The sequence below is a fragment of the Delphinapterus leucas genome, chromosome 12, assembly GCF_059928025.1.
Source record: "Delphinapterus leucas isolate spDelLeu-1000000601 "Yukka" chromosome 12, BTC_Dleu_Yukka2, whole genome shotgun sequence".
NCBI classification, from domain to species: domain Eukaryota; kingdom Metazoa; phylum Chordata; class Mammalia; order Artiodactyla; family Monodontidae; genus Delphinapterus; species Delphinapterus leucas.
The window spans coordinates 43593368-43665456 of NC_143140.1; the positions used below are offsets into that span (position 1 = coordinate 43593368).

General features: G+C 40.5%; 1 pseudogene; it reads right to left on the reverse strand.

Moving 5' to 3' along the window:
* Positions 1-42605: 42605 nt before the first annotated feature.
* On the reverse strand, positions 42606-47888 carry LOC111164078 (cleavage stimulation factor subunit 2 pseudogene; annotated as a pseudogene).
* Positions 47889-72089: the final 24201 nt, after the last annotated feature.

A 72089-nucleotide genomic window follows, 5' to 3' on the forward strand; every position in this document is an offset into this window, starting at 1 on the left:
TAATGCTGTTGTCTAAATTCTGTCTAATCTCCAGAGCCTACTCCTCTCCGACTTAACTAGATGTCACCTCCAGCACTTCATACTCTCAGAAACATACTCATATTTGGCCTTACATGACTGTCACATGTGTACTTAACACTTCTGAGCTCCATGTAGCCATCCTTACCTATCTCTGCAGCAACCAGAATCGTTCCTGCTCAATGGAATCTAACTTTCTAGAGTAATTATCCCTTTAATTTTAAAAATTTGTAAGTATTTGATCATACTGTAACTGGTATAAATCACACGAAAGTGCTGTAAATAATGAAGTTTATGTTGAATATAGAAACATTTAGTAATATCTTTAATGTAAGGTGATTTACATAAATGTAGATAATTTACATGAAAATGGCACAGTTGTCTTCTTTTCTCTTTTTTACCTTGTTGGTTCCTAGCGTCTATAATAAGCATTTCTGCTGATGATCTTTCCTGCTACTGTGTACTGTTTAACTGTAATGGTCATTTTTATACATTGTGGTTCTTATATAAGTTTAGTATCTTCCCCGTAACATCTGGGTGGGGTTCCCCTTATTTCGAATCCCTCTGCTGTCACTCCCCTAGGTAATTATTCAAGCCTCATTTTTTATTTGGTTTGTTCTCTGACTCCAAATACGTAAGGATGCCTGCCCTTTAATTCAGTGGTAAATATTTGGGTTTTAAGGAACTTCAAGCAAAAGACACTGGGGCCCTTGCAATGATAGAGGGGGTGGAGGGGGCTGCCTGATTATCCTTCTGAAACAGGAGACGCCGGTTAGTCGTTACAAAGAAAGAGAAATGGAAAGGATGCAAGAAAATGAATGCTGGATGCCCAGGATCTGATACAATAATGGCTAAAATTATGAGAGTCTTGTTGGTGAAAGAAGTGTCATAATCCGTATGCCTTCAGCTGTTATACTTGCTGGAGTTCTAGCTGGAGAAGGGACTAAAGCACAGCTATGGGAGCAGGTACTGGGAGAAAGAGCCTGCCAGCTGTGGGGCTTGCCCCTAAGAAGAGTGGCCAACAGATCCTATGGCAGTGGCCATGGGGGAAACTCAGACCTGCTGCCAGGCTAGAACAAATGGCTGAAATTCACATTTAGTAATTAGGAAGGGCAAGACTGCAGGAATCTCTGGGTAGGAGCTGTGCTTATTTTCTAGCAGGTGATATAGTCAGATTCAAAATCTTTCTGTGCTGAGAAGGAGCCCCCTGAGTGGCCGAAAGTTCAGCGATCTTTAGTCACAACACAGGACTGGAGTGCAAATTAGAAACCAGAATATAACTCTAACCACACAAAATAAGGGACAGTGTTAGGAGATGAGAGAGGGCATCGTGACTCAGTGCACGCAGGGTAGCCAGAGGTAACCATAAACCCCACTGGGAAGGGGATACTGGTGCCAGCCCCATCCCCCTTAGGGCAGATGGAGTTCTGAATTTCTTTCTTTTTTTTGCAGTTAATGGGTAGGGCTATGATTACAGGACCTTTTGTGCCTGTGTTGCATGACTCAGGAATAGGCAGGTATAAACACAGGAAAGGAAGGTAGGAGTCTGATCTAGGCCTTAGACTCTCCTATTGTCCTCAAGAACTAGAAGTGCCTGGCAAACTCCAATGTACTGTTCAAGTCCCAGATCCAACGTTTCTGCTTTACAGAAGTTTTCCTCAAATTCCCCATGTACTTGAGACCAAATAGCCACCACCACCACCACTACCACTGTCATTATTGTCATTACTATTTCCTTCGGGGTTAATACCATCATATCAGCAGTTACGTGATAACCCTCAGCTCACTTAAAATGCCACCCAACTGCTTACAATGGATCGACATTATTTTTAAAGGGCTTTCACTATAAAATTAGACACAATATTTTGAACAGCACATAACCTAAAGGCTTATCAAAATTCTGTGAATAATGTTTAAAGTATAAATGGGGTGGGTCAGTTCAGATACTTTTGGCTGGAGATAGGAGAAAAGTCAATCTCCAACTGGCTTAAACAATAAGGGAAATTGTTTGGCTCATGTGATGAGAAAGCCATAGGGAGTGCTAACTTCAGGTGTGGCCTGGTCCAGTGGCTCAATGATATCATCAAGGAATGGGGTTTTTTCTTCCCTTCTTTCTTGCCTTCTGAGGTTGGCTTGTCTCTGAGGCAAGTTTGCCAGAGTTGCTAGGCTACAAACATCTTTATTTACATACAGCAGGGAAGAGAATACCTTTGCCTCAGCATCCTAGAAAACGTCTGGCACTTCACTGTGAGTCGATCATCTTCAGGACTTGCCCCCTCAGGAACCAACCGCTTGTTGATTGGCTAAGGGGTCATATGTTCAACCCTGGATCCTGAGGTAATGCTTGTTCCCCTAGAACCACATGAATTCTAAAATGGGAATTGGAGCTGTTGGGAAGGAAGAAGGAAAGAATGGATACTCAAAGATAGCAATCAGGGTCTCATGGTACTAACAAGAAACCAAGTCTAGTTAAGGAAAGGAATTGATTAAATACACTGAGTAGCTCAACAAACTATCAGAAAGGCTGGCAAACCAGGTTGGGTAAAAGTGCATGCATTCGTTTGCTAAGGCCACCTCAACAAAATACCGTAAACTTGGGGCCTGGACAAACAGACAAACAAAACAACCCTTATCATCTCAAAGTTCTTGAGGCTAGAAGTCTGAGATCAAGGTGTCAGCAGGGCTTCCTTCTGAGGGCTGTGAGTAAAAATCTTCTCCATGACTCTCTCCTAGCTTCTGGTAGTTTGCTGCCAATCTTTGGAGCTCCTCGGGCTGTAGATGCACTACCCCAATCTCCGCCTTCATGCTCCCATAATGTTCCTTCTGTGTGCACAGGTCTCTGTGTCCAAATTTCCTCCTTTTATAACGACACAATTATATGGAACTCGGGCTCATCCTAATGACCTTATCTGAACTTGATCATCTACAAAGACTCTATTTACAAATAAGGTCCCATTCACAGGTTCAGGGGGTTAGGCTTCAACAGTTTTGGGGGGACCCAATTCAACGGATAACAGTGCAAGAATTAACTCACACCATGGCGATCAGGTGGTGAGGTACCACCTGTGGCACCTCAGCCACTAGATACCTGATGCCACTTCTGCTGGCTCTGGTGGCCCCTGAAGCTGACCCTGCCTCACAGTCACTGTCTCATGCCAGCTCCTTGACATTGGAGTATGGGGAGAGAGCACCTGCCTCCTTCTCCTTCCCCTCTCCTCCCCTCAAGATTCATAAAATTTGATGTTCTCCCAACACAGGAAAGCCTTCAGCTGCTGGGCAGCCCAAAACGAAAACTGTACACTACAGGTGGTAACCAATAAACTACCATGGGCAAAGGTGGATTCTTCCCTGATTTGTATAAGGAGAGGGTTGGGGAAAAGGTATGAACTGAAGGGACCAGGGGATCTGATTCTGATAGAATGAGAAGAAGAAGAAATGGCAGGCTGGAAAGGCAAATACAAATTTCTGTTCTGCATTTTTGTCCTTGAGGTGATTCAGTTTATCTTCCTCTGCATGTGGGAGCAAAGAAACTGCACTGGGTGGTTCTTTCATGCCGGGCAGGGCACACGAGCAGAGCTCACCAAGCAATGCTCAGGAGTGAGTGTCTCTGCCAATGGAGCAGCAGAGCCTACAGGCAGAGTTGTCTTGGTATCTGCACATTGGAAAACTCACGGGACACCTTGATTAGCCTCAAATCCACCGCTGACCAATGTGCTTTTGAAATAGTGCTAAGAAGCCCGTGTATCTGAGATAAGCCTACTCAACGATGGGCTAACTTTTATGTTCTAATATGGCTGTGATTCATCTCCTTGTGATAACTCTTTGTGTGTCCACCTCCCTTATAAGGTTGTGACTTTTTGGAGGTTAGAGGATGTCTCGTCTCTCACAGTGTTTTCAGTGCCTAGGATGGATCTGGCACACTTCTGATGCCCAGCAAATGTCAGACGAGTTAGTAAATGGATGGATCAAAAACGTTGTGTGTGTGTTGACTTTGAGGGTGAGGCAGGGACAGGAGAAGTTATTAAACAACTTTAAAAGGCTCTCAGTTTGAGAAGAAAATTTCCTCACAGCAGTTCTATCATGATCCATGACTATGCCTTATTTTCATCACAGCCATGGTACATAGTAAAATAACGGGAAACAAACAGAGGTCGGAGGATGTGTATTTCTTCTCCCAGAAATGCAGGGCTTGCTTGGCCCTGTGTCTGCATCTCAGCAGAGGTTTCTAACATTGTGGGGCTTGGGGCTACTTCTACTCCTTCTCCAGTGAGAAACCCTAGACACCAGCAGAGATTTTGCCAACTGAAACCTTCAACAGAAATTCTGCCAACAGATTTTGCCAACTTACACCTTCCTAAGGTGACCTTGAACAACATTTTCATTATATCTGTCCTAGATTGTTACTTATTGGTATGTTTTTAAACTCATATCCTCATATAAATAACCAAAAAAAGAAATAAAATGATTTAAAATCTGAAGTGAGAAGAGAATTTGAAATGTTTTAGCTTATGCTGTAGTCAACTCTGAAAATGTATCAGCTCAGCTCTTTGAATTTGTTTCCCTCGTAGTTCTAGAAGCAAACAAGAATTAATTTCAAACAAAAATCTGTTTTACTTATACAGGACAAGTTTGAACTTTAGTTAGAAAAAACATGTTTTCAAAATTTCCTTTGAAAAACAAAGGCTTAAGTTAAGGGGAAAATGTTTTGGAAAGCTTGAAGTTTCAAAAAGCAAAATTTGAAGGAAAATAAAAATGGATTTAGGGCTTTCTGAAAAATCCCTAATACTAGTAAGCCCCCCGCCCCCGTCGCCCCCCCTTCATAACAGGATCCAGTCTAAATGCTTTTGCTCTCCCAACGTGGAAATGGAACCTCTTTGGAGGTGCCAGTAAAGTGTTAATTACTTTTCTCATTATTACATTGATACTTCTTTTCTATCCTTGTTTATAATTTTCAATTAAGATGCAGATGACTTGATATTGCAAATGAAAAAATTTCAGAAACTTCCTTCTGGGCATAGAGCAAGTGCATTTGAATGGCCCGTAATAATCAGAAGTATACAAACTGAAAACATCCATCACTTTTTATCCTAAATTAGTCATATGAAAATTTTTTATATTTGGAAAACAAAATATCCGATCTACAATTTTTTAAAACCGTATTTTAAAATGTTTATTTAATAAGCACATTATCGAACGCTAATTGTGTATATGGCATCCTGTTAGGTGCATGCCCAACAAGAAAGATTTTTAAAAGATATTCCTATACATCTCTGGTGTGTAACTTTATTCATATCTTATCTCAGACCCAGCTCCTAGGCTTCCAGAATAATTTTCTGCTTCATTTTTATGAAGGTGTCATTTTCCCTTATAAGTATCTGTAATTATTCTCCTATTCTAAAAATCTCCCTTTCATCAGTCTCATTGCATAATTGTTCTGCCTATGTTACTACAGTAGCCTTTAATCAATGAACCCATCAGTATCCTCACCATTTTATAGTAATTACGTTCATATTATTAAGTCTTATGGTGGTCTGGGTAGGGGTATTAAACTCAGACGCAAAGCAACCGAAGTGTCCTTTAACAAAGGAATGGATGAAGATGTGGTACATATATACAATGAAATATTACTCAGCCATAAAAAGAACGAAATAATGCCATTTGCAGCAATATGGATGGACCTAGAGATTGTCATACTGAGTGAAGTAAGACAGAGAAAGACAAATATCATGATATCACTTAGATGTGGAATCTAAAAAAATGGCACAAATGAACTTATTTACAAAACAGAAATAGAGTCACAGATGTAAAAAACAAACTTATTGGTACCAGAGGGGAAGGGGGGGGGATAAATTGGGAGATTGGGATTGACATATACACACTACTATGTATAAAATAGATAACTAATAAGGACCTAGTGTACAGCACAGGGAACTCCACTCAATACTCTGTAATGACCTATATGGGAAAAGAATCTAAAAAAGAGTGGATATATGTATATGTATAACTGAATCACTTTGCTGTACAGCAGAAACTAACACAATAGTATAAATCAACTGTAGTTCAATAAAAATTAAAAAAAAAACTCAAATGCATTTATTGGCCAAGAGGGTAACAGAATGTGTGAAATAAAAAAATAATAGGGAGTAGTAGGCCTTTGGCAAACTGGGGAATATATACTCTGTCTAAAGACATTTAAATTCATTTAAGAACACGATGCTAGCCCAATAGAACATAGCTGTTGAGATTTTTGAGTCTGTGGATTTTGATTTTCTCTCTTAACATTTTGGACAAGGATAAGACAACACAGATCTCTCCCCTTTAACACACCAATACCAAGATTTGTGGTCAGTTGCTTACTCTTGACCATGGTAAAAATAAGTACCATAAAATATTTTCTGATGAAAGTGCTGTTAGCTAAAATAATAAAAATGCTAATAACTGAAAAGCAATTTTCACTACCAGATTGACCTATCAGAGCCATATGGCATGTTGAATTCCTAGGAACCCTCATGATTGTATTGCTTTTATTTTTGATTATGAAAAAATTGTTTGAGAGCTCTTCTGGGCAGATTCTTGTTCTGTGTACTTACTAAGGATCATTAGACACGGTGTTTGTTTTTGTTTTCTATCGTGTTGACTCCAAATCCAACCCAACACTCAAATTGTTATCCCCCAATTCAGCCCAAATTCAGAAGGAATGCTCAATTTACCACCACAGAGAAGGAGCCAATCTCGAAAGAATAATGGGAAAAAACAACAGCTGCTTTAAACAAATCTTACAAACACAATTCAGCACAGACACAGAACAGGAAGAGAAAATGAAGACTGACTAATTGCCAGGGGACCAGCGTGTGCCCTGAAGCCTTGAATCTGGAAATTATTAATTTGTATTTTTTCTCTCACCTCCCCAAAGGTTCAGTGAGTACATTGATGTCTGGAGTAAAATCCACACAGGATGCATTTTCACCACAGCTTCTGGTTCTCTGGGAACTCCGTTGCCTGCTTTCTTGCTGCCTCTAACCTTTCGTCTGAAGTATCATTCTGGCAGCCAAAAATATGTCTGAGTTACTTTGTGTTTTCAAGAATCTCACTTTCTCTTTGCTCATAAAATCTGCAACCTGCTGCGGGGATGTTCGAAATACGTTTCCTGAGTCCATACATTTGGGGGAGGGCAATGGAACGATTCACTTTAGATCCACCCGTATTTCAGTTCTCATCCCACCCGGATATCAGGGTTTCCTTTTGTCAGATGGTCTGTAGCTAAAACCACAAACCCTCTGGTGATCAGTGAAATTACGTCTTCTTTGTCTTTGTCCTTTGAATGAGGTAGCTATTAGGTCTGTGTTCTTTTGTGAAAATAATCCGAAATGAAGTGAATATAAAAAGGAAAGCCCATAGAGTTTTTTAAGAGCAAAAGTACTCAAGTTTGATAAACACTTTTACGACACTATTATTGGCTTCAAACCTAGATGCTTTGTTATATTAAAAACATCTTCTAAAAAGCAATCAGTTTTTTAAAGCAATCATTTTAAGAAGAGTATAAAGAGCCCAAAATATGTATCTCTCAAATAAGCTTCTTCCTCTACTTAACCAGAACCAAATACCTTACATAATGTGAATAAGATAAAACCACAATCAGTGGTATTCCTCCTCCAAACGGAGGTGACTTCTCGAAATGGCATGACCTAGTTACACCATTTTCAGTGTTAAGAATCATGGGGAAGATCGTAGCCACAATGATTAAAGTTTTCCAAAGAATGTTCTATAAATCCTGTAGCAATAATTTCACTATTTCAATTCTAGGCTGTGGGAAGGTTACTAATGGGTCAGTATTTCTTTTTTTCATTCTTAAATGGTTCATTCCATTTTTTCGAACACAGAGCATTTAGGAAGTGATCCTATAGCAATTTAATGAAAGTAGCTAGATCCATCAACTTCACGCTGAATAATATGTAAACTTGGATGTTAATTAGCCTTTGACCCTGTAAGTTACAAAGTACTTTACTAATCATTTGAGGGAACCCTATATAAAGGCATATGTTCTCGGAGGGGGAAGCTGATTTCCATAATATTATGCACATCCATTCTCCCAATAAAACACTATGAATCATGTGGATGTGAAGACATTTGTGAGTGGTGCTTGTTATCATAAATAAATATTAAGCTAAAATCTACCTTTGGAAGGCTTGTTCGTTAACCAGCTGTTCATGGTAAACAACTGCATTTACTCTAAAAGAAAGACTTTATAACTCTCAGAGCACTTTAGCAAAGAAGGAAATAATGCTCTAGTGACACTTTTAAAATTTTATTCCATCTTTGATGATAAGATTAAGAATCTTCAAGTGTCAATTTTATTCAGTCATTTGTATGAAATAATTAAAGCATCAGTTTAGGCTTAACTTCAGTAATAATTAATGTTTATCTAGCACTTTCACTTACCCCATTTGAACCTCATGCAAGTAAAGAAATCTGGGCTCAAAAAATTTAAGTGTTGCCCTTTAAGGTCATTGAGAGAAATAGGTGGAAATGGGGTTGAAGTCCCTATGTTCTGACTCCAGAGCCCATGAACTGGCCCTTCTAACGGTGATTTCAACAGATATACATATACCCGTATTTAATTTACAAATTAATGTTTATCCTCATTATATATAAATGACTTCTGTTCAAAGTTGTGTGTGTATTAAAGCTGGTTACGACCCACTCACATCTAAACTAATTTACCAACCAATGGATTGCAATTCACAAATGGACCGCACTTTGAAAAGCTATACCACAGGGTCCCTCATGACAGGGCTGTCTCGTGCACCCCGTGTAGTTGCGAAGAGATCCACGCTCAGAGAGGCACTTGGTTTAAGGCTCTCCTGTTGTCATCCGAAACTCTTAATCCTAATTTTATCTTTGAACTTGTGTTTTGGAAGTGAAGCCTAACAGGACAATGGAGCATGAACTTGAGCAGAGATACGTGCAATCTGCATGTCTGCTGCTCCTTGGCCTCCATTCACATACAGCATTCACGATGCCCCATGAGTACAGAATTCTGGTGAATCGACACTGGGTGGGAATTCAGTGAGACTCAAAGTGAGTACATGGTAAGTGTGCTACGTCTATGAGTAAGTGGGGATGCTAACAGCCTGGAGAGTCCATGCTCAATTTAAACCTGAATCTGCTTCAACTGAGACATAAGGCAACGACATTCTAAGAAATACAAATTTCCAAATAGCCTTATCATATCCTTTCTTACTCATATTACTTCCCTGTATTAGCCAATCACTTAGGCTGAAAATGTTGACATAGAAAGAAAGGGAAAAATAGGACAATCCAGAGTGCATTTTCCTTTCAGTCTGTCCTGAATCATCAGTGCGGCAGAGAGAATGAATGTTGGTAGAAAGTGTGTGTGTATGTCAAGAAATGTAGGGCTTCCCTGGTGGCGCAGTGGTTGAGAGTCCACCTGCCGATGCAGGGGACGCGGGTTCGTGCCCCGGTCCAGGAGGATCCCACGTGCTGCGGAGCGGCTGGGCCCGTGAGCCATGGCCGCTTAGCCTGCGCGTCCAGAGCCTGTGCTGTGCAGCGGGAGAGGCCACAGCAGTGAGAGGCCCGCATACCACAAAAAAAAAAAAAAAAAGAAATGTAATAAAAACAGTAGATTTAGTTTAGTGCAGTATATCTGGTGTTCTGGTAAGAATGAAATACATAAGCATGTATTAGTTATGAAATACAAATTGTGTAATTTTGGTGATTCTGCATGAGTTAAATGTTATTATATTTGCATTTTAAACTGTCATTGCACAGAATAGATGAATAATAGAATTCGTGCAAATAATTTAAATTCTCTTTTCTTAGAATGACATTAAATAGCAAATAAAAAACTATGACGGGGGTTCCCTGGTGGCGCATTGGTTGGGAGTCTGCCTGCCGATGCAGGGGACACGGGTTCGTGCCCCGGTCCGGGAAGATCCCACATGCCGCAGAGCGGCTGGGTCCGTAAGCCATGGCTGCTGAGCCTGCGCGTCCGGAGCCTGTGCTCCGCAGCGGGAGAGGCCACAACAGTGAGAGGCCCGCGTAACACACACACACAAAAAAAAACTATGACAAGTCAAGAGAGGGAAAGAGATCACCAAAGAAAATGAAAAGCTTTTTAATACCTTGAATGGCACAGTTTTCCTGGTTTTTGCATATGGGGTCTGCCATTTTCATTTTGCTCTAGGCCCTGCAAATTACATAGCTACCTGTAGTGGGTTTACTGGCAGCCCTCACTCCCAAATAGTATGTCCGTGTCCTAATCTCTGAAACGTGTGAATATTACTTTATATGGCAAAAGAATGAATATTACTTTATTTGGCAAAATAGTAAATAATACCTTATACGGCAAAAGATGTGATTAAGTTTAGGATCTTGAGAGGAGGAGCTCATGCTGGATTATCTAGGTGGATCCTAAGTCCCTGCATGCAATCAAAGTATCCTTATAAGATACACAGAGAAGAGGAGACAGTGGGACGATGGCTTGGGATGATGTAGCCAAAGCCAAGGAAGGCCTGGGGCCACCAGAAGCTGGAAGACACATAGAACAAAATCACCTCTAGGGCCTCTGGTGAGAGAACAGCCCAGCAGACGCGTGGATCTTAGACTTCTTGTTTCCAGAACTGTGATCTAAAAAGTTGCTGTTGTCGTAAGCCAGCCAGTTTAGGTAATTTGTTATAGAGCCCTAGGAAACTAACACCCTGACTCTGTTCCGTTGAACGTCTTTTCCCAAACAAGACCTGTGGACCTTGCTCCAGGAGAGCATGGAGGTCCCTCCCTTTTCTAGATGTGGTTGCTGTGTATCATCCGGTACCACCTGGATGCTAGTTTCTGATCATTTCACATGCTAATTTTGCCCCCTTCTCGTGGCTCTGGGCTCTAAACTCCTTGGGAATAAAGAACATATCTCAATGCCCATGCCCTCTAGACTGTCTTGGACTATGGTAGTTCCATGGAAAATCGTCAATGGATTCCTACTGATTGACCACAGGCCTGAAATACTGATGAGGTTTTTATCTTATTTTTATATTTTTCTATTTAACATTTAGAGGACTCATGGTTGGGAACTAATCTCTCATCCTTACTTGAACAGAGAAACCATTAGTATTGAATGTCAGACTCATTTATTTTAACAAATTGACTACTGTACAAAAGCCTAAAAGTGATTTAAATCCAAAATGTCTAATAACCTTACTTTTGCTATTAAAGAAGGGCAGTCCCAGGAAGCATGTGCACCAGAGGCCTTTCTTCTGCTGTGTCAGCTATTGTTGCTCTGATTACATACAGTAGAATTTAAGGCTAACAGGGGAGGTATTTGGGGACAAGGACTTTTCTATATTCTTTGAATCACAACTTGGAATAGAGTACATAGTAGATACAGTATACATGTCTTGTTTAAAGGATAAATGGACTTTAACCTTTTTTTTTTTAATTGTGTGGAATTTCTTTTTTTTTTTTTAACTTTAGAAGATGGTCTAAATTAAACTTAGTTCAGGAAATATGTATTGAGTATCTATTTTGGAAGACACCCTTACTCGTCATCTGTGGGGTACACAAAAATGAGTAAGACACAGCTCCTATCCTGAAGTGACTTTCTAGTAAGGTCCAGCAATTACATAAATAATTTCAACATGGTAACTAAATCTATTAGGACACACACACACACACACACACACACACGTACATGCACACTTGCAGGCCAAAGGCATGCCAAGGAAGAAAATAATTCTGAGAGGAATGGTTGGTGATGGGTTCATTAGAGATTGTGATATTTGGACCACATCTCAAAGAACAGAACTCTTGTCACTAGCTGAACAATTTTAGAGGAAAGATATTCTAGGAAGAGACCTCACACAAGCAAGGAGAATGTAAGCAGTGTGGTCTCTACAGGCCCCTGCTAATATACTGATAATGTTTCTAGAGGATAGGTGTAGGGGAAGATGTGGTAGGAGATGTGACTTAAAAAGGTGTTTTAATTCAATCACTCCGAGCCTTAAACACTGGGCTAAGAAGAGCATACTTTATCCTGTAGGATGTGAGAAATTTTGCAGGTTTTTGAGCAAAGGAAACATGTCACCCAAACTTTGTGCCATGTTAGTGAGGTGTGGGTTGAAGAGATAAGGATTTAGTTGTAAAGGGAGCTATTTATTACATGGATTTAATGAAGAGATGACAACAGCATGGATTTGGAAGGTAGCTTGGGAAATATAAGGAAAGAGATAAAGTTGTTTGAGAGATAATTAACAAGGAGAATCAACAGGATTTAGTGCCTGATGAGATATGAGCATAGAAAAGAGTTAGAGATGAATCCAATAAAAGTGTCCTGAGAGCAGAGAAGTTAGACAAAGCACGTAGGAAACATAGGAGAAGGTGCAGTTCTGGAAAGAAACTCTTCAGTAGGCTCACAACATGGTAATTTTGAATTACCAGTAAGTATTTTGAATTACCAGTAAGCATTTTGAATTGGAGCTCAGGAGATATAAAATTTGCAGTCATCAGTGTGGAGACTGTGCTTGAAGCCACAGAGAGGGTAAGAGCCCAGGAAGAAAACACAGAGTGAGAGGAAAGGAAGGAAAGAAGGGGAGGGTTTCATGGTTATCAATTTACCCTGGCATCCCTAAACGCCCCTGAAATGCACAGCCAAAATAATTTTTTTTTTAGTCAGGTTTTTGAAGTATAAATTTATCTAGTAAAATTCACCCTTTAAAGTATACAGTTCCATGAGTTTTGATGGCGAGATAAAGTTGTGTAACCATCACCAGAATCGAGATCTAGAGCATTCCCATTTCTCTCCAAAAATTCCTTTATCATTACAGTCAATTTTTTGTACGTTTTCGAATATGTGCACTCTTCTGGGAAAAGGGTCCATAACTCCATCAGATTCTTGAGGTAAAGAATTATTGAATTATGAGCTTGGAGAATGAAGAGAAGTCAGAAAAGCACACTGAGAAGATTGGAGAAGAGTTTTAGAATGTAGAGTCTGCAATGCCAAGGAAAGAAGAAAGTCTATAATGCAAACTAAGAAGAGGATGCTGTGCTCAGCAAGGCCAGAGTCTCGTTGATCTTTGAGATGCCTTTCAGTGGAGTGGAAGAGAGGAGGCGAAAAATAACGAGTGAGCTCGCTTAAACCAGAAATGTAAAGGAAGGAGATGGAGGCATCACATGCAGACCATTCCTCTAGATATCAGCCTAAAGGACAGTCCAAGCTTCTCCCTTTTGCTAGAAAAATCACTTCTGGGGAGCCCTAGACGAGGCGATTTTGAAAACAGTGAGCAGTGTTACTGGTATGCACATTATCTATTTAAAAAATGTGGTTCTTCAACGTGCACTTGATTTTACTGGCACTGACTTCAAGTTTTCCTGAGAAGCAAACTCACTCTACCACTGATGCCACTGACTGGGCTGGAAAGAACTTTTGGGCATGTAGAGTGTTATTGTGGGTGAAAAAGCTTGCCCAAGTACATGTCCAAGGGTTTTACAACATGCAATAGTGTGCTGTCAGGACATTTTACAAGTCAGCTGACGTGGGCTGCAGTGCCACAATCGTTACCCTTTCCCGACGGCCTGCTGCTGGATGTAACCTCAGCTAATCTATCTGGGCATTTGGGCATTTCCCCCAAACACAGAAAAGATGAATGCACTGAAATACAGAGGCAATCAGCATGTGGTCAGTCAGGATTCACCGCTATACTTTCAGTCTCTGCGAAGATTACGAGAAAAGTTGTGAAAGGAGAGGAGACAAAGATTTAGTAAAACTCAGACAGCTGCATTCAGAGAACAGTTTTCTTAGTCATGAGGTATAATGTGAATATAAGAATGATCCATTCCTGAGCGCTCTCTTTCTCTCTCTCTCTCTCTCTCTCACACACACACACACACACACACACACACACACACACACACACACACACACACACACACCCTGCCTACATATTTTGATTCCTGCTAGCTCCATATCCACCCCTCCAGTGTTCTCCTTTGGAACTGGGTCAGGCAGATACATGGTATTAGGGCTGTGAGTAGCTTGTCCTCCACTAGTTCATCTCTAAGACGGCTAGAATAAGAGTATCATATTCATGCCATTACAAGATTGGAAATCTCATCTAATGCCTACTTCCGCTCCTCGACTTGTCTTAGACGCTAGATTCACAATTCCACTTGAATGGTCTACATGTCAATGCTCTACCCCAGAACAGATCACAAAATAGGTTACTGCAGCAACCGTGGTCCCGTGGAAAACGCATAGGATGTGGCATCAAAAGAGATGGGTTTGAGATCCAGCCATGCCACTACGAGCCAGGTACTAATTCTTCCTGCCCTGGGATTTACACCAGTAAGATGGAAACAAATAGCTCCTAATTCATACTTCATCTTGTACTGGGTGTTCAAACAATATCATGAAAGTTCACATGAACTGTAGATGGTTCATATGAACTGGCCATTGCTGTTACCACGCTCTACAAACTGCTAGTCTTGGCTTCACTCTGACCCCTCCTCCTTGGGAGGTGCCATCAGTGCTTCCTTACCTAGGAAGTCTGCTCTCTTCTCTTCCTTGCCGAACCTTCCTCCCAATCTTCTGGAAGCAGGCTTAAACTCACATTGCAAGCTGTACTTCCTAACTTAGATATCCTTACAGCAGACGAGTTACCATATTTGCTGGGATCTGTGCCTCTTTTCTTTCCCCCACCTTATTATTATGAGTTAGGATAATCTTTTCAAAAAAAATCCCTCCCCTGCACCATTTACTCCTTTCCCCATAGCAGCAATTTTAGTCAATTGGTGGAATGCTCTTGAATGGAGAATTTAGGGAAGCATTAGTATAAGTGAACGCCTGCCCCCCAGCCCTTGGCCATGAGGAAGTGAACTGTGCCTCCAGTTCCCTGATACGTGTGAGAGCAGAAGTTATTTTCCTGCAGTGGGTACTCCACAAACTTTCCCAGTCTCTGCTCAGTCATTTTCTAACAATGTTCCATCTGAATTTACCTGATACTGAATTAAGGCTTAAAAAAAAAAAAAAAAAAAAAAAAAGCTTACGTGAACGAAAGCCCTTATCATTGCAGAGTTTTAGACAAAGCACTACATGGTCAGAATGGTAGAGACAGCAAACTTGTCAAGGTGCATGATAGATAAGTTAGCTCATGGGAAACCAGGTCCTAAGATAAATGTCAATGTGAATCAGGCTTTTTCTTGTAGAATTGGAGCTACCAACTGCCCTTTGCCTGTGAGAAGACTTGCCACTCATACTAATGTGAATGGTATGCTTGGGCCAAGGACGAATGTAATCCTTTAGGATTTCAAAACTGTGTGAAGACTTTGAAATAATGGTTGAGGAGCTGGTCTATGTTGATCATCACATGACAGAATTAGAGACTATGATCTCTTCTTGCTTCAAAGTTCCCTTGAGGAATGATGTGGTTTTTGTTTGTATTCTCTGATCTGCACTTTGTCAAAAAATAATGTTAAAAGTGGAATGAAGATAGGGTGATTATACACATCAAAGAAATCCTGTTATTTTTGCCTTTTATTAGACAAAATTGGGTGTGTTTTCTTTTCTAAAACCCATGATTTGATAAACCGTATTTCTATGCACAGAGTCCAGTAGATAAAAGGCATTGGTAAATATTACTTAAGTGAAATTACATATAAGATTGGCTTTTGTGAGTGCCAGGTCTGCTGCATGATACTCATTTGTTAATGTAGCCTTTCTCCCCAGCTCTTTATGTAGAAAATGATTCTTGTGCTATTCCAAATCCCAGTTGAAGGGCAAAGAGTGAATAGGCCCCTACAAGAAGGTCTAGAGAGATGGAATTAAATTCTAACTTCTCTCAAACCTTTAGCAATTTCCTTTTCCCATTTTATCTACTTGTAAAGTCTCCAAATTGCTCTAGGATTAGATTAGCCCTGGAAGAATCAACACCAGCCCCTGGGGCCTCATAAAGATGTGCTGTTCCAGTCCTAAGTTTTACAAAGGCAAGCTGACCCCAGAGAGGTGAGCAAGTTGGCCTTTCTTTGGGTATCTATATTGGGAAGACAGTATCTATGTTGGAAAGACTTTTAGTTTGCATATTTGGTTACTTTTTAATTAAAATGGTGATTTACTATATCTGCTCACACTCATCTTCCAAAAGAAAGGTGTCAGGCTTTTCAACTTCACAGCTGAACCATTCTGCGGCAACTTCATTCACTGGTCAAGCTTACCTTGAGGGCTATTTGCCAGCATGGTGGTCCCTATGGGAGCTGCCTGCGAGCACCCTCACTGATGTTACATCCCTACCACCCGACAGGCAAACCCTCTCTGGCTTTGCCAGAAAACAGGCTATTGATTGGATGAAAAGTGAATGTCACTGCAGACGCCGTTTTCTTAGAAGCAAACTATCTTCGGGTATAAAATTTAGATCAGAAAACACTATGTATCAGAAATGAAGATAAATACTGTAGACCATGCATTTTCACCTCTGCTTGAATTTATGGGATTAGCTTTATTGAATGAGCCAAAGGCACTTTTCATAGCTCAGTTGAATTTTATTTTAAAAGTCAGCAGGGAGTATAAAGTATGGAAAATTAGTTTCTGGGCTTCCCTGGTGGCGCAGTGGTTAAGAATCCGCCTGCCAATAAAGGGGACACGGGTTCAATCCCTGGTCCGGGAAGATCCCACATGCCGTGGAGCAACTAAGCCCGTGCGCCACAACTACTGAGCCTGCACTCTAGAGCCCCCAAGCCGCAACTACTGAGTCTGAGAGCCACAACTACTGAAGCCCATGAGCCTAGAGCCCGTGCTCCGCAACAAGAAAAGCCACCGCAATGAGAAGCCAGCGCACCTCAAAGAAGAGTAGCCCCCACTTGCCGCAACTAGAGGAAGCTCACGAGCAGCAACGAAAACCCAATGCAGCCAAAAACAAATAAATAAATCTATTTTAAAAAGTTAGTTTCTGAGAAGAGGTGATTCTTGGGTAAACATAGACACGGCTATGAAATGGTTAATACCCAGCTAACCAGAGCCCGGGGCAGTCATTTATGGTATGATTCATGAATGCCAAATAGAAGGAAAAAGTTCACTTTTAAAACCATTAGCCCAATGATAAGATCTTTGAGAATTTCATCCAAAACACCATTCCCTGCCTATTGAGAGTCTCTTAATGTTTGTGGAAGATAACCCCTTGACTTTCTTTTTCTGCAATATGCCTTGTCTGGTGAACCTGGAGTTCGGCAGAAAAAGATAACACCTTCCCTCCTGTGGACTTTGACAAATGCAAGTTCTGAGTCTACCGGAACCATTTTATTCTCATCCAAAGAACTCTAAGAGTCAGCATGTTCTTTTTAGTTAAATCACTCACTTTCTAATTTTTGCTTAACGTTTGTCATAGCATTGTGTTACGTGGCCATTGGCAGTTTTAGCAAAGATTATGGTATTATTAATGAAGTTAAAATCAATAATGATTTTAACATCGTGTAGGTTTGTGAAATTCACTAACAACGAGAACAGCTGACTCTTGAACAACACGGGAGTTGGGGAGGGATTAACACGGAATTGGTGGGGATTAGTGGTGCCAACCATCCGTGCAGTCAAAAATCACATGTAACTTATAGTTGGCTAGACACATACGCAGCTCCTCAGTATCCACAGTTCTGCACCAGCAGATTCAACCTACAAGGATAGTCTAGTACTGTAGGACCGTATTTATTTTTAAAAATGAGTATAAGTGGACTCCTGAAGTTCAAACCCTTGTTGTTCAAGGGCCAACTGCATAAACATCTTTGAGACCTAGGGGCAGAACTTTTCACGGTGAAGCTAATATGCTACAGCTCCTACGAGAGTAGCACATTTAACACACGAGGTAACCAGCGGCCTATGGGGTGGAATGTGGGCCCTGCAATGACCGCTGACCAGCATTCAAACCCTGACGCTGCTGCCGCTTTCTGACTGTGTTTACTTTTGACAAATTACTCAATTGTATTAAATTCCATTTTCTCATCTACTAAAGTAGGGCCACAATTCCTGTTTCATAGAGCCATCCTGATGGCCAATGAGATAATGTGTGAAAAACTGCATAGCGCCTGATAGATAGTAAGTGCTCATTACAACGACCTGGTTTTCCAACCTCTTTGTCTTGAGTCCATGAAAGGGGCCTCAATTATCAGAAGTTCATAATTATCATATGGTTTCAACTATTCACTGATCCTGGAGCAAAACCTTCAAGAACAGCATGAGAGTAAAGCTCAAATTTCCGTAGCTTTAAAATGGGCTAATTATTTATGTTAGCGATGATAGTGAAAACTTATAATGCCTCAGAAACCAAAGTTTCATACCACCTTAGGTGACTCTGGAAGCATGTTTCTATTGCTGAGAGCGTCAGCCTTTCTAGGCCCTTTGTTTCTGTCTAACCAAATAGCTGGGGATACTTGCTTCATAATTTCTTCTGCCACCACAAACCTATTATAATTGACAGGAGAAATATAAGCTTCATCAGTCTCTGAACACCTCCTTTCCTCACTGAAGTGGAATTCATTTGTGTCATGGGGATTGAAGAGGAAAAGCAAACGCACAGAGAAATTAGTGCTATTACTATCAGTCGTGATGAAAATGGCTAACACATTTATTAAGCTATATGACAACTACTTGCAAACATCTCTGTTTATCCCCACAACATCTGTTTGAAGAGAGGAATATTATCAATGTCATTTACAGATGAAAAAGCCAAGGCACAAAGAGGTTAACTAATTTGTTCAAGGTCACCTATCTCAGAATGTGGAGGTGGGAATTTAAATGACGGTCATCTGCATGCAGAACCATTGTCTACAAACCACCACACTTTTGGGAGCCTGATACCAACGAATCAAAAAAAGGAACAGCCACGGGCTTCCCTGGTGGCGCAGTGGTTGAGAGTCCACCTGCCGATGCAGGGGACACGGGTTCGTGCCCCGGTCCGGGAAGATCCCACGTGCCGCGGAGCGGCTGGGCCCGTGAGCCATGGCCGCCGAGCCTGCGCGTCTGGAGCCTGTGCTCCGCAACGGGAGAGGCCACAACAGTGAGAGGCCCGCGTACCGCAAAAAAAAAAAAAAAAAAAAAGGAACAGCCACAGCGGGTGCTCACCAACACGCTAGCCTAGAGGGCCATTTCTCAGCAGCGATGTTCCTGTAGTGCCAAGGTTCCCTGGGGATCCTCACTCTTCTTTAAGGAAAGTGAAGATGGCTATCATATCTACACTTACTATTACGCAAATAGAGGGGAATTTGGGAAGGTGATATTTGTCAATTTCTGTTTATCCTGGTAAAACTGAAAGGCACTTGGGAATCCTTAGGACCTGACTCATGACTTAATAATGGTTGAATGTATTAAGTATGAAAGAGATATGTGTGGAATCCCTATTGCTTTTCGGGTTAGGTGGGGAATCTCTGTCTTACTTTGAATCTATTGTCTCTTTCCTTCATATGTAAAAACAAATAATCTGATTTAAAAATGGGCAAGAGGATCTGAATAAATATTTTTTTTTCCAAAGAAGATACACAGATGGCCAAGAGGTACACGAAAAAGTGCTCAACATCATTAATTACCAGTGAAAGGCAAATCAAAACCACAATGTGATATCACTTCCACCTGTTAGAGGAGATGTTATCAAAAAGACAGGAAATAGCAAAAGTTGATGAGTAAGTAGAGAAAAGAGAATGCTTGTACACTGCTGGTGGGAATCTAAATTGCCACAGCCACTATGGAACACAGTATCGCAATTCCCCCCCAACATAATGATAGAACTACCATATGAGCCAGCAATTTCACTTCTGGGTATATATCTGAAGGAAATGAAATCACTATTTCAAAAAGATATCTGCATCCCCATGTTCATTACAGCAACATTCACATTACAGCCAAGACATGGAAACAACCCAAATGTCCATCAATAATGAATAGACAAAGAAAATGTGGTATGTACACACACACACACACACACACACACACACACACACACAGTGGAATATTATTCAGCCACAGAAAGGAAGGAAATCTTGCCATTTGCAACAACATGGATGGATTTTGAGGGCATAATGCAAGTGAAATAAGTCAGGTAGAGAAAGACAAATACTGTATTATCTCATATTTTTATACATAGAATCTAAAAAACCCAAAAATTTAACTCATAGATACAGAGAACAGATTGATGGTTGCCAGCACAGGAGGTTGGGGGTGCAAAATGGGTGAAGGGGGTCAAAAGGTATCGACTTCCAGTTATAAAATAAATAAGTCACGGTGATTTAAGGTACAGCACAGCGACTATAGTTAATAATACTGCATTGCATATTTGAAAGTTGCTAAGAGTAGATCTTAAAAGTCCTCATAACAAAAAAAATTTCATAACTGTCTACAGTAATGGATGTTAACTAGACTTACTATGGTGATAATTTTGCAATATATGCAAATATCAAATCATGTACACCTGAAACTAATATATGTCAATTATACCTCTATCAAAAAACAAGTATCAAATGAATGGATAAATGTATAAGCCTGAATTTCACCTGCTGTAACTTGGCCTATTTCCCTCTATTTCAAGCTGAATATTGGCTAGTATATGGAGAAGTGGGATAGAAACCTAAACAAGAAACTGAATGGAGACAGAAGAGAGAAAGAGAAACACAGAAGCAGGAGAAGGCAGGGGTCACCTTCTGAGTAAAAAATAAATTTCACTTGCTACAACCTTGTCACGCCTCTGTGTGCTAGGTGTTGTCCCTCTCTGACACATCCTTCCCTGGGTCTCTCAGACCTTTACCCCCTCACAGCATTGCAGTTGCCCAGGGCCCACGCTCATTATTTAGTTAACATTTTCTTCTTCATATTGTAAACCTATGATTGCCTTGGACAACACTTTTCAAGTTGGTTGTTGTATAGTCCTTGCTGTAGCACAAGGGAAATATTTTCAGGCTCACACAAACATTATTTGATGGTCATCAGCATCTTGACTATTATGATCTGCGTTGGTCACCTGGAAATTTCCAGAGGAGGTGTAGGTCCTAGTTAAGAGCCTGGGCTTTGAAGCCGGACTCACTGTGAAACCTGGTTGTGCTGTTAGCTGTGTACCTTCAGCAAGTGACCCAAACTTTCCTCTCTGTACATTGGGGATGGCAATACCACCTGCTATGCAGAGTGGCTACAACAATCAAGTGGTACTAGGGATTCTTAACTTTTTGTGTCATGGACCCATTTGACAGTCCGGGGAAGCCCTTGGAAACTCTTTTCAGCATAATATACTTTAAATACATAAAAGATATGATACTATGAAGCAAACAAATCATCTTAGAGTTTTCCAATATTTTTAAAAACAAATTTGTGATTAGAATAAACACATTAAATAATATCTAAAAGTAGGTGTAATATTAACAGGAAATTTCAAGTTTGTGATAAGTGTTATTTTGAGATAGCTGTAACAACTGTAATGTAATATGAAAATATCTGTGATTTCTACTGGTGATAAAAACAAAGATATTGCTAACATCACCAAAGTTTGCTGCTTGCATCTACAGTTGAAAGAAATGCTAAGTTCCAGTTAAAGGTTACTGAAACCAAATATGTAAATTTTTTCATCCAAGTTCAAAGATTCTCCTCAATTCTGCCTGGACTTTTTTGTGGGAGTCTATGGGCCCCAGGTAAAGACCTTGGATTGATGTCAGAAAAGGCTTAGAACAGCGTGTGGCTCGCAGTGAGAGCTTCATAAATTACTCATTACTCAAAGATTCCTTCTTAGGAATTGAAATAATGCCATGCTATTAGGGTGAACCATGGGAAATTGCCAATTTTGCAGGTTAAAAAAAATTAAATGTTGGCTATTTCAAATGATTCAATCTAATATAACTTAGGAACTCTATAAAGCGTCTTGTGAAACTATTTTAATTCTTTAATTCTAATAATTAATTCTTTATACTGAGGTTTTTCCCTCCTAACACAGTATATATCAGCTTAGTGGGTTTTCAAAAGCATAAACTATTTGGAATTACATTTGACTATTTCTTTTGGTTCTTTCCAATATTTTTTGACAAAGACAAATGGATACATTTGGGGGTTATTCTGAGATTTATGATGCTTTTATACATACATCTTTATCTTCTTAATTACAAATGATTTGCTCATCTCTAATGATTCATTTAGATCTGGAATATATCTTCCATGTTGCCAAAAAGCTTAGTCTTATTAATTCGGAGGAAGTCCATGACTTAGCTGCATTTAGTTGTCACACAATATTTAGAAAGATACTTTAAATATGGTGCCTCAATCACCCCCAAATGGGTATCTAGTATAGTCACAGAAGTAACATGTCACCCTGGGTAGCGCTACCCTGTTCCTGGATTGAAAGAATGGTGGCAAGGGGAGATGTCAGTTACTTGAAACAAATGCAAGTTCTTAATAACAAAGTATTATCATTGCAGGTTTACTTCCTGTAGCCCTAGTTAGATGGTAAAATCCAAAGGTAAGGATTCTCTCTCTACTATAAGGATTCTCCATTATAGTATCCCCAGTAGTTAGTTCTATAGCTGGCACAGAGTAGAGATTCAAGAACTGTTTGTTGAAAGAAAGAATGAAGAGATGAAGAAAAGAAGAAATACTAGCCTCATCAACTGCTCCTCTCACCTTCTGCTGACAGATGAGTCAGTAGTTATGATTCTGCTTTGGTTTGATTTCAACATTCCAACGTTAAGCGTGAACGCTCACATTTTATTGAATTGACAGTATTTCTAATTAATTTTGTGAGCACTGAAAAGGTAGATTGGGCTTCCCTGGTGGCGCAGTGGCTGAGAGTCCACCTGCCGATGCAGGGGACATGGGTTCGTGCCCCGGTCCGGGAAGATCCCACATGCCGCGGAGCGGCTGGGTCCGTGGGCCGCAGCCGCTGAGCCTGCGCGTCCGGAGCCTGTGCTCCGCAACGGGAGAGGCCACAACAGTGAGAGGCCCACGTACCGCTAAAAAAAAAAAAAATAGATTGCTTTTGAAGACTGTGCATTCTGTGAAAAAGAATGTGTTAATCAAATTAAGCTTATAAACAAGATTGCTGAAAGTCTGACTTACATAAGAAAATCACCTTTCAAGTATTATCAAGCTCTTTAAGGGCATGTTTCCGTTCAAACTACTGATCATATTATTAAAAACTGGTAATTATGGAAAATATGCTCACAAAAATATGTAAAATATACTCATAAAAAATCCTAAAAACACCTGGTATCTAGTAGGTGCTCAAAAAGAATGTTAATTGAATTCATCTGATAAATAAAAAGTCCTATCAGTTTGTTGTTTAAATTTTTGTGTTTTTAAATTTGTGACAAAACTCGGGCATCTTTTCACATGGTTTATTAACCATGTGTATTTCTTTTACTCTGAACTGTCTGCCCCTTGCCCCTTTTATTAAAAATGGGCTTGTCATATTTTTAATTGATCTATGAAAGCTCAATCTGCTGCCTAAAAAGTTGACAATGTTTTCCCCAGTTTAACATTTACCTTTTGGCATTGTTTGTGTGTGCGCGAGTGTGTGTGTTTTTGCCAGGTCAATGATGACTATTATCCTATATTTTAAAAGGTTATGTTTAGTTCTTTTATCTTTTTTTTCTGTTCACATCTTTGATCCATCTACTTTGGGGTTAAGGAATTATGTAGAAATCTAGCCTTATTATTTCCCGAATGGCTACCTAGGTGTCCCAGACTTTTAACTGTAAATCTATTTTTTTTTTCCACTGATTGGAAAACCCAGCTTTATCGAAGTTACTCTGTATAAACTTGTGTTTGTTTCTGAGTTCTTTCCATTGAGCTCTCTATTGTTACAAACCACAATTACAGTTGGTTAATCTGCACTCTTTACTTTCCCAGAATTTTCTTTGTTATTCTTGCATGTTTATTTTTCAGATAAACTTCAGTCATTTTGCAAGTTTCCTTGAACTTGTGACTTTGATTAGGGTTTGATGAACATTTAAGCCAGTGCCCGGCACATAGTAAGCCCTCTGTAAGTGTGATGTGTGATTGTAATTTTAGTAATAATTATGATTACATCAAAAATAATGATAGAGATGACGAGGCTTAACATCTTCGCAATACTGAGTCTTCTTATCCAAGGGAAAAATCTGAATAATTTCCACTTATTTAAACTTTAAAAAAATTTACCCCAGTACTTGAAATGTTTTTCTAGTCAACCCACTGTCATTCTTTTGCAACAACTGTCTTACACCTTCCTCATCCTCCTCAAATCTTTCCCAATGCCTATACTTTTGCAGAAAAAATCACATCATCTGGCTTCAGCTCCTTTATTCCCTCCAGTCAAATTTGCAAGCCCCCACCCTTGGCATTCCTTCTCCCCTTCTCCACCCCAGTTACAAATGATCCTCATGTTGCTAAATCCAATGGCCGGGCGTGTCCATGCCTCATGTGACTTGATTTCTCAGCAGATCATTTGAAACAGGGTTTACTATTTCTTTCTGGAAATACTCTCTTCCCTCTGCTTCCCCAACATCACTCTTGGATTTTCACTTTCTCTCTGACTGCACCTTCTAAGTCTCCTTGACTTTTAAATGTTCAAATTCATCAGGAATTTCCTCTGGGCCACTTGTTTGTCTTTTCACTCTCTCTTACTGCCCATAACTATCAACCTTAACTTTAAATATCATCTATATGCCAAAGACTTAAAAAGCTTTTATCCCTGGCACATACCCCTTTTTCTGTGTTCCAGATGGAGAGATCTACTTGCCTTCTTGAAATCTCCACTTGGAAGTCTTGCTGGCATCTTAGTTTTAAAATTGAACCAAACCATCCCCGACCCCACTTCAGATCGGTACTTCCTCTCATCCAACCCACCTGGGATTATGGTTTCTCCACCCACTCCATCGCCCATGCCAAAATCTGGGTAAAATCTATGATGTCAACATCTCACATTCAAATCATTACTAAATCTGTCCAGTATCTCTTGAATGCATTTACATATTCCCATCTCCAAGGCCCCCACCTAATTCCAAGGACCCCCATCACTAACCTGGACTCCTACAGCCTCCTTTTTTCTACATATTTATGAGGATCCTTTCCAACCAAGCTGTTCTCTACTTAAAAGTCAAATTAATAGTTAAAAAATGTAAGTTTATTATTGCTTTGCTTAAAGCATTTTCATGGCTTTCCATTATTAACATAATACAGTTATTATAACCCATAGTATAATGACCTGCCCCCAAACTATTTCTTCAGCATTACCTTTTGTCAACCTTCCCCATGATCACTATTCTCTGCTGAGACCCCACTCCCTCAAGGTGAAAATCTTCTCTCTCCTTTCCTTTCTATATGGCCAATTCGTTCTCATTCTTAGGCTTCATTTTATTTATTGTCAAAAAATCTATTTATTTATTTTGGCTGCACCGGGTCTTAGTTGCTGCATGCAGGATCCTCCTTGAGGCATATGGGCCTCTTAGTTGCGGTGGCATGTGGACTTCTTTTTTTGTGTGTGTGTGGTACGCGGGCCTCTCACTGTTGTGGCCTCTCCCGTTGCGGAGCACAGGCTCCGGACGCGCATGCTCAGCGGCCATGGCTCACGGGCCCAGCCGCTCCGCGGCATGTGGGATCCTCCCGGACCGGGGCACGAACCCGTGTCCCCTGCATTGGCAGGCGGACTCTCAACCACTGCGCCACCAGGGAAGCCCCAGCATGTGGACTTCTTAGTTGCGGCATGAACTAAGGGATCTAGTTCTCTGGCCAGAGAGTGAACCCAGACCCCCTGCACTGGGAGCACGGAGTCTTACACACTGCACCACCGGGGAAGTCCCTAAACTTCATTTTAAACGTTACATCCTCAGGGAAGTCCTTCCTGACCCTTGAGTACAGACTAGATTCCAATATTTTACGCACTGATGGGACCCGATACTTTTCTCTAACTACATTATAGTAGTTATTACATGGCTTTTTTGTGTTTATTTCTTCATAATCTATTTCTATTACCAGATTGTATTCTACATGTCAGGGATTATATAATTTTTACACCTTTTTTATTTTAAAATAATAGTAGAGTCACATGCTGTTGTAAGAAATAGTGCAGAGGGATCCTGTGTACGTTTCACTTAGTTTCCCCCAATGACAACATCTTGAATAACCATAGTACAGTATCACAAGCAGAAAACTGCCATCAATAGAATCTGCCAACCCGATTCAGAGTTCATCAGTTTTACATGTGGTCATCTGTGTGTGTGTGTGTGTGTCATTCCATGCAATTTTATCATGCAGAGATTCGTGACCGCCACCGTAGTCAAGGTACGGAAAATTTATAAGGCTCTCTCATGCTACACTTTTATAAACACAGTCACCTCCCTTCCTGTGATTTTTTAAATTAATTAATTAATTAATTTATATTTTGGCTGCTTTGGGTCTTTGTTGCTGCGGGTGGGCTTTCTCTAGTTCTGGCAAGCAGGGGCTACTCTTCCTTGCAATACATGGGCTTCTCATTGTAGTGGCTTCTCTTGTTGCACAGCACGGGCTCTAGGCGCGTGGGCTTCAGTAGTTGTGGCTCCTGGGCTCTAGAGTGCAGGCTCAGTAGTTGTGGTGCATGGGCTTAGTTGCTCTGCAGCATGAGGGATCATACTGGACCAGGGCTTAAACCCATGTCCCCTGCATTGGCAGGCGGATTCTTAACCACTGCACCATGTCTCTATGACTTAAGACAGAACTTGGTATACTCTAAGTACTTAAAGAGTGTTTATTACATGATAAAGTAAATTATATAATTTATTAAAGCTGGAATTCATTAATATAATCTACCACAACCAAAAAGGATTTATCCTAGAAATTCATGGGAGGAAAATCTATCAAAATCATGTTCCATTACAATATTTAAAAAATAAAAAGTTAATAAAAAAAACTATTAAAATTTTGTGTCAATTTCAAAATAAACTTTCTTTTTAAAGTACAGAACTATTCTTACTTGATAAAGGAAACCACATTAAAAGAAAAGCAAGTATTAATTCCATGGTAAAATATGTTAGTCCCTTTGCTGTCATTATTATTCTATGTAATTTTAGAATCTGGTCAATGTAACAAGATATGAAAAAGTAAGAAAAAAAGCTTGATATGAGAGATTATCTATCAATGTCCTCCAGACAAAGACCACCAGGAATTCATCTGTTGTTAAACAATGTGGGCTTATTACTCCTTGCATCAAGAGAAGGCTTGCTAGGGAATGAAGCCAACAGAGATTTGTGGGGTGTCTTGGTAACAAGATATTGGGAAGGACTTAACTACAATTTGGCTTGTGTTAAGTGATTTTGGAGGGTTTAAGGAAGCAAGGCTTATCTCTGGAGAGGATGCTGTCAGGAAGTGGAGATAACTCTGTGATTGGGTGTCAGTAAATTATTAAAGTCTTAATAAATCTCTTCTAGAGGTATAGGAGACTAGACCAAGGCTAAAGCCGTAACTGGTGATAAGGCAACAACACACTTATTAGTCAGAACAGGGACATATTTGATAATTTGTGGCTTGGCCATTGTTCATGATTTGTCTGTGCTCAGACATGATTACAGAGTGGTCTTATTTTAGTCTGGATACATGATGGTCACAGTGTGGCCTCGTCTGATGTTGATGTTCTGTGAAATTATGCATATTTAATGGAAGAACCCCAAGACCTGCCTAATAGTACCAGGCAAACTCCCGATGTCAGGGATTGCTTCTCTTCTTCTCAAGATAATTATCATTATTTGCAAACCATATTCATATATGTACAGAAACCATTATAATAATAAGTTACCTTAATATTTATCAAGAGTATATTATTCAGTAATATTTGTATAGAAGACAAAGATGATATATACATATATATATACCTACACACGTATAATAATACATAGCTATATATTGTATATATCAGCAATAGGTCACTTTAAAATAATGAAAAATAGACTTCTTTCATAAGAGAAAACAAATGGATAAACTGGGGTTGAAACCAAGCAGGACCCTGTGGGGTTCCTGGGCACAAAATCTTTCTGTGTCCCCCATTTTCTTGTTAGCAGAAAATAGGCTTCATTCAGCCTCCATGACCTTCCCTGAGTTCCAAAGGGCAGGTTCAAACAGTTGCTAATCAGGGAAGGGAGGGGATTCGGAGACAAGGGAGGAGCAGTTTAACAAAACAAAAAAAAACCCAATAGTGCAGCCTTGGGCCAGGGTCCTGATTCCCTCTCAAGGGATACACATAACAATATCTTTCAGTTGTTTTGCAGGTACTGAAATCCCCACCAGGTGAGAGAAGTTAACTGTATGGTGCCCAGGAACACCTAAACCCCAGACCAGAAGGTTCATGATGCTGACTCCCAATTACCTCACCACCAACCAATCAGAAGACTGTCCATTAGTGGATCACGCCCTCCTCTTTGAACCATTATGATAAAACTCGTCACTACTCCTCCCCTGCAGGTCTGGACACAGAGTTTTGAGGGAGTTAACCTGCTGTAGCCCCCTTTACCTGGCAAAGTTTAAAGCTATCATTTTCTACTTCACCCAGGATTCGAGATTCGATTTGGTACTGGGTACAGAGGCCGAATTTCGGCTACAGGATTACACTTAGGAAGACATGTCAAGTAATTTTAGATAAAAAAAAAAATTTTGTACTCACACATAGAAGATGAGTCGAACATTTAGAAATGCTCTTAATAAACATGGTACATTTCTTTTTTTATTGAATTGTAGTTGACTTATAATATTAGTTTCAGATATACAATGTAGTAATTCTATATTTTTATAGACTATAATGACTATAATAACCCCAAAGTTATTATAAAATATTGACTATGACATGGAAGCAACCTAAATGTCTGTCAACAGATGAATGATACATTTCTTTTTATATATTTTGTAATGCCTCAGCTGCTTCAGCTATCTGCTTTCCCCTTTCCTTTTCTCAGTGTATCAGAATGCCAACTATGAAAGGAAAGCTGTGTTCTTTCCTAAGTGTATTTTAGGGTCTCTTCTACCAAACTGAAATGAATAGGAAAAAGCTGGTGAGAGACTGTCTTTGTGAGCAAGTATTTTCTAAGAAACTAATTCTAAGGTTAACTTCAGAATTCACCTTCTAAACAGTTACAGCACGTCATGGGGATTGCCATGGGTTATAAATGAAGCACCTAATTCATTACGTTGTCAAACCACAGTATTTTAATGATAGGGAAAAGATTTTTTATTTTTACTTATTAATCAAGATAGAGTAAAAGTAGGCAAAGTGAGAAATGACCCCAAAGTATTTTTTCCAAATGAGAACATAGATTTTTCTTCAACACAAAGGCTTTTGTCTCTTTTGTTCTATGACAGGTAGCATTTGTGGAGGAACGAGTACGATTTATGGAAATTAGAGAGATGTGGCTACAAATTCCTTCTCTTCAATTTACTAGGCTGTGGGGTGTTTGGGCAAATTAACTTCTGAGTTTCAGTTTCTTCTTCTGAAAATGGGGCACATGACCACCACATGGCACTTTTACAATGATTTCATGAGACAATATGTTAAAAATAAAAACTATTTTAGTGCTTGACACAGAGCCGTTTTTCAGAAAAGAAAACGCTGATAGCCTATATACCTGAGATTGATTTAGAAGAGGAATTTCGTTATAATTCTGAGCAAACATCTGACATTAAACATTGTGAACCCTAATGCATAACTCTGAATGCAGAAGTTTAGTAACTGTGACTTACAGTGGTAAATTTAAAAAATTTAAGAAGACATTCAGACAACCACCTTAAAGGGGTTCCGATCACCACCACACACCAGTAAGCAATTCTCCGACACCAGCTGGGTGTCCTACAGTTCAACTCAATGCTGATGCTATCTACCCAGAGATGGCATCAGATTCCACAGGTTAAGGGTTCAATCTCACAAGACTGTCCAGCCCTGCCTCTTCCGCTTCAGATGCCAACCGCAAAACCAGGTTGTTACCTGTACTTCTTTACCCGCTGGCTATAAATCCGAGGTTCTCACAACCCCTTTCTTGGGTTCAGTTAATTTGCTAGAGTGGCTTTAAAGACTCAGGAAAACATTTTACTTACTGGATTGCTGGTTTGTTGTAAAAAGATGTGACTTAGGAACAGCCAGATGGAAGAGATGCACGTGTAGAAACGGTACAGAGCTTCCATGCCCTCTCCGGGCACACCACTCTCCTTGAAGCTCTCCGAGCGCCCACCTCTTTAGGGTTTTTATGGAGGCGTCATTACCTAGACATGACTGATTAACTCATTGGCCACTGGTGATCGATTTAACCTCCAGCCCCTCTCCCCTCCCCGGAAATCAGGGGGTGGGACTGAAAGTTCCAACCCTCTATTCATGGTTGGTTCTCCTGGCAACCAGTCCCCATCCTCAGGGCATTTTCAAAAGTAACATAAACCCAAATGTGGTGGAAAAGAGTTTATTATAAATAACAAGACACCCATTTCACCTCTATGGCTCTGGAGCATTTTCAGAAACTGAGGTCAAAACCAAATATTATAATAAAAGATGCTCCCATTGGTCTTATCACTCAGGAAATTCCAGGGGTTTGGGGAGCTGTGAGCCAAGAACCATGGACGAAGATCAAATACACATATTTCTTATAAATCATAGTATCATAACTTTTCTGAAGTTCTTTATTGTTAGGCCAAGCTGACACTTTCTGCTCCTGGTAAAAAGCTATTTCCTGCCCACTAGCAGTACCAATTAAAATGCCCATTGAGATCACAGGTGTTGGGAGACTAACCCCCTGGTGTTTCTTCATTGAAATGCTGATGTGACTCTAATACTTTTTACCTGGCTCTCATTGAAGACCTAACAACCATCACCAGAGAATGTCTTCCTTGACTATCTTGTGAAACTACTGGGATCTTCTAGCAAGCCCTGGATTTTCCTCAATCAGTCCGAGAGGATTCAAAGCTTTTTTACTTAAGAGATGGCTTCTACAGACTCCTCGTCCTCCTCAACAGGCTAGAATTTGCCTGGGGCTATGCAACGTACTGGGAAGGCGACCTGTAGTTGTCACTCAGGTCTTCTGACCCTTCTCTGGCTGGTGACTTGCTGCCTCTCCTCAAGGCTGCTGCCCCCTCCCATAACCCTGTCTGGTTCTGACTTAGTGGAGCCTTTTCTTATCTCTGCGCTTCTCTTTACATTTACAGTCTTGACTGGGAATGAACTTGGAGCCACCAAGCTCAAGTCTCTTGTGAGCAAATCATTATTTAATCAAGTTGGTGGATGTAGAAGAAAAGAGCAAAACCACCTAAATATGGACGATAATAGTTCCTGACTTCACCTCTACTTGTGAGAAATAATCACTTTTCCCAGTGACATATACAGTAAGTTAGAAGATTGCCATTTACTGCTCTTGCTTTTAACATATTCGTCATCATTATATATGGCTTTCCATCAATCAGCAAAGAATTAGATTTCATTGACATATAGGTTGTAAATTCACCTAGAAAAAATAAGACTCCTTTTCTGGCATGGGTATGCAATAAATGAGTATAGACAACTTACTTCAGTCTTACTTTAATTAAAATATGCAGTATCAAATAACTTATTTGTGTTTTCATCTTATCTACACTTTTTTTTTAATGTTCAAAAAGTCTCTGAGGGCCTTCCCTGGTGGCGCAGTGGTTGAGAGTCCGCCTGCCGATGCAGGGGACACGGGTTCGTGCCCCGGTCCGGGAAGATCCCACATGCCGTAGAGCGGCTGGGCCCATGAGCCATGGTCGCTGAGCCTGCGTGTCCGGAGCCCGCGTACCGCAAAAAAAAAAAAAAAAAAGTCTCTGAGGCATAACTTTCTTCCTATTCTATATTTTTTTAGTTGAGAATTTTTAAAATTGAGGAACTACTTTTGTCCATTTCTTCTATAAATATTGCTGAATTTTCCCTAAAATATTAATTATTTTTTGAAAGAAAGATACAGGAGGAAAAGGATATTCTTTTTACTGCTGTCAAAATTTGAATATTATAATTGGTCTACATGAATATTAAGGTCCTTCAGTCCTAAAAAAAAAGTCTGTACTTTAATATATGATAGCTATCATTGCAGTTCCTTTGTGAAGCACTTTATAGATATTATCTCAATTTATCTTCATATCACCCCAACAAGGCAGATACTCCTTTACCAATATATGATGCACCTTGGACTTAAAAAAGTGAAATAATTTTCTCAAAGTTATACAGCTAATTTAGTGACAGAGTTAGGAACCAAAATCATATAACACATTCACCTGTTACATAATGAGACATGAACTTTTTTCCCTTCTAGGATGTGATAGGCAATAATTTTGCCAAATTTATATAACTAACAAATTAATCAACTAAACAAATGCAAACTGAAGGTGAATAAAGACCAGTGCAGACCACTGCAATAAAGTGCATATCACAATAAAACAAATCACATGAATTTTTTGGTTTCCCAGTGCATATAAAAGTTATATTTATGCCACACTTTAGTCTATTAAGTGTGCAAAGCATTATGTCTAAAAAAACAATATACATATCTTAATTAAAAAATGGCTATTGCTAAAAAATGCTAACCATCACCTGAACCTTCAGTGAGTCATAATCTTTTTGCAATAGTAATATCAAAGCTCATTGATCACACATCACCGGAACAAATATAATAATGATGAAAAAGTTTGAAATATTGTGAGAACTATCAAAATGTGATACAGAGACAGGAAGTGAACAAATGCTGTTGGAAAAATGGCGCCAATAGATTTGTTCCATGCAGGGTTGTCACAAATCTTCAATTTGTAAAAAAAAATGTAATAAAACAAAATGCAATAAAATGAGGTATGCCTGTAAATTCCCACATACTCAGGTGTGTAAGAAGAGTACGTTCTCTATGGATTATAGCAACTTAAATTCTGATTCTAAGCCCTGTGTTTCGTTCCTTCAAGCAACATTATCCACCTTGTCCCAAAGCTCAAGAAAGCATCTCACACTGGTGGGGGACTTAAAATGATACCGAGTGGAGGGCCTTTTTGTAAGACTGTCCCTGGTCAGTGTATCCATTCCTCTTTTTTTTAAAGATAAAAATTTATTAAAGAATTAATGACAAAACATAATAAGCGTAAACAGTAAAACAACGAACATAGAATTACTGAGAACCCAATCCCTATATAACACTATGTACATTCTTACTGTTAAACATGGTCTTATCCAGTGTGAAGAGCAATTTATGCTTTAATTATTTTTGCTTGTCAAAAAGTGAAGGATTTTCTTCTTTGCTTAATGAATAAATCTTTTGTTACTTTACCTAGGCTCTCTATTTGGGAAAGAAAATCTTGAAAGTATGATAATCGTAATTGAAATTGTATTATAATTGAAAGTCAGTTATGTTGTCATTAGCTTGCATTGTTCTGTTGGAAATAATTGTGAAAACTTGAACTCCATCTTAGGACGATTATTTAGTCAACAAGGGCTCTTTATTACCATTTTTATCAAGGGGGTTATTAATGTCTAGTCTTAAAAAAAGATAATTTAAAATTTTGACAACACTTTTTTTGGCTCCTATGTACCTATTCATTAAGGAATCATTCACCTAATGACATAAGCAAAATCCTTTTCTTTCTCCTATCGAAATGCTTTTTATTTCTTCCATCCACCTGGCTCTGGGTTGTCAGTAGTCACAGTGAATCAGTAGAAGGAAAGAGGACTGGGGCCCTTAAAAGAGGAAAAACAATCCACATTTCGTTGTGCCCAAAGACAATTTAAATCACTAGATTTACAAGAATGTTTCTACTGAATCAACATTATAGCACCTATTTCTCTACCATTAAGTGAGCAAAAATGAATAAATGATTGTTTCTAATTATCCAGAAACCTACGTGACTTGAAAGATTAGTAAAACCATTTTTTTCAGTCACTAGTCTGAACAAAATAAAGGTAGGTCATGAACTCATGGTAGCTAATTGTGTTTCATTTATTGACTGGACATCAGGAAAAAAATACTAACGGATGTTTCCGTGGGAATAGATTGGGATACCCCTGCTGTTACCAATTTCCCAGATTTCAGCTAATTTAAATGTAATAAGTCTTTCGGAACATGCATGATGGAACCTTGATGATATGGTTCCTACTAGACAACTGCTGACCAAATTATAATTTGATCTTCAGTGAGTTTGACTGGGAATCTCAGTGCTCTTGAAACTTATAATGGGTTCCTAAGGAGAAAGGCTGTACTCTTGCTCTTAATGTCTAAATATATCGACACGTCAAGATATGACTGCTGCTAAAATCAACATATCAAGGCCTAGAATGTTCATGGAAGTAGGCAGAAAAGGTAATGATAATAATAAATCCTACACATAATCAACATCTAAGCCCAAGCTGGGGATGAGCAGGATACCCAGAAAACTCCTCAGCTGTTTTGAGCAAGTTTTTCTTCCTAGGTTGTTATATCAAGTATCTCATTCAGCAAATTTTTGTTGCAGTAAATGTTTATATATCAAAATAGAAAATCCCTCAATTTTGATGACTCTCATAAAGTTGGTTATCTTTGCATTCTTTTTGTTTCACATGTAAGCAATATGTTATTACATTCTCTAAGCCTATGGCAGGCTTTTAATTCACTTGACCATAATCTTAACCCAGATGCTAGGACTCTGAAAACATAAATAGGCTCAGGAATAGTTCCAGTGGAACTTTACTAATTATTAAGGCACCTCTTAACCTCTTGAGGCTGGCCTGATGGAGAGAAATCATGTCTCTCCTTAATGCCACTATGAGAGAGAGAATACTAGGATGGAAGAGCAATAGGTTAGTGCCAGTAGCAGTGATTATGTTCACATCTATCTGAAAGGAAGCAGGCAGGGGCAGGCCTAATGGGCAATCTGACAGCTTTTGCTCTACATTTGGTCCTCTTAAAATAAATGAGAAAAATGTAAAAGTTTTAGAGTTTCTATATTTTAATTTCCCAGAATAAATTTGGTTACTGGGTAGGGCTGTAGGTTAGTAATTATTTAGAAGGCAGGATGAAATGTACTTTGTTTGTCTGATTTCTGTTCAGTGTTTATTTCACCTGGAACATGCGAAAATTTTAAAACTGAAGAGTTTTAAAACAGAAGAAAATGTCAACAGTCTCTTGTGTTATTGACACACTCAAACCAGTGATCATACATCATCTTTGTCTTAACTCTGAACTATGTGTGTGAATAGACTTGGTACTGACCAAAAAATACATTTTGATATTTGGATTTTTCTACACTAAAAACACTGCTAGGTGGGCTCTTTGCATTGTTGGCCTTCTGACCATTTTACAGCTCTAAGCACATGCTATTTTCTTCCAGTGGACTCAGAAGTTCTAGCAAGCTCTCAAAGGGCAAATATTATTATTCCCCTTGGACACAAATTAAGCAAAAACTAAGTTCCAGAAAACACTGTTTCTGAGAAATTCTCAAATATCATCAAAAAGAATAAATGGTTAACTTAAAAGGCAAAACGGAGCTATGGCAACATAACATTAAAGTACAATACTGGGAGGAGGAGCTTCAAGATGGCGGAAGACTAAGACGTGGAGATCATCTTCCTCCCCACAAATACATCAGAAATACATCTACATGTGGAACAGCTCCTACAGAACACCTACTGAACGCTGGCAGAAGACCTCAGACCTCCCAAAAGGCAAGAAAGTCCCCACGTACCTGGGTAGGGCAAAAGAGAAAAGAACAAACAAAGACAAAAGGATAGGGACGGGACCTGCACCAGTGGGAGGAAGCTGTGAAGGAGGAAAGGTTTCTTCACACTAGGAAGCCCCTTCGCGGGCGGAGACTGCGGGTGGCGGAGGGGGAAAGCTTCGGGGCCGCGGAGGTGAGCACAGCAACAGGGGTGCGGAGGGCAAAGCGGAGAGATTCCCGCACAGAGGATCGGTGCCGACCGGCACTCACCAGCCCGAGAGGCTTGTCTGCTCACCTGCCGGGGCAGGCGGGGCTGGGAGCTGAGGCTTGGGCTTCAGAGGTCAGATCCCAGGGAGAGGACTGGGGTTGGCTGCGTGAACATAGCCTGCGGGGGGCTAGTGCACCACAGCTAGCCGGGAGGGAGTCCGGGAAAAAGTCTGGAGCTGCCGAAGAGTCAAGAGACCTTTTCTTGCCTCTTTGTTTCCTGGTGCACGAGGAGAGGGGATTAAGAGCGCTGCTTAAAGGAGCTCCAGAGAGGGGCGCGAGCCGCGGCTATCAGCGTGGACCCCTGAGACGGGCTTGGGACGCTAAGGCTGCTGCTGCCGCCACCAAGAAGCCTGTATGCAAGCACAGGTCACTATCTACACCTCCCCTCCCGGGAGCCTGTGCAGCCCGCCACTGCCAGGGTCCCATGATCCAGGGACAACTTCCCCGCGAGAACGCACGGCGCGCCTCAGGCTGGTGCAACGTCATGCTGGTCTCTGCCGCCGCAGGCTCGCCCCGCATCCGTACCGCCCCTCCCCCCGGCCAGAGCCCCCGAAGCAGCCTCTCCTTTAACCCTGTCCTGTCTGAGCGGGAAAAGACGCCCTCAGGCGACCTACACGCAGAGGTGGGGCCAAATCCACAGCTGAACCCCAGGAGCTGTGAGAACAAAGAAGAGAAAGGGAAAGTTCTCCCAGCAGCCTCAGGAGCAGCGGATTAAATCTCCACAATCAACTTGATGTACCCTGCATCTGTGGAATACCTGAATAGAAAACGAATCATCCCAAATTGAGGTGGTGGACCTTGGAAGCAATGATATATATATATATATATTTTTTTTTTCCCTTTTTGTGAGAGTTTACGTGTATGCTTCTGTGTGTGATTTTCTCTGTTTACCTTTGCTTTTACCATTTGTCCTAGGGTTCTGTCTGTCCGTTCTTTGTTTTTTGCTTTTTTTTTAGTGAAATTTTTAGCACTTGTTATCATTGGATTTGTTTTTTGGTTTGGTTGCTCTCTTCTTTCTTTCTTTTCTTTTTTTATTACGTAAAAATATTTTCAATAATTATTTTTTATGTTAATAAACTTATTTTATTTTATCTTCTTCTTTCTTTCTTTTCTCCCTTCTATTCTGAGCCGTGTGGATGACAGGCTCTTGGTACTCCAGCCAGGAGTCAGTGCTGTGCCTCTGAGGTGGGAGAGCCAAGTTCAGGACATTGGTTCACAAGAGACCTCCCAGCTCCATGTAATATCCAACAGCGAAAATCTCCTAGAGATCTCCATCTCAGTGCTACGACCCAGCTGCACTCAACAACCAGCAAGCTCCAGTGCTGGACACCCTATGCCACACAACTAGCAAGACAGGAACAAAACCCCATCCATTAGCAGAGAGGCTGCCTAAAATCATAATAAGGCCACAGACACCCCAAAACACACCACCAGATGTGGACCTGCCCACCAGAAAGACAAGATCCAGTCTCATCCACCAGAACACAGGCATTAGTCCCCTCCAACAGGAAGCATACACAACTCACTGAACAAACCTTAGCCACTGGGGACAGACACCAAAAACAATGGCAAATACAAACCTGCAGCCTGCGAAAAGGAGACCCCAAACACAGTAAGATAAGCAAAATGAGAAGACACAGAAACACACAGCAGATGAAGGAGCAAGGTAAAAACCCACCAGACCTAACAAATGAAGAGGAAATAGGCAGGCTACCTGAAAAAGAATTCAGAATAATGATAGTAAAGATGATCCAAAATCTTGGAAATAGAATGGAGAAAATACAAGAAACATTTAACAAGGACCTAGAAGAACTAAAGAGCAAACAAACTGTGATGAATAACACAATAAATGAAATTAAAAATACTCCAGAAGTGAACAATAGCAAAATAACTGAGGCAGAAGAACGAATAAGTGACCTGGAAGATAAAATAGTGGAAATAACTACTGCAGAGCAGAGTAAAGAAAAAAGAATGAAAAGAACTAAGGACAGTCTTAGAGACCTCTGGGACAACATTAAATGCACCAACATTCGAATTATAGGGGTCCCAGAAGAAGAAGAGAAAAAGAAAGGGACTGAGAAAATGTTTGAAGAGATTATAGTTGAAAACTTCCCTAATATGGGAAAGGAAATAGTTAATCAAGCCCAGGAAGCACAGAGTCCCATACAGGATAAATCCAAGAAGAAACATGCCAATACACATATTAATCAAACTATCAAAAATTAAATACAAAGAAAAAATATTAAAAGCAACGAGGGAAAAATAACATACAAGCAGATCCCCATAAAGTTAACAGCTGATCTTTCAGCAGAAACTCTGCAAGCCAGAAGGGAGTAGCAGGACATATTTAAGGTGATGAAGGGGAACAACTTACAACCAAGATTATTCTACCCAGCAAGGATCTCATTCAGATTAGATGGAGAAATTAAAACATTTACAGACAAGCAAAAGCTAAGAGAATTCAGCACCACCACTCCAGCTTTACAACAAATGCTAAAGGAACTTCTCTAGGAAGGAAACACAAGAGAAGGAAAAGACCTGCAATAACAAACCAAAAACAATTAAGAAAATGGGAATAGGAACATACATGTCGATAATTACCTTAAATGTAAGTGGATTAAATGCTCCAACCAAACGACATAGACTGGCTGAATGGATACAAAAACAATACCCATATATATGCTGTCTACAAGAGACCCACTTCAGACCTAGGGACACATACAGACAAAGTGAGGGGATGGAAAGAGATATTCCATGCAAATGGAAATCAAAAGAAAGCTGGAATAGCAATTCTCATATCAGACAAAACAGACTTTAAAATAAAGACTATTACAAGACACAAAGAAGGACACTACATAATGATCAAGGGATCAATCCTAGAAGAAGATATAACAATTGGAAATGTTTATCCACCCAACATAGGAGTACCTCAATACATAAGGCAAATGCTAACAGCCATAAAAGGGGAAATTGACAGTAACACAATCATAGTAGGGGACTTTAAACCCCCACTTTCACCAATGGACAGATCATCCAAAATGAAAATAAATAAGGAAACACAAGCTTTAAATGATACAGTAAACAAGATGGACTTAATTGACATGTATAGGACAGTACACCCCAAAACAACAGAATATACTTTCTTCTCAAGTGCTCATGGAATATTCTCCAGGATAGATCATATCTTGGGTCACAAATCAAGCCTTGGTAAATTTAAGAAAATTGAATTCGTATCAAGTATCTTTTCCGACTACAATGCTACGAGACTAGATATCAATTACAGGAAAAAATCTGTAAAAAACACAAACACACGGAGGCTAAACAATACACTACTTAATAACGAAGTGATCACTGAAGAAATCAAAGAGGAAATCAAAAAATACCTGGAAATAAATGGCAATGGAAACATGACAACCCAAAACCTACGGGATGCAGCAAAAGCAGTTCTAAGAGGGAAGTTTATAGCAATACAATCCTACCTTAAGAAACAAGAAACATCTCAAGTAAACAACCTAACCTTACACCTAAAGCAATTAGAGAAAGAAAAACAAAAAACCCCCAAAGTTAGCAGAAGGAAAGGAATCATAAAGATCTGATGAGAAATAAATGAAAGAGAAATGAAGGAAACGATAGCAAAGATCAATAAAACTAAAAGCTGGTTCTTTGAGAAGATAAACAAAATTGATAAACCATTAGCCAGACTCATCAAGAAAAAAAGGGAGAAGACTCAAATTAATAGAATTAGAAATGAATAAGGAGAAGTAACAACTGACACTGCAGAAATACAAAAGATCATGAGAGATTACTACAAGCAACTCTATGCCAATAAAATGGACAACCTGGAAGAAATGGAGAAATTCTTAGAAATGCACAACCTTCTGAGACTGAACCAGGAAGAAATAGAAAATATGAACAGACCAATCACAAGCACTGAAATTGAAACTGTGATTAAAATTCTTCCAACAAACAAAAGCCCAGGACCAGATGGCTTCCCAGGCAAATTCTATCAAACATTTAGAGAAGAGCTAACACCTATCCTTCTCACACACTTCCAAAGTGTAGCAGAGGCAGGAACCCTCCCAAACTCATACTACGAGGCCACCATCACGCTGACACCAAAACCAGACAAAGATGTCACAAAGAAAACTACAGGCCAATATCACTGATGAACACAGATGCAAAAATCCACAAGAAAATACTAGCAAACACAATCCAACAGCACATTAAAAGGATCATACACTATGATCAAGTGGGGTTTATCCCAGGAATGCAAGGATTCTTCAATATACGCAGATCAATCAATGTGATACACCATATTAACAAAGTGGAGAAAAAACATGATCATCTCAATAGATGCAGAGAAAGCTTTCGACGAAATTCAACACCCACTTATGATAAAAACCCTCCAGAAAGTAGGCATAGAGGGAACTTACCTCAACATAATAAAGGCCATATATGACAAACCCATAGCCAACATCATTCTCAACGGTGAAAAACTGAAACTGTTTCCTCTAAGATCAGGAACAAGACAAGGTTGTCCACTCTCACCAGTATTTTTCAACATAGTTTTGGAAGTTTTAGCCACAGCAGTCAGAGAAGAAAATGAAATAAAAGTAATCCAAACGGGAAAAGAAGAAGTAAAGCTGTCACTGTTTGCAGATGATATGTAACTATACACAGAGAATCCTAAAGATCCTACCAGAAAACTACTAGAGCTAATCAATGAATTTGGTAACATAGCAGGATACAAAATTAATGCACAGAAATCTCTGGCATTCCTATACACTAATGATGAAAAATCTGAAAGTGAAATTAAGAAAACACTCACATTTACCATTGCAGACAAAAAGAATAAAATATCTAGGAAGAAACCTACCTAAGGAGACAAAAGACCTGTATGCAAAAATTATAAGACACTGATGAAAGAAATTAAAGATGATACAAATAGATGGAGAGCTATACCATGTTCTTGGATCGGAAGAATCAACACTGTGAAAATGACTATACTTCCCAATGCAATCTACAGATTCAATGCAATCCCTATCAAACTACCACTGGCATTTTTTCACAGAACTTGAACAACAAATTTCACAAATTGTAGGGAAACACAAAAGACCCTGAATAGGCAAAGCAATCTTAAGAAAGAAAAACGGAGCTGGTGGAATCAGGCTCCCTGACTTCAGACTATACTACAAAGCTACAGTAATCAAGACAGTACGGTACTGGCACAAAACCAGAAATATAGATCAATGGAACAGGATTGAAAGCCCAGAGACAAATCCATGCACATATGGTCACCTTATCTTTGACAAATGAGGCAAGAATGTACAGTGGAGAAAAGACAGCCTCTTCAATAAGTGGTGCTGGGAAAACTGGACAGCTACATGTGAAAGAATGAAATTAGAACACTCCCTAACACCATACACAAAAATAAACTCAAAATGGATTAAAGACCTAAATGTAAGGCCAGACACTATGAAACTCTTAGAGGAAAACATAGGCAGAACACTCTATGACATAAATCACAGCAAGATCCTTTTTGACCCACCTCCTAGAGAAATGGAAATAAAAACAAAAATAAACAAATGGGACCTAATGAAACTTAAAACCTTTTGCACAGCAAAGGAAACCATAAACACGACCAAAAGACAACCCTCAGAATGGGAGAAAGTGTTTGCAAATGAAGCAACTGACAAAGGATTAATCTCCAAAATTTACAAGCAGCTCGTGCAGCTCAGTATCAAAAAAACAAACAACCTAATCCAAAAATGGGCGGAAGACCTAAATAGACATTTCTCTGCAGAAATTATACAGCCTACCAACAAACACATGAAAGAGTGCTCAACATCATTACTCATTAGAGAAATGCAAGTCAAAATTAGAATGAGATATCATCTTACACTGGTCAGAGTGGCCATCATCAAAAAATCTAGGAACAATAAATGCTGGAGAGGGTGTGGAGAAAAGAGATCCCTCTTGCACTGTTTGTGGGAATGTAAATTGATACTGCCACTATGGAGAACAGTATGGAGGTTCCTTAAAAAACTAAAAATAGAACTACCATACGACCCAGCAATCCCACTACTCGGCATATACCCTGAGAAAACCATAATTCTAAAGAGTCATGTACCAAAATATTCATTGCAGCTCTATTTACAATAGCCAGAACACGGAAGCAACCCAAGTGTCCATCAACAGATGAATGGATAAAGAAGATGTGGCACATATATACAATGGAATATATATGTAGTAGGATAGCACCATAAAAAGAAACGAAATTGAGTTATTTGTAGTGAGGTGGATGGACCTAGAGTCTGTCATACAGAGTGAAGTAAGTCAGAAAGAGAAAAAGAAATACCGTATGCTAACACATAGATATAGAATCCAAAAAAAAAGTTCATGAAGAACCTAGGAGCAAGACGGGAATAAAGATGCAGACCTACTAGAGAATGGACTTGAGGATATCGGGAGGGGGAAGTGTAAGCTGGGAGAAAGTGAGAGAGTGGCATGGACATATAACACTACCAAATGTTAAATAGATAGCTAGTGGGAAGCAGCTGCATAGCACAGGGAGATCAGCTCGGTGCTTTGTGACCACCTAGAGGGGTGGGATAGGGAGGGAGGGAGATGCAAGAGGGAAGAGATATGGGGATATATGTATATGTATAACAGATTCACTTTGTTATAAAGCAGAAAGTGACACACCATTGTAAAGCAATTATAATCCAATAAAGATGTTAAAAAAGCAGTACAATACTGCAGTAAGGGTAGAAAACACATGTAAGGTTTCACCCTTGGTGTTCAGCCTTCTAAAAGCACAAAGGTCATGTATATCAATCTGCAATATACTAAAATTGTGTTCAAATTTTATTTCAAGTCACAGAAAACGTATAAACTGAGACAACAGAATGAACTGATTTTGTTCTGAGAGAAGGTGATGCGAGTCCCCCACCTGGCACCAATTTGAGTCATTCAAAGGGTAGGATGCAGAAATCATCTTTTTGCAACATTTCAACCAAGTTATGGAATTAATTTCCAGATTTGTCACCAGGTAGTTCTGAAAACATTTTAAGGAGCTCCAGTAGACATCTGTATTTGTTCCTTTAAGATCAGCATACTCTGTCTCTGCTCTGGAGGAAGCTTGGTGATCTGGTCTGCAGTTAGTTGAAGAACCTGCATGATCAAAGCAGCCTTCTCATGGTCCTGTGTTGTGACTTGGTTCCGGGCAGGACTAAAGCCACCAGGCTGGCCTCCACCCTGAATGCTCACTTCTTGCATGACTGGAACATATCTGGATCCCTGGGGGCCAGCTGCCCCCATATTAATTGGACTGGGACCTGGATTCCACTAGGTATAGGGCCTGTAGGGCCTGGGACTGGGCCCCTTGTGTCCGTGCTCCTGGCCTCAATCCCTCTGACTTCCACTGCACGGGCCTCCATTGCACGGGCCTCCATCGCATGGGCTTCCAATACTCTAACATCTAATCCTCTTGCCTCCATGGCTCGTGCCTCCATCCCTCGTGCATCTATGCCTCGGGGATCTTTTCCACCTCTGCCATCCAATGGTGGACCCCTCTGATCTAGCACGGGTCCTCTTGGCTCTGCCATTAGAGGTCTGGACTCAGCTAATGGCCCTCCCCTCATCTCATGTGGGGGTGGGCCGCGGCTGTCAGGGCCAGGGACACGGTGCATGGGCAGACCTTGATAAGGTGGTCCCAGGTAACCTCTAGGCTCTACCTCTCCAGTTACAGAAAGGAAAGTGCCTCTGCGTGGGTCATTTGGAGCGTTTCCCAACAGACCTCGAGGAGTTGGGACGTTGGCAGACAAGGGCCCACGCTGCATAGCTGCTCTGGGGTCTTACATCGGCACTTGTGCCCACTCCATGGACACTGGTCCACTGCCTGGCATTCCAACCTGGGCCTGTATTCCTCCTCCAGGCGCTAAGGAACCAGGGCCAGGTCCTGTTACGATCGCTGGTATCTGCCCTGGTGCTGCAAATCCAGCCTGCAGAGAAGCTTGCATCAGAGGATGTGCGCCATTGACATGCATACCACTCAAAGACTGGGCCTGAGGGGCCTGAGGATTCTGTTGGTTTATCGACACATTGGATCCTGAGCCAGGTCCAGCGCTATGGACTGTCTGAGGGTTGCCTGCAATCAGTGTTGGGATATTTGTCTGGCGATGCAGAATTTTCAAGGCAATTTCTGGATCCACAGCTCTCATCACTACCTGGGCTTGGAGCAAAGCATAAGCCAGTTGAGGGTCCTGAAGCAACATGTTCCGTGCTTCCTGAGGACTATTCTGGACACAGAGCTTCATTTGTTTCATCAGCTCAAACATTTGCTCTGGTGGAAGACTGGCAACTGCTTTGCTAATGGACTCAGGGGCATCCCCAGGACTGACGGTCTCTCCATAAGATGACTCAATGACAGGGGCACCAGTGCCAAGGCTCTTCAGCTCTTCTTTGTTCTTTTTGCTGGCAGCACTGTCCACTCGAAGTGCTCTCCCACTGAATTCACACCCATTTAGGTTTCGCATGGCACTAAGTGCTGTCTCCTGGTCTCGGTATTCACAGAAGCCGCAACCTTTTGGCTTTCCTGTCTCCCTATCATATACCAACCTGAAACTAACAACAGGCCCAACCTCAGAAAAGAGGTCCTTTAATTGCTCTTCAGTAGCCTCATACGGAATGTTCCCCACAAACACCGAATGTAGAGAACGATCCACCACAGGGTCTCTCACAGTCAAACCCGCCATCGCTCTCTATCCATTCCTCTTTGAAGGTTTTACACTGCTTTGGAATTGTGCCTTGCAGGCAGGACCTGAGTCCATACCTTTCCTGGACCCCCAGAACTGTCTCTCTCTCCTCTCCACATTCTCCATCACGTCATTATTATTATTATTATTTTAAGCTGGAGGCAGTGGAAGGGGGACCTGACAATTGCCTCCTTTCTCCACTTGCCCTGTCTGTACCTGGGAATCCCATTCTTTATTTCCCTCTCCAAACTTTCTCCATTCAACTTAGTGTTTAGGTCTTTGGGGAAAAAATGCACAATGGCTGATGCTCTGCTCCTGCTTCACACCTGGCCTCAACTCTTCCCTGAGGCAAAGAAGTTTGGGCCAACTGCCTTCTTGAATGGGATAAAATGAAGGGTAGGGAAAATACAGGAGAAAACATAAGCTAATATCTCAAAATAGGCTCAAAACCAACAAATATTTAGGAAGTATGAGAATCGTCTTAAGTCTGAAGGGGCATGGGAGTGGGGTGGAGGGTGCCGACCCAGTAAAAGAAATTGTCCCTAAGAGCTCACAATTTATTAATAACTGGAATACAAGACAAACAAAGCTAATATGTATGAAACTGTCAGAGAACAACAATGCCAAACTGTGCAATAGGAAATCAGAGAGGAGAGAACTTAGAAAGAGCTGAAGTAACAGTAATATCAAAGTATTTTAATAATATCTACTACCAAATTAATTAGGTATTACCAACGCAGTTCAAAAATATATACTAAGCATCTACTGTGTACCAAGCGGACTACTAAGAACCAGGAACACATAGGGAGCATAATTTTATCCTCCAAGTCAGGGGCGGGGGCTGAAGATGGGGAGGAGAGAAGGAAGAGACATTGGAAAATACTTTTTAAAGGATGCAATTTTGAGCTGGGTATTAAAGAGTAGAATTTTGCAGTGGAATTATAATTAGAGAAAACACTGTTTGCAAAGGCAATGATAGAACTGATCCAGTTTTGAGCTCGTCCTTTCCCCTCAAGCTTGGGGCTGAGTCTTGCCGGGAAAAAGAAACAGCACAGGTAGAGGAAAGGGATTTTTTTCATCAAATACACCTTGGCTAGAGGCTTCCTCATGGAACATGAAGGCGTGGGAAGGGGCTAGTTCAGATTCCCTTATACAGATTGAGGATGAGACTTGGAACAGAAGACATAGCTTACAAAATAGTCTGCACTATGACTAGTAAAACAGATAAATGACTTAAGGTCAAAATTGTATATCTCTTTGTTTAAATGCGTATGTTCCAAGATAGAACCATAGAATGATGTAACAATAACTCTGAAAAGGTCTTACGTTCTAAAACTGAGACCACTGACTGTTCCAGCAACTTGCCTGGTTCACAGGTTCTAAATAATCCATGCCAAGACCATCTTGTGACTAATTCCAGCCCCCAGGTCCTACAGAAACCTTACCCTGTGCTCCCCCACTTTGGACTCACTCCATGGTTTGTACTATATTTGACTCACTCTTCTGCTTTGTATTGTCTTTTGCTGCAGGCTAAATCAACCTTTTTTTCTTTTTTTTTTTTCTTTTACTACAGGTGTGTGCCAGTGGTCTCTGGATGATATTTTAACAAATCAAGGTCCCATCAAGGTTTGTCAGAGACTCTTGCTGCTATAGATAGCCATACCTGGGAGCCCTAATTCTCCACCCCCTAAAAGCCACTCTGCCTGTCTTGACAAACCGAGTCTCTCTACCAATGTGAGCTCCAAGTCTTTTGTTGAGCCCTTCAGCATTGGTTTTATTTTGTTTGTCTTATGGATACAATCTCCCAGGACTTTTTGGTAATTTGATCATATTTGCACTCCTTCTCAAAGTTCTGCCAAGTATAATCAATCCCTTTATACAACTCTTCCTCCTGTCTGAGGCCTGTGTATTGGCAATTCTGTGGAACATCTAAGAGATTCAGAGGGCAGGAAATGGGCTTAGGTCCAACAAATTTGCACTGTGGTTCGGCAACTGGTGATCAGATATCACAGTTTTCTGGGATTTTTTTTACCTTTTTTGGGAGCTGAATATTTTTTGAACCATTTGACAAGGTAGGTCCTGTGCAGCGGAACCTAATACTCTGGCAATCATACGTATTTTGCCTGCAACATGAACAAACACTAAGACAAGGATCATTACTCAAATTTGAAACATATTTCATATGTCCCATAATCAATCTGGATTTCTCTCTCTGGGGAAAGCCAGCTGCCATGTCATGAAGACACTCAAGCAGCCCTGTGGAGGCCCATGCAGTGAGGAACTGAGACCTGCTGCCAACAGCTGACATTAACTTGCCAGTCATAGGAGTGGCCACCTTGGAAGTGGATCCTCCAGTCGAGCCTTTAGATTACTATAGCCTTAGCTGACATCTTGACCGCAACCTCATGGGAGACACCAACCAGAACATCCTGGCCAAGCCACTCCCAAATTCTTGACCCACAGAACTCTGTGCTAAAGGAAATACATGTTTGTTTGTTTTAAGTCCTTAAGTTTGGGGCAATGTGTTTTATAGCAATAGATAACTAATATAATAGACAACTAATATCAAGACAGACCATGAGTACAATAGATAGCTAATTTCAAATGGCCTTTTCATTTAATTTAGACACGGATGGGTTATCTTTGCCAGTGTCTGTAAGATTAGTCTCACATCTGCTAATTGTCAAGGGCAATGGTTTTAGAAGTACCATGACCATCAGACAGGAGTGTCTACTAACAATTTAGACTCTTGAACCAGCAAAAAGCTAAAGTACTGCTCTTTACTGAGATTTTGTACTATTCCTTCCAGAAGACTCAATTTCTGATTATCACCGGAGCCTGTGGGTAATTGTAAGGAAGAAGCAGGAATCCCTGTGGATGATAAGTATGGTAGTTGACCTTTAAGATGGCCCCTAATGACCTCTGATTCCTGATAATCATGTCATTATGTAATGTTTTCCCTTTGAGCACAGACTGTATCTAGTGACTTGCTTCTAAGTTATAAACTATGACAAAAGAGATGGGATACTGTTTCCAAGATTAGGATACAAAAGCACATGGCTCCCATCTTACTTGCCTCTCCCACTCTCTTACTGGCTTATGCAGAGGGAAGCCAGCTGCTTTGTGGTAAGCCGCCCAATAGAAAGGCCCGCTTAGCAAGAAAATGATGTCTCTGGCCAAGAGCCAGCAAGTCTAACAGTCCACAAGGAGCTGAATTCTGCCAGTGAGTGAACTCCGAGGGGATCCTCCCCAAGCTGGGGGCTCCAGTCAACACCTTGATTGTAGCCTTGTGAGAGGCCTTGAGCCAGAGGTATCCAGCAAAGCCATGCTCAGATTCCTGAACCACAGAAACTATGAGATAATAAACGTTTGTTGTTTTAAGCCAGTAAGTTTGGGGATAACTTGTTACATAGCCATAGATAATGGATAGAGAAAATAAGATTAAATTATTCTGGTTAATTTTTACAATAAAAATTGTTATATGATTTTATATAATTATATATTATTATATAACGATATTAGAAAGGAGGATTTTCTCTTCTATTGAAGTTTTTTTTTTTTTTTTTTTTTGTTTGCGGTACGCGGGCCTCTCACTGTTGTGGCCTCTCCCGTTGCGGAGCACAGGCTCCGGACGCGCAGGCTCAGCGGCCATGGCTCACGGGCCCAGCCGCTCCGCGGCATGTGGGATCTTCCCGGACCGGGGCACGAACCCGTGTCCCCTGCATCGGCAGGCGGACTCTCAACCACTGCGCCACCAGGGAAGCCCTCTATTGAAGTTTTATACATAATCAGTTTTATAGGAATTTGGTCGCTGATTAACCCGGGAGTAAGGATATATCATGGATAGTGAAAACACTGGCAAATCTTTAATTTAACTCATAAAGTGTATTATAAATGTCACTAGTTGACAAGGAGGACATTTAAACCTCTAGAAAAAAAGCATTTTTCTCTCTCATTATCCTACTGACAATTATTATACTAGTCTTTGTGCATGAGCATAAGTATATCTCTTTCAAACATGGGTCATATTTACAGCAACACATTTTACTTAAACATAATCCGGAATGCTAAACTTCTTGATTTGTCAAGTTTCTGTTTCTTTTATCATACGTTTGATTGATACGAGGACTCTTGCGATCATTTTGTAATCATTAAAATTTGGAGACTTCCAAACAAATCTAATTTTTATCTTTCATTTTATAAGGCAGAAGAGCAAATATGTATATATAGACATCATTAACCGTTTTATTCTTTGGAGTTCAAATTTGGCAAAGACAAAATCAAGAACAGCTGTTACTCAAGAAGTAAGATGTCTTATAAGGAGTTACCTCTCAAAAAGGCACAAGGCTCAGTTTGCTTTCAAAGAGATTCTTTCAATATTTAAGAAATACATTTATGTTATTTATTCTCTTGGGGAACATAGCAAAAGAGGGATGATGCTTCCCTGTATAAATTTATGTAGTTAGAATTACTCTGAGAGCAAACTGGGCAGAATGAATGAGTGGTAGGATGGCAGCAGAAATGAAAGGTCCAGCGGGCAGAGTCAGAGAATCTCTCAGTGCAATGCAATGAAGAGAGACCTCTGGAAAATTTTTACTTGAGGATCCAAACTCTGATCAATACCTGCTTGGAGAAGGATTTCGTGCCCGATGAATATAGTCATTGGCAATTGAACCAGTCCTGATGCCCCTGAAAATTAAAATGAAAATTAAATGTATACTCTTTCCACCTGAGACTCACCTGTGTTCCCATCTGTATTTTTTAAAATCAGATGTTAAATTCTGGCATCAAGTATAGAATCGGACTGTCTAGCTCTTTATTACAGAACAAAATAAAGGGAGAGATGTCCCTCATAGTCATCTTTTCTTATCTCATAGCTACACCTTTGGGTTGAGACCACCGACAGACAGTTGATGTTTCCATGGAAACCAGCTAGATAGCAAGGTAACGATATGAAGGTTTCCTTTAGGAAACAATCAGCTGCTATCACATCTTGGCCTGTGCTTTTAAGCGATTCCTAGTCTCTGCACCTGTCAGGACAGAGCTAAAATAGCAAACACACACAAGAACTGAACAGCAGAGAGAGGGGGTAGGGTTTAGACAGCACATGAATAATCATTTCAGAGGACTGCTAGGTACTGGGAGAGCAGATTCTGAGAGACTAACACTGCGGGAAAATAAAAGGCTATTTCTGGTTCTGTTTGGTTTTTAATGTATAATCGTCAACATCCAGCTGACTTGGAAAACATTCACAAGAAATGATGCGTATCAGGTACCAAACGCTATTACACACCTAAAACTCAGCTGTGGTCTTTCCTTTCAAAATTCTCTTTCTTCCTGCCCCTAAAACCCCAAGAGGCAAGGAATCCAGGCTTCTAGACACTGCTGGATGAGTCAAGGTACCACAGCCCAGACAAGCTAAGCACTGGCTCTGTCACACACAGATGCAAAGGCATTCAAGAAACCACAGCCCTCTGTTTTCGTGGCTCCTGCCTTCTCAATCAAACCAACGCAGAGTACGCAGAGTTCACCCACACCACCAACAAACCCCGTGAAAACACCTTGGAGTGTTGGCCAACAGAAGTGTCCATCCAACTGTGATTCACTGATCAAGAGGAAAGCCTCTGAGGGCAGCCAATCAGGGTCCGGCCCAGGGAAAAATCACTTGGCTCTTACAGGAAGCCATCTAATTATGTTACCGTAATCCCCAGTCTTGAATTTTTCAACCTTCTCAACACGAACTCACAGACTTCACCGATTATGTAATTACGGAAAACTTCACAACAAACATGAAGATTCCTTCTGGAGGCCACATTGAGGACTGGGATGTGCATTTGATCCTGGGAGGGAAGCACACGGCCCACAAAGGGAAGAGCAAAGAGATTTATTGAACTTAAAAGGCTGCAGTTTAAAAGGGGCCTCTAGCAGACCTCCCTTTTCGTGTGCACATTTTTTGCACCTGCAACTGTTTGTGGGCTGGAAAGCAATAGCCTTCTCCCTTCTCCCAAGAGACCCTGCTTTAATGCCTTGGCCCCAAATGTGTCATTTTCCTGCCGGGGGGCAGAAATCAAAAGAAACCAAGTTTTTAGAACTTTGCTGTAAAGAAAATAATACTTCTGAAAAGGATTGGAGCCACATTTTCAGGTTTGACACAGTTGTTAGAGAAAGGGCAGAAGGGAAAACATTCCTCTTCACTTTCTTTCCTAACGTGCCGAAGTTCTTCACTGCTACAGGTTCTGGGTGACATCTGTAGCTTCCATCTCAGTGGGGTCTGTTGCAAGCTTTCCATCCTGCAGCACGGACCTGTGCTCAGACCAGTGTTCAGAGGCTAGAGTCCAAATGGCCCTATGCTTCTTCACAGAGAAGATGCCATATAAATTATTTCCATTAAAACCAGTGTTTGAGGGGCTTCCCCGGGGGCGCAGTGGTTAAGAATCCGCCTGCCAATGCAGGGGACACAGGTTCAAGCCCTAGTCCGGGAAGATCCCACATGCCACGGAGCAACTAAGCCCGTGCACCACAGCTACTGAGCTCACGCGCTTTAGAGCCCGCGAGCCACAAGGGAAGCCACCGCAATGAGAAGCCTGCACACCGCAACAAAGAGTAGCCCCCCGCTCGCCGCAACTAGAGAAAGCCCGCACGCAGCAACGAAGACCCAACGCAGCCAAAAAGAAAAAAAAAACCCTAAATTTAAAAGAACAGAAAACTCCGTTTGACACCAGAAGTGAACTGTGGAATCTTAATTACAGTGCTCATGACTGAAGTGCTAACAAACGGTCCTGCTTTAGATGGTGTTTGTGGGTGGCGCTTGGGTGAGAGCTGGGATCAAAACTTGATTGTAGCCGGTGATCCACTTCCTCCTTCCCCCTCAGCCACCTCATCTGGTAGATGAAAGTTAGAGTGGAAAGCCTCTATTTTTTTAAAACATCTTTATTGGAGTATAATTGCTTTACAATGGTGTGTTACTTTCTGCTTTATAACAAAGTGAATCTGTTATACATATACATATATCCCCATATCTCTTCCCTCTTGCATCTCCCTGCCTCCCACCATCCCTATCCCACCTCTCTAGGTGCTCACAAAGCACCGAGCTGATCTCCCCGTGCTATGCGGTTGCTTCCCAGTAGCTATCTATTTTACGTTTGGTAGTGTATATATGTCCACACCACTCTCTCACATTCTCCCAGCTTACCCTTCCCCCTGCCTATATCCTCAAGTCCATTCTCTAGTAGGTCTGTGTCTTTATTCCCGTCTTACCCCTAGGTTCTTCATGACCTTTTTCTTTTTTTCTTTTTTTTCCTTTTCTTCCATATATATGTGTTAGCATACAGTATTTGTTTTTCTCTTCCTAACTTACTTCACTCTGTATGACAGACTCTAGGTCCATCCACCTCACTACAAATATCTCAATTTCATTTCTTTTTATGGCTGAGTAATATTCCATTGTATATATGTGCCACATCTTCTTTATCCATTCATCCGATGATGGACACTTAGGTTGTTTCCATCTCCGGGCTATTGTAAATAGAGCTGCAATGAACATTGTGGTACATGACTCTTTTTGAATTATGGTTTTCTCAGGGTATATGCCCAGTAGTGGGATTGCTGGCTCATATGGTAGTTCCATTTTTAGTTTTTTAAGGAACCTCCATACTGTTCTCCATAGTGGCTGTATCAATTTACATTCCCACCAACAGTGCAAGAGGGTTCTCTTTTCTCCACACCCTCTCCAGCATTTATTGTTTCTAGATTTTTTGATGATGGCCATTCTGACCAGTGTGAGATGATATCTCATTGTAGTTTTGATTTGCATTTCTGTAATGACTAATGATGTTGAGCATTCTTTTACGTGTTTGTTGGCAATCTATATATCTTCTTTGGAGAAATGTCTATTTAAGTCTTCTGCTCATTTTTGGATTGGGTTGTTTGTTTTTTTGTTATTGAGCTGCATGAGCTGCTTGTAAATCTTGGAGATTAATCCTTTGTCAGTTGCTTCATTTGCAAATATGTTCTCCCATTCTGAGGGTTGTCTTTTGGTCTTGTTTATGGTTTCCTTTGCTGTGCAAAAGCTTTTAAGTTTCATTAGGTCCCATTTGTTTATTTTTGTTTTTATTTCCATTTCTCTTGCTGTGATTTATGTCATAGAGTGTTCTGCCTATGTTTTCCTCTAAGAGTTTGATAGTGTCTGGCCTTACATTAGGTCTTTAATCCATTTTGAATTTATTTTTGTGTATGGTGTTAGGGAGTGTTCTAATTTCATACTTTTACATGTAGCTGTCCAGTTTTCCCAGCACCACTTATTGAAGAGGCTGTATTTTCTGCACTGTATATTCTTGCCTCCTTTTTCAAAGATAATGTGACCATACGTGTGTGGGTTTATTTCTGGGCTTCCTAGCCTGTTCCATTGATATATATTTCTGTTTTTGTGCCAGTACCATACTGTCTTGATTGCTGTAGCTTTGTAGTATAGTCTGAAGTCAGGGAGCCTGATTCCTCCAGCTCCATTTTTCGTTCTCAAGATTGCTTTGGCTATTCGGGGTCTTTTTTGTTTCCATACAAATTGTGAAAGCTTTTGTTCTAGTTCTGTGAAAAATGCCAGTGGTAGTTTGAAAGGGATTGCATTGAATCTGTAGATTGCTTTGGGTAGTAGAGTCATTTTCACAATGTTGATTCTTCTAATCCAAGAACATGATATATCTCTCCATCTATTTATATCATCTTTAATTTCTTTCATCAGTGTCTTATAGTTTTCTGCATACAGGTCTTTTGTCTCCTTAGGTAGGTTTATTCCTAGATATTTTATTCTTTTTGTTGCAATGGTAAATGGGAGTGTTTTCTTAATATCACCTTCGGATTTTTCATCATTAGTGTTTAGGAATGCAAGAGATTTCTGTGCATTAATTTAGTATCCTGCCACTTTACCAAATTCATTGATTAGCTCTAGTAGTTTTCTGGTAGCATCTTTAGGATTGTCTATGTATAGTATCATGTCATCAGCCAACAGTGACAGCTTTATTTCTTCTTTTCTGATTTGGATTCCATTTCTTTTTCTTCTCTGATTGCTGTGGCTAAAACTTCCAAAGCTATGTTGAATAATACTGGTGAGAGTGAGCAACCTTGTCTTGTTCCTGATCTTAGTGGAAATGGTTTCAGTTTTTCACCACTGAGGATGATGTTGGCTGTGGGTTTGTCATATATGGCCTTTATTATGTTGAGGAAAGTTCCCTCTATGCCTACTTTCTGGAGGGCTTTTATCATAAATGGGTGTTGAATTTTGCCAAAAGCTTTCTCTGCATCTATTGAGAAGATCATATGGTTTTTCTCCTTCAATTTGTTAATATGGTGTATCATGTTGATTGATTTGCATATATTGAAGAATCCTTGCATTCCTGGAATAAACCCCACTTGATCATGGTGTATGATCCTTTTAATGTGCTGTTGGATTCTGTTTGCTGGTATTTTGTTGAGTATTTTTGCATCTAAGTTCATCAGTGATATTGGCCTGTAGTTTTGAACTGTTTTATTCAGAGAGGCATCTGTGGATTTTTATAAGACTGGCCAAGATTTGCCCAGTTATTTTTTCCGTCCTATTCAGAGAATGGAAAGTTTCAAATCAAGGGTCATAACTGAAGCAAAAGTGTTATGCGCATAGGAGACAGAATGCATCACTAAATAGAGGGGAGATACAATAAAGCCCCTCACTCCGTATATATAACAGCACAGAGCTGAACTTGATTGAACAGATGAAACTAGCAGAGGCAAGTCAAGTAAACTCCGTTTCTTTGGTTTAGCTTGGAAGACACTGAGGATTTTTTCTATGGTATAAAACTTGAGGACATAGGAGTTCTCATATATCTTGTAAAATACCTGTATGCCACGTGGTCAGATAGCTTGAGATTTTTAAAAAGTAGGTATATTTAATCTCCTCAATGGGTGGCAGGGGCGGCATGGATATCTGTTGTCTCAGCTAGACAGACTGATCCTTTTTCTTCCCATTCTTTGGTTCAATCTAGTATTAACATTTTTGAAGGAGGTAGGTTTGGGATTCCCGGTTCTTGTAAAGCAAAGCCCACGACATTCTTCAGTTCAATTGTCTCATGGGGAAAACGAGGTGAGAAGGCTTAAGTGGTTCGTTATCATTGGCTACTGAGTTACACTTATACACAGAGTTGTACTGATGGCGTGGAATGGAGAGGGGATGTTTAGGGGAGAGATGGGAAGCCTGGGGTATCAAGAATACAGGTTAAGGGATTGGAGATAATAGAAGAAAGAAGAAAGAAGAGGTGAGGCAAACTCTGGAGCAAAACATGAAATAGTAAATTATGTTGGGCTACTCAGTAGGGAAAGTGCAGGGTTTCACTTAAACACATGCTGGCCTGACCTCGCTGGGGTCAAAAGGAACAGTCACGAAGCCTGCCTAGAAAACTGCCAAGAGGGAAGCTTTAGAGCCTAAGAGAGCAAGGTCAGAATTCTAGGAGGTTTCCTATCCACACAAATGGGTTCCCCGGGAAAGTCTTATTTTAGGTCTCTGCTCTCGAATAAAATAATTCCTCCTTTGATGGAAATTCCTCTCATTTCCACGGGACAGAAAGGATCAGGTGACAATTCAGTGCCATGGGGAGAATGGGGTCCACTAAGAAGATTAACCTGGGAGGAAATTTTGGAGGACCTGATATACTTAGGAGCTAGAGATCAATATTCAAAGATCTCTGCGTTCCATGCCATTGAGAATCCAAATGCAGTTTTAGGTGCCCGTGGGGAATTTATTGGGTAGTGGAACCCTAACACATCTTTTTACTCTGTGAAGCTTCTTCTATGGATGGATTTCTTCTCCCTTGACTTCTACAAATAAAACAGATTGGGGAAAATAGCAGTGGAATGAAAACCTGACGCCTCCAAAGCGGTTTTAATTATGGTTTTATTTGGAGAAGAAGATTTTTTTCCTTTCTATTTTATTTTCTTCTCTCCTTCAGAAAGTACATCATTTGATGGTGTCTACTTCAGCATTCTGGGTTTTTTTTTTTTTTTTTTTGGCGGTACACGGGCCTCTCACTGTTGTGGCCTCTCCCATTGCAGAGCACAGGCTCCGGATGCGCAGGCTCAGCGGCCATGGCTCACGGGCCCAGCCGCTCCGCGGCATGTGGGATCTTCCCGGACCGGGGCACGAACCTGTGTCCCCTGCATCGGCAGGCGGACTCTCAACCACTGCGCCACCAGGGAAGCCCTGAATTGTACTCTTTGAATCATTTATTTCTCCGTTTATTCCAGCATTACAGGGCTGTGGGTTTTTAAGAATTAAAGTTTCTTTCGGGGGTACCACTGGACTCCTCCAGCCTTGTTCAGGAACACGAATCCCCCACCATGGCCTGCTCCCTTCAGAAGAATGGTCTGATTTATGGACATTCTCTGTCATAACCCAGAGGCAATTAGTAACTGCCACATGCCCCACCTAACAGATTATCTGTCTGCAGTTGGGAAATTCCACTAGTCACTTCCTGAAAACAAACCTTCTGCTCTATGGTTGCGATGACAGCTGTGAAGTGCCAGGACTACTCCTCCACTCTAATCAATATGCATCCTTATGGAGAGACACCTAAGCCTCTTTGCCCAGCATCATCCCTCATTCCTTCCCTGTCCAAACCTACCCTCTGCCTGTTTCTTGGATTTGTCTGGTTTTCAAGCAACAGCTATTTCTTCTTTAGAGGGAAAAGTCACCTTGACAATTCCCCCAAATATTGCCAGTAAGTACATACAAAATAAAAAGTAAATCATTGAGGATATACAGTTCAGGCTTTGTCAGTCTGTCCACAGTACTTATTGAGTGACCAATGTGTGCAGGGAGGGCCTGGTACGAAGTAGTATTTGGGCATTACAGTATAAAACAACAATAACAACCACCAACAGACTGAGTGACTGCTGCAAGATTCAGAACACTCAGGAAAAGAAAATTTGTGTAGGTTTCAGGACATACTCATCGAATACAGCATCTATATGACAAAAGAGATCTTCTTCACAACACCTCAGGTTAGTGTATTAACTCACCATAAGTCAGTGTATATTCCAGGATATAACAGTTCAAAGAAATGTTCTTTTGATTTACCTATACACATATCAACATAGAAAGAAAAATAAATATCTAAGGCTTAGTGTTCATTTATTTGCAACCAAATCTAAGCTCTGAAAAGCTTGGTATACTAGACATATGTATTTTTAAAATATTATGTTTCTCTGTCACATTAATAAAAAGTAATTACACTCAAGGGGACAAATTATATTAGTTTCTCATCTTTATGTTTCTGTATCAGAAAGAATGTTAATGAATTAAATCTAAAGATACTGTAAGGGAGCAGCCTAAAACTCTTTTGGACCAGAGGTAACACCAGCACACAGATCCGCTGGGAGAACTTGCAGAATGACAGTGCAGGCAAACAAGATAAAGGAAAGAAAGTTCTGGAACTTGGGTAGAATGAAATATTGAAACTTGAGAACTTTCTTCGGAGAAAAGAGTCTTTTCGGACACAGCTGTCTTGGAAAAAATTCAAATGGCTCTCTTTCGATGATTCATTTTATGATAATTCTATGTTTGAGTATTTACCACGTGAGGAAAAGAAATAGAGCGTTCCATCAGACTTCTTAAGAAAAGATGCTGCTTCCCACAGATACACCAGAAATATATCTACACGTGGAACAACTCCTACAGAACACCTACTGAACGCTGGCAGAAGACCTCAGACCTCCCAAAAGGCAAGGAACCCCCACGTACCTGGGTAGGGCAAAAGAAAAAAGAAAAAACAGAGACAAAGAATAAGGACGGGATCTGCACCAGTGGGAGGGAGCCGTGAAGGAGGAAAGGTTTCCACACACTAGGAAGCCCCTTCGTGGGCGGAGACTGCGGGTGGCGGAGGGGGAAAGCTTTGGGGCCGCGGAGGAGAGCAGAGCAACAGGGGTGAGGAGGGCAAAGCGGAGAGATTCCCGCACAGAGGATAGGTGCCGACCGGCACTCACCAGCCCGAGACGCTTGTCTGCTCCCCCGCCGGGGTGGGCGGGGCTGGGAGCTGAGGCTCGGGCTTCAGTCGGATCTCAGGGAGAGGACTGGGCTTGGCGGCGAGAACACAGCCTGCAGGGGGTTAGTGCACCACGGCTAGCCGGGAGGGAGTCCGGGGAAAAGTATGGACCTGCCGAAGAGGCGAGAGACCTTTTCTTCCCTCTTTGTTTCCTGGTGCACGAAGAGAGGGGATTAAGAGCGCTGCTTAAAGGAGCTCCAGAGACGGGCACGAGCCGCGGCTAAAAGCGTGGACCCCAGAGACGGGCATGGGACGCTAAGGCTGCTGCTGCCGCCACCAAGAAGCCTGTGTGTGAGCACAGGTCACTATCCACACACCCCTTCCGGGGAGCCTGTGCAGCCCGCCACTGCCAGGGTCCTGGGATCCAGGAACAACTTCCCCAGGAGAACGCACGGTGCGCCTCAGGCTGCTGCAACGTCACGCTGGCCTCTGCCGCCGCAGGCTCGCCCTGCATTCCATGCCCCTCCCTTCCCCCCCGGCCTGAGTGAGCCAGAGCCCCCGAATCAGCGGCTCCTTTAACCCCGTCCTGTCTGAGCGAAGAACAGACGCCCTCCGGCGACCTACACGCAGAGGCGGGGCCAAATCCAAAGCTGAGCCCCAGGAGCTGTGAGAACAAAGAGGAAGGGAAATCCCTCCCAGCAGCCTCAGAAGCAGCGGATTAAAGCTCCACAATCAATTTGATGTACCCTGCATCTGTGGAATACCTGAATAGACAACGAATCATCCCAAATTGAGGAGGTGGACTTTGAGAGCAAGATTTAGGATTTTTTCCCCTTTTCCTCTTTTTGTGAGTGTGTATTTGTATGCTTCTGTGTGAGACTTTGTCTGTATAGCTTTGCTTCCACCATTTGTCCTAGGGTTCTATCCATCCTTTTTTTAAAAAAATTTTTTCTTAATGATAATTTTTTGCTTTAATAGCTTTATTTTATTTTATTTTATCTTCTTTCCTTCCTTCCTTCCCTTCCTCCCTCCCTCCCTCCCTCCTTCCCTCCTTTAGACAATGAATCATCCCAAATTGAGGAGGTGGACTTTGAGAGCAAGATTTATGATTTTTTCCCCTTTTCCTCTTTTTGTGAGTGTGTATGTGTATGCTTCTGTGTGAGATTTTGTCTGTATAGTGTTGCTTCCACCATTTGTCCTAGGGTTCTATCCGTCCATTTTAAAAAATTTTTTTTCTCTTAATAATTATTTTTTATTTTAATAACTTCATTATATTTTATCTTACTTTATTTTATTTTACTTTATCCTCTTTCTTTTTGTCCTACCTTCCCTCTTTCCTTCCTTCCTTCCTCCCTCCCGCCTCTCTTTCTCTCTCTCTCTCTCTCTCTTTCTTTCTACTTTTACTAATTCTTTCTTTCTACTTTTTCTCCCTTTTATTCTGAGTCGTGTGGATGAAAGTGCTCCAGCCAGGAGTCAGTGCTGTGCCTCTGAGGTGGGAGAGCCAACTTCAGGACACTGGTCCACAAGAGACCTCCCAGCTCCACATAATATCAAATGGTGAAAATCTCCCAGAGATCTCCATCTCAACACCAGTACTCAGCTTCACTCAACGACACGCAAGCTTCAGTACTGGACACCCTATGCCAAAAACTAGCAAGACAGGAACACAACCCCACCCATTAGCAGAGAGGCTGCCTAAAATCATAATAAGGCCACAGACACCCCAAAACACACCACCAGACGTGTAACTGCCCACCAGAAAGACAAGATCCAGCCTCATCCACCACAACACAGGCACTAGTCCCCTCCACCAGGAAGCCTACACAACCCACTGAACCAACCTTAGCCACTGGAGACAGAAACCAAAAACAAGAGGAACTACGAACCTGCAGCCTACAAAAAGGAGACCCCAAACACAGTAAGATAAGCAAAGTGAGAAGACAGAAAAACACACAGAAGATGAAGGAGCAAGATAAAAACCCACCAGACCTAACAAATGAAGAGGAAATAGGCAGTCTACCTGAAAAAGAATTCAGAATAATGATAGTAAAGATGATCCAAAATCTTGGAAATAGAATAGACAAAATGCAAGAAACATTTAACAAGGACCTAGAAGAACTAAAGAGGAAACAAACAACGATGAACAACACAATAAATGAAATTAAAAATACTCTAGGTGGAATCAATAGCAGAATAACTGAGGCAGAAGAACGGATAAGTGACCTGGAAGATAAAATAGTGGAAATAACTACTGCAGAGCAAAATAAAGAAAAAAGAATGAAAAGAACTGAGGACAGTCTCAGAGACCTCTGGGACAACATTAAATGCACAAACATTCGAATTATAGGGGTCCCAGAAGAAGAAGAGAAAAACAAAGGGACTGAGAAAATATTTAAAGAGATTATAGTTGAAAACTTCCCTAATATGGGAAAGGAAATAGTTAATCAAGCCCAGAAAGCACAGAGAGTCCCATACAGGATAAATCCAAGGAGAAATATGGCAAGACACACATTAATCAAACTGTGAAAAATTAAATAAAAAGAAAACATATTAAAAGCAGCAAGGGAAAAACAACAAATAACACAAAAGGGAATCCCTATAAGGTTAACAGCTGATCTTTCAGCAGAAACTCTGCAAGCCAGAAGGGACTGGCAGGACATATTTAAAGTGATGAAGGAGTAAACCTGCAACCAAGATTACTCTACCCAGCGAGGATCTCATTCAGATTTGATGGAGAAATTAAAACCTTTACAGACAAGCAAAAGCTGAGAGTTCAGCACTACCAAATCAGCTTTACAACAACTGCTAAAGGAACTTCTCTAGGCAAGAAACACAAGAGAAGGAAAAGACCTACAATAATGAACCGAAAACAATTAAGAAAATGAGAATAGGAACATACTTATCGATAATTACCTTAAATGTAAATGGACTAAATGCTCCCACCAAAAGAAACAGATTGGCTGAATGGATACAAAAACAAGACCCATATATTTGCTGTCTACAAGACACCCACTTCAGACCTAGAGACACATACAGACTGAAAGTAAGGGGATGGAAAAAGATATTTCATGCAAATGGAAACCAAAAGAAAGCTGGAGTAGCAATTCTCATATCAGACAAAATAGACTTCAAAATAAAGACTATTAGAAGAGACAAAGAAGGACACCACATAATGATCAAGGGATCGATCCAAGAAGAAGATATAACAATTGTAAATATTTATGCACCCAACATAGGAGCACCTCAATACATAAGGCAAATACTAACAGCCATAAAAGGGGAAATTGACAGTAACACATTCATAGTAGGAGACTTTAACACCCCACTTTCACCAATGGACAGATCATCCAAAATGAAAATAAATAAGGAAACACAAGCTTTAAATGATACATTAAACAAGATGGACTTAATTGATATTTATAGGACATTCCATCCAAAAACAACAGAATACACATTTTTCTCAAGTGCTCATGGAATATTCTCCAGGATAGATCATATCTTGGGTCACAAATCAAGCCTTGGTAAACTTAACAATATTGAAACTGTATCAAGTATCTTTTCTGACCACAATGCTATGAGACTAGATATCAATTACAGGAAAAGATCTGTAAAAAATACAAACACATGGAGGCTAAACGATACACTACTTAATAACGAAGTGATCACTGAAGAAATCAAAGAGGAAATAAAAAAAATACCTAGAAACAAATGACAATGGAGACACGACGACCCAAAACCTACGGGATGCAGCAAAAGCAGTTCTAAGAGTGAAGTTTATAGCAATACAATCCTACCTTAAGAAACAAGAAACATCTCAAATAAAAATCCTAACCTTGCACCTAAAGAAATTAGAGAAAGAAGAACAAAAAAACCCCAAAGTTAGCAGAAGGAAAGAAATCATAAAAATCAGATCAGAAATAAATGAAAGAGAAATGAAGGAAAAGATAGCAAAGATCAATAAAACTAAAAGCTGGTTCTTTGAGAAGATAAACAAAATTGAAAAACCATTAGCCAGACTCATCAAGAAAAAAAGGGAGAAGACTCAAATTAATAGAATTAGAAATGAATAAGGAGAAGTAACAACTGACACTGCAGAAATACAAAAGATCATGAGAGATTACTACAAGCAACTCTATGCCAATAAAATGGACAACCTGGAAGAAATGGAGAAATTCTTAGAAATGCACAACCTGCCAACACTGAGTCAGGAAGAAATAGAAAATATGAACAGACCAATCACAAGCACTGATATTGAAACTGTGATTGAAAATCTTCCAACAAACAAAAGCCCAGGACCAGATGGCTTCACAGACGAATTCTATCGAACATTTAGAGAAGAGCTAACACCTATCCTTCTCAAACTCTTCCAAAATATAGCAGAGGGAGAAACACTCCCAAACTCATTCTACAAGGCCACCATCACACTGATACCAAAAGCAGACAAGGATGTCACAAAGAAAGAAAACTACAGTCCAATATCACTGATGAACACAGATGCAAAAATCCTCAACAAAATACTAGCAAACAGAATCCAACAGCACATTAAACGGATCATACACCATGATCAAGTGGGGTTTATTCCAGGAATGCAAGGATTCTTCAATATACGCAAATCAATCAACGTGATACACCATATTAACAAACTGAAGGAGAAAAACCATATGATCATCTCAATAGATTCAGAGAAAGCTTTCGACAAAATTCAACACCCATTTATGATAAAAACCCTGCAGAAAGTAGGCACAGAGGGAACTTTTCTCAACATAATAAAGGCCATATATGACAAACCCACAGCCAACATCGTCCTCAATGGTGAAAAACTGAAAGCATTTCCATTAAGATCAGGAACAAGACAAGGTTGCCCACTCTCACCACTCTTATTCAGCATAGTTTTGGAAGTTTTAGCCACAGCAATCAGAGAAGAAAAGGAAATAAAAGGACTCCAAATCGGAAAAGAAGTAAAGCTGTCACTGTTTGCAGATGACATGATACTATACATAGAGAATCCTAAAGATGCTACCAGAAAACTACTAGAGCTAATCAATGAATTTGGTAAAGTAGCAGGATACAAAATTAATGCACAGAAATCTCTGGCATTCCTATACACTAATGATGAAAAAATCTGAAAGATTAATCAAGAAAACACTCCCATTTACCATTTCCACAAAAAGAATAAAATATCTAGGAATAAACCTACCTAAGGAGACAAAAGACCTGTATGCAGAAAATTATAAGACACTGATGAAAGAAATTAAAGATGATACAAATAGATGGAGAGATATATCATGTTCTTGGATTAGAAGAATCAACATTCTGAAAATGACTCTACTACCCAAAGCCATCTACAGATTCAATGCAATCCCTATCAAACTACCACTGGCATTTTTCACAGAACTAGAACAAAAAAATTCACAATTTGTATGGAAACCCAAAAGATCCTGAATAGCCAAAGCAATCTTGAGAACGAAAAACAGGGCTGGAGGAATCAGGCTCGCTGACTTCAGACTATACTACAAAGCTACAGTAATCAAGACAGTATGGTACTGGCACAAAAACAGAAAGATAGATCAATGGAACAGGATAGAATGCCCAGAGATAAACCCATGCACATATGGTCATCTTATCTTTGATAAAGGAGGCAGGAATGTACAGTGGAGAAAGGACAGCCTCTTCAATAAGTGGTGCTGGGAAAACTGGACAGGTACATGTAAAAATATGAGATTAGATTACTCCCTAACACCATACACAAAAATAAACTCAAAATGGATTAAAGATCTAAATGTAAGGCCAGACACTATGAAACTCTTAGAGGAAAACATAGGCAGAACACTCTATGACATAAATCACAGCAAGATCCTTTTTGACCCACCTCCTAGAGAAATGGAAATAAAAACAAAAATAAACAAATGGGACCTAATGAAACTTAAAACCTTTTGCACAGCAAAGGAAACCAGAAACACGACCAAAAGACAACCCTCAGAATGGGAGAAAATATTTTCAAATGAAGCAACTGACAAAGGATTAATCTCCTAAATTTATAAGCATCTCACGCAGCTCAATAACAAAAAAACAAACAACTCAATCCAAAAATGGGCAGAAGACCTAAATAGACATTTCTCCAAAGACGATATACAGACTGCCAACAAACACATGAAAGAATGCTCAACATCATTAATCATTACAGAAATGCAAATCAAAACTACAATGAGATATCATCTCACACCAGTCAGAATGGCCATCATCAAAAGATCTAGAAACAATAAATGCTGGAGAGGGTGTGGAGAAAAGGGAACACTCTTGCACTGCTGGTGGGAATGTGAATTGGTACAGCCACTATGGAGAACAGTACGGAGGTTGCTTAAAAAACTACAAATAGAACTACCATATGAGCCAGCAATCCCACTACTGGGCATATACCCTGAGAAAACCATAATTCAAAAAGAGTCATGTACCAAAATGTTCATTGCAGCTCTCTTTACAGTAGCCCGGAGTTGGAAACAACCTAAGTGTCCATCATCAGAGGAATGGATAAAGATGTGGCACATATATACAATGGAATATTACTCAGCCATAAAAAGAAACGAAATTGAGCTATTTGTAATGAGGTGGATAGACCTAGAGTCTGTCATACAGAGTGAAGTGAGAAAGAGAAAGACAAATACCGTATGTTAACACATATATATGGAATTTAAGAAAAAAAAATGTCATGAAGAACCTAGGGGTAAGACGGGAATAAAGACACAGACCTACTAGAGAATGGACTTGAGGATATGGGGAGGGGGAAGGGTAAGCTGTGACAAAGCGAGAGAGAGGCATGGACATATATACACTACCAAACGTAAGGTAGATAGCTAGTGGGAAGCAGCCGCATAGCACAGGGAGATCAGCTCGGTGCTTTGTGACCGCCTGGGGGGGTGGGATGGGGAGGGTGGGAGGGAGGGAGACGCAAGAGGGAAGATATATGGGAACATGTGTATATGTATAACTGATTCACTTTGTTGTGAAGCAGAAACTAACACACCATTGTAAAGCAATTATACTCCAATAAAGATGTAAAAAAGAACTGATTATCAACCTGAAAAAAAAAATTAACCTCATCTAATTAAGACATTCACCTAAAAAAAAAAAAAGATGCTACTCAGTGGACTCCTGGGCTCCCTGGTCTTGAAAACAATCCTGATCTGAGGCGGGAGGGGCCTAAGGAATTGAAGAGGAACTCAGCATTGAAGCATCCCCAAGGTTCGTCCAGCCGAGATCTTGACTCTTGATTTCGATGTATGAGCTTCTGCTTTGTAAGACCTGCTTGTAAGATCCCCACCTGCGGATCCCTGACTCAGGTTCTGAGCCCAAGCCACCCCCAGTATCCTGCAGTTCCCCAAGTTCCTCTGGGCTGGGTGGTTGTCTTCCCAGAGAACGGAGAAGCTCCTTCATCTGTTTTTAGTAACTGCTATTTTGTGTTGGATTGTGTGCTGCTGTCTGCCTCCTGAAACACCCACATACTCTCTAGATGCCCCTCTTGGCATCTACTAACCACAGTTCTCATTTGTTGAACATTTACCTTATAGTAGTCACCATGTGGAATAACTCACTTGCACTGTCTCACCGAAACCTCACAGCAAGGTCATGAGTTAGTTAGATATTAGTTATCCCCATTTAACAGAAGAGGACTCTGAGGCTTTGAAAGGTTAACTTGTTAGTAAGTGGTGAAGCTGGGCTTCAAACCTAGATCTGTCTTTTGTCTGCCTCCTGCTGCCCCGCCCCTCCCCACGGCCAGTGGAAGATGGTCCCGTCTGCAGCAGGGTCTGTCTCCCCTCCGTGGAAGACAGCTTGGTCTAGATGTTTCTCACTGCATGTGTGTTCTGAAATATGATGGGCTCCTCTGAACTTTTCATTGCCTTTATAAATAAATGGTCAACAATATTCTCACTTTTTTCTATCACAGCTACCACAATCATATCCTCAGTGACACGTAAGAATCCAACAAGCACGTTAGGAAGTGCACAAAGCAAAAATCCCAAAGCATCCCTGCCTTTCCGACGTATAACAGTCCCTCCAAAGACATCATAAAAGGAAAAGGATGCGAAATCTCTGGGAGGAAGTTTTCTGAGAGCGTTTACGTGACAAAGAAGTCAGGAAAATAGGGCATTGTTGTGATTCCCTTCATCGTTTCAGGATCTGAAGTGGTTCAGAAAGAAAGACACTCCAAAAGGAAGATGGACTTCCAGGGGATGTGACTCACAAGGAGGAATATGAAAGCAAAGTGACTTGTCAGATGGACAATGGGCTTTTATTTGAAGCATATGGAAGAATAGGAGAGGTGGAAGTTAGGAAGGGAACAAAGAAGATGTAAGGAGATGTTCCTGGCTCGGGCAGGCTGAGGGGGTGGGGTGGAAAGGCAGAGGCAAAGGAAATGCGTGGGGGAAGGGACACAAATACAGGAGACTTTTGTGTATAAAGTAGAGAAACAAACGCCCTACTTCGAGTATCTTCAAAAATATTGCCTATTTACTAACAAGAATGAAAATAAATTTCTCTAATGCTTTCTTCCAAAGCTTTCCACTGATGCCACCCATTAGCCAAGAGAAAATCTTAACCTTCTGTCCTCTGATAGACAAAACGATCGCAGAGTTTCCAGTCTCATAAAGGGATGGTTTCCAGAAAGAAACATGAAAAGTGTGTTTCCTAAAAGAGATACCAAAAGTTTATGCTTTTGAGCTTGGCTATTACCAGTAAGCCTCAAGGAGACCAAAGAAAACAAATCCAGGCAGAAGAAAGGAATCAGCCTCCTTGGCCGGTTTACCACTCCATGTCTCCACAAGGCACGGTCATGCGTGCATAGCTTCCTTTGGTGCCACATCTGTCCTCAAATAAAAATCTGCGATGACTTTTCCTCTGTCTCTGAGGAAATGCCTGTATCAGAAATCTCTGTTTATAATACCGAGTACCTCAGAAAATGCCATCTGGTGCTCTGGAACTTGACATTCTTCTGCAAGTTTATCCTGATGAAATCCTTGACATTTTCCTGAGGTTTTTACCTTCCGGCCAAATGTTAATTTGTACCTGTTCCTGTAAGTCTTGAATTCTCCTTTCCCACCTATAGAGATCAGCCTTAGGGGCACTATTTTTACTTAGAAATCTTCCCCTGAATCTGTGTCCTGGTTTCTAGCCCTGACCAGAGCCCCCTCCCCAGGCTCTGCCTCCCTGAAGGCCTTGTGCTGTATTTATTCTCCACTTTACAGAACTGACCTGCTATACTGGTTACTTAAAAGTTTGCAAAATAACTTAGACCATGCTATGTCATAAGTCATTTAGTGTTTATCAGTCACCATATGTGCCTAAGCCTTCAACAGTATCTCTGTATTGCCATCCAGCTCCTTTCAGATAAAGAAAGCATTTTTTCCATTTCCATTGTTTTTTAGCTAATAACCTAGGCCTGGGAAATAACATGATGTAGAAGAAAAAAAAGCATTGAATTTGATGCCAAAGACATGTAATTTTAAATCCTGGTTTCCTCCCCACATTTTTTTTCTCTCTCTCTCTGAACTGGGCAAGTGACCTAATTTCTTATTTCTTTATCTTTAAAGTGGAAGTGATGGTGAAGTTGTAAAGATTAAATGTGATAATCCATTCATGTGTCTGGCACATAGGAGGGGCTCAAAAATATTTCTTGGATAAAAGCGTGAATTAATAAATTAATAAAAGAGGAGGGCAAAAGAAGAAAAAGGAGACCTAGTTCTGCCTCTCCACTGTGTGCTGGCTTCATAGTAAATTTTTCAGTTTAGTAAAGGAAATAAAACTACCAAGCAATGCAGTAAGTACAGATGATGGAGGAATGTGTAGGGGACTCTGGTGTACAGAGGAAAGGCTCCTAACCCAGCCTTATGAAGGAAGAGAGGCAGGGAAGAATCCATGCCTTACCTCTCCTATTAGATCTCTCTTAGACCTGCTTTGCCTGCCTCTTGTACAGTGATCGTTTACCAGTGCATTAACATTTTATGTAAGACAAGATACAATGATCTCACGTTGTATATCGCACCACAGAAATTCAACCACTTTGGGTGGTGACTTGGTGACCTGATGGAGCTGGGCCGTATAAAGCGCGCCTAAGGAAATAGTCACACTTTCTTCTCAAGGTTTACAGAAGCTGCTTTTTGGAGACCTGATATGAAATACTCACACAAGTCTGTGACACAGGAAAATGGAATTTGGTCCTGGTTCTATTTCCTACTTGGTTTACCATCTACTGAAGCAAAGCCCCAAACCTCCACATTCCTTAGTTTCGTAGGTACCAGACGTCACCAAATGTATCTGTGTGCTATTGAGACAGTGTTAGTAATGTGAGGGACAAAAACTCATGGACATGTCTCCAAAAAGTTAGCCATTTCCTATAGGTAGATTGATTCCTAATCCTGACAGAGTTATTGGTTACCTCAACACAACTGAAAAGCTTGCTTTTCTTCTCTACAAATTTTAAAATTACATATTTTCCCATGTTTAACTACTTTTCTCCTAAATGAAAGTGCCAAGATACTAGGACTGACCCCATTAAATCAAATATTTTGATGAATTGTCTAGTAGAATGTTCTACTGGTAAACATTTCCCCCCTAAAGTTAGAGGATAGCCCTGTGTTGTAGATCGTATTGTTCTCCTGTTTTACAATGAGAAAACTGAGGCATGAGTACAGCATGTGATTTGCCTAAACTTTTGTAACAGCTTAAGGGAAGGTCTGGGAATCTCTACAGTGCCTGTGTTTTCAAGTCTGTTGCTTAGTCATGAGACATCAGGCATGTCAAGAACTATTAAGATCATTAAAAATGTTCTCTTAGGGGAGGTCAGTGGTTCTATTCCCATGATGTAAAGTGTGATAAATTGCAGGGAGGAAAATAAATCATCTCAGAACAAAAAACCACATTTGAGAGTAGTGGAATCTCAACCTCAGCTTTGAATATTCTTATTCAGGAGTTGGAAAATTATGTGAGATGACTGCATTGGACTTGGCCACAGTAATGTCTATGCTATTCAAGCACTCTTGTGCAAACTCAATTTCTAAAAGTTACAAAGGGAATTTTTGTTCAGCAAAATGTTCTTGTAAAAGTTGTCTGCTATTAAACTGTAGACACAACTCCAAGGAATCTCTTACTAGAAAGCAATGCATGATTCCAACATGAATCACAGGCTAAATTGACTATTTTCCCAGGATGTTATAACTGACTGCTGTACCCAACTGAAAACTAGGATACTCTACTACATCTGTGACTGAGACGCCCAGTGAACAACCATTTAACCAAACAGTATGAGTTTGTCAAAAGTCAAAGGGAACCCAATGGAACGTGGTTAGGGCAACTTTCGATTCAGAAGACTACAAATTGATAGAATGTGCATCGTGGACATTAATCACCACACACTTAAGTCACAGTTAAAGTGAATCTATGAAACACTCTGGAACATTCGGCCTTTTTCCATCTGGATGTCAGGGGCAATAAAATTCCAACATGGAAAGGGAAATTCACTCTACAGTCAAGCCTTGAAAGAATGAATCTCTTTGTGTATCAAGGGAGATCATGACCACCACGTAAGACTCATTAAGTGCCCAGAAGCCCATGGCACTGTAATTGGCAACGCCTAGATCAGGAATGTAATTTCAATTCCAGTTTCACTCTAACCATAATTTTTATTAGTGGCACCTGTGAGAGAAGAAAATCAGAAGAAGATACTATATTTTTTTTATGAAACTACCTAACATTCAAACAGTGCTTTGTTCTTTGAAAGTAGTTTCACACATCCGTCCCTCACAAAACCCGACTGCGTTAGTTCAAAAGACATTATTACCACCTCCACTTTTTTTTTTTTTTTTGCGTTACGCGGGCCTCTCACTGCTGTGGCCTCTCCCGTTGCGGAGCACAGGCTCCGGACGCGCAGGCTCAGCGGCCATGGCTCACGGGCCCAGCCGCTCCGCGGCATGTGGGATCCTCCCGGACCGGGGCACGAACCAGTGTCCCCTGCATCGGCAGGCGGACTCTCAACCACTGCGCCACCAGGGAAGCCCCCACCTCCACTTTTAAATAAGGAAACTGAGACCCAGGTGAAGCTAAGACATTTGCTGAGTTCAACTAATAAATCAGCAGCAGAACTTAGACTAAAATCCAGATTTCTTTCTTTTTTTTTTTATGTTGATAGTTTTCATTTAGGTTTTCAATCCTCCCACACAATTTTCTTTATGTACTTTTGAATAGCCTTTAATATTTTCTGATCTCAAACAGCAAATATTTGGCAGACCCTCTATAAAAAAGAACTTCTCCCTTGGTTCTAGACATGGAATACTTGTAGCAAACATTTCCTTATTAAAAAACATTAGGATATTTATTTCATTGATTCACAGGATATTCGTCTCATTGATTCATGAGGTAAAATACATTTTTGTGTGTAGAAACATGAAGCTTCTTTTATTGTTTGTCTTTGTTTTAAAAGTTAAAAAATATAGAAAGATACAGTAAAAAATATAATAGGAGTGTACTTACCACACAGCATTGACCAATATTAACATGTTCTGGTTTTGCTTTATGCATAAATACGAAGCTGATAAATCTCCTCACTTATTCATTTTTGACATAAAATCCGGATTTTTGGACCCAGAAGCCGGGGAGCGTGAGGTCACACAGACCATGTGGAGACACAAAACCCTTCCCCCACTCCTGGGGGAAAAGCTCTGACAGCAAATGCTTAAGTTATAAACAAGCCTCTCTCCCACTAAGATACAACCAGTAGACCCCAAATATAATGCTGCTGGTCTTTTCCTGAGATAACTGTTGAGTCATTATTTGCTGCACTTTTCCAGAACCTTTCTTCTAAAAGTTTACACAGCACTTAGTCCATACTCAGCTCGACAAGGGGCTTTGGAATAATTATTTCTTTAAAACTGTTTATTTATTTAATTTATCTATCCATCCATCCATCCATCCATCCATCCATCTATTTATTAGCTCCCAGTGAAAGGGAAGGGGAAAGTGCCTTGGGCAACAGGAGTGACTGTAGCTGTTATTTGTGCAAAGTAGAAAAATAATTGGTTGTTTTTCCTTGTCTATTCAAGTTCTGCAGATCAGCTATTCTGAAGGGTAATAGACTGGTCTAGCACATTGAGAAACTTAGGGGAAAACTGAGGTAATGTGAGATCTTAGGGGCTTTTCTTGTTGTTGAAAGGCAAATAGCATTTTGTATTCAAGTCATGTAATATATGTGGCGTACGAACTGATGAAGGAGTCACTTCTTGTCGGAAAGTGAACAAACTTGTCTAGTGACATAGTTTTCAGTGTCAGTGTGTATGTGTGTGTGTGTGTGTGTGTGTGTGTGTGTGTGTTTTCTTTCTGGGCAATGTCTCCCTTTGACTCATCTCATATTTTGAATAATGGCATTTTTTTAACTGGCAAATTCATTTTCAAATTGTTTTCACCCTTTTTTTCTCATTTTAGAGATATGGCTGAAGCAGCAAAACTACAAATGGAACCCAAAGCTTTGATTGTTAGAAACTTTGATTGTTAGAAACTTTGGGGCATAGAAGACAAATCAGAACAATGCAAAAGGGATATTTCCAAAAATCTGTACTTCACGATAAATGAATCTTTACTAGAGTCACATACTAAAGATTGAGAGACTGACAAAAGTGCTGTGCTTTACCAATATCAAATACTATTATTATTAACATAAAATAATGCACACAAATAGCTATACAATTCTATCTAGTTTATAATGATAATTGTCTCTATGACTATTTTTTATTTCCTATTTAAGTCATTTCTTTTTTGTCTCTTTGGGCTCCTTTTTTTTTTCTTGTTTATGTCATTCACTTCAATGCTTTGTCTGAGATTAAATTAGATATGAATTTATGGGTTCTAGAATATAAAAGCCTCTGTTTCAGTGCACACGTATTCAGTTGGGGCCAGCGCCTTCTTGACTGATAGGTGGGAAAGAGGAACCCAGTAACTGACATCCTTAGCAAAGCACTGGGGTATTCTTCTGTTGCTGTTTTTTTTTTTCTTTTTCTTGTATACATTTCTGTTCACCAGTCTTCTCTCAGGGCAACTTGGATTTCCATGTCTTCCAAAGCGTTTTGGACTGCTATTCTGTGTTCCACTCTACCACATGTATCCTAATGATTATCTGTGCTTCTCTCCACCCTTTTGAGATTTTATCTATCAACTCATTAGCAGGTGAAGCCCTGTGAGGTGCTGCCATGTGACAAGTTTTCAGTACATCTTAGATTGTAGCTCTTCAGCCTCATAGCCAAGAGTGGAAAGACTCTATTCTGTAAATTAAGATCTTTGGAAAGACTCTGGAGAAAACGAGCTCTTCTAAAAGAAAAGAATGGTTAACATACCCAGATAGTTTGTTGCATCTTTCCATGGAAAAGAGAATCTATGACATCCTCCAAAATACCAAGTAGT